Source organism: Impatiens glandulifera, chromosome 1, assembly GCF_907164915.1.
Source record: "Impatiens glandulifera chromosome 1, dImpGla2.1, whole genome shotgun sequence".
Lineage (NCBI taxonomy): Eukaryota > Viridiplantae > Streptophyta > Magnoliopsida > Ericales > Balsaminaceae > Impatiens > Impatiens glandulifera.
This window is the reverse complement of record NC_061862.1, coordinates 145,304,562-145,376,650: the sequence shown is the minus strand read 5'-3', so window position 1 is coordinate 145,376,650 and position 72,089 is coordinate 145,304,562. Positions and strand designations below refer to the sequence as shown.

Genomic DNA, 72,089 nt, shown 5'->3' with positions numbered 1-72,089 from the left:
ATATATATATATATATATATATTTTTTTTTTTTAAGTTATATATACCCACCTTTCCATATCGAGGACCAACTCTTCCATACCAAGATATTATCATGTTGCACCACAAAAAATATACTTTTAAGTATATTTGCATTAACATCAAAATATATATATATTTATTTATTTATTTTTATCGTAATTGTAATGTTTTTTTCTCGGTCTACACCTCAGTTGTTTTAAGGAAGAATTAGAAACTTACCTCAAAATTCAATTCTATTGTCTTTTTTCAGTTGATCGAGCATGAAACAAAAATGATATTTGTGTCCATGCCTGACTTCGTCTCGATCTTACCTATATTCTTCTAAAACACTAATAAGCATAATTAAATATATATCAATAATATATTTGTTTTTATAAGAGTTTTAAGTTAATTTCTTTATAATAATATAAATTTTCAATATATTATAATATTAAAAAAATTATTTATATAATTTTTTCAAATATTTTTTTTAGAGAATATGTATAACGGTGCCCCGCGAAAACTCTTCGGGACGAGAATAATTAAAAAAATTCTTGACTAAAATAAGACAGGAAATTTCCCGTCCCGATCTGCACAATTATCATCTCTAATCAAATGTAAGCATGATAAGTATGATCAGAATGGTTTAGTCAATTCACCAAAATGTCTAATTATTTAACGAGTTATAACATTTAAAAAAAAATTATTCTGTGTCGTAGAATTTTCGCGAGTAATTCAAATTCAATATAGGAGATAAATCTTCTATTAATTTTTTTGAACGATATTTGATGTAATATCAAAAGTTTGTCAAACTTAATATGTAATATATATATATATATATATATATATATATATATAAATATAAATATAAATATAAATATAAATATAAATGTGGCAATATTCTAATATTTTGATAATTGAATTAGATATAAAATTATTTGAAAAATATGTTTGGATATATTTATTTAATTTTGGTAGAAATGATATAATCCATTGGAGGGTCTTCACCAGCGCCACATCTAAGCTGTTATGGCCATAAGCATTCCAACAACGCCAAGAATATTTCTGGGGCGTCCAAAGAAAACTCAAATACAAGAAACACGCTAATGAGATTTTGGATTTCGACCCAAAATTTCAAACCAGGGGATTCAATTTCGAAAGAGGAAGAAAGAGAGAAAACTGCAGCTTCAATTTGGTTCGCCATCTTCAGATTCTTGATGATTCACTTCTTATGTTAACCTTGGCATTCAGCCAGTCTCATCGAGACATCGTCTCCATTTCCGCATCTCAACCTTTCTTTTCCCTCGATTCACGGTTCGTCTAATCTCATTATACAATGTTGTTGTAATTAGACCTAGAAGAAAGCTTTTCATGATTCCGAATCTAGACTTTGTTATTGAATTAAGCTGTTTGAGAAAATTGATTCAGGTATCCTAGCTTGCTAGGTATGGAGGATGTGAAGAATTCTCAATCATCTATTATAGACGATGATGACTCGTTTGCCTTGGCTATTGAACCTCCAAAAGATGAAAATGAGGTTTCATGTCAATTAGAAACAATAGAAGAAGAATCATCATCATCAATGCTGGATGCTTTTCCAAAGGATGAAATGCTGCAGTCACTCGATCTTCCTCTTTCGGTTTCTCATCTGCAAATTAATACCTCAAGATCTATTCAATCTCCGGATAAACAAGATGTTACCTCAGGTGTTCCAAAATTGGAAAGATGCAAATCCATTATTGATACAGGAACTCCCATTGAATCTGTTAAGGCGGCTGTTACTAAATTTGGAGGAATTGTTGATTGGAAGGCTCATAGAGCTCAAACTGTTGAGGTATATTTCATAATGTCTCATTTCTGTGTTGAAAATGATCTTAGATATGTATGTTCTTATGTGGGTCGTGTAGAGACAAAAGCTTATGGAACAAGAGCTTCTAAAGACACAGGAAGAAATCCCGATATATAAGCAGCAATCCAAGGATGCTGAAGAAGCTAAAATCAAAGTGGTGAAGGAACTAGAAACTACAAACAGATTAATCGAAGAGCTGAAACTGAATCTCGATACAGCTAAAAGAGAAGAGCATCAAGCTAAACAGGATTCAGAGCTTGCCAAGCTAAGAGTTGAAGAGATCCAAAAAGGGATAGCAGGTGATGTCAGCTTTGCAGCCAAGGCACAGCTCGAAGTTGCCCAAGCTCGACACCAAACTGCTGTTTCAGACCTGGCTGCCGTCAAATCTGAAATAGAAGTTCTCCTTAAAGATTACCAAGCTTTGGAAACCAATCGAGACTTAGCAGTCAAGAAAGCCGAGGAAGCTGTCTCCACATCGAAAGAGGTTGAGAGGACGATAGAAGAACTGACAATTGAGCTTATTTCCGCAAAGGAATCGTTGGAAACTGTTCAGGCAGCCCATTTGGAAGCCGAGGAGCAAAGAATCGCTACGGAAGTTGTCAGAGAGCAAGATAATCTCAACTGGGAGAAGGAGCTAAAGCAGGTGGAAGATGAACTAGAAACATTAAACAATCGGATTTCAAAATCCAAAGACCTGAAAGCAAAACTAAACTCTTCTACAGCTCAACTAGACAACTTAAAAGCCCAATTGGGATCTTATATGGAATCAAAACTGAAGCAGAACCATGAAGGAGGAAATAAAACACATGAAAACATGGACATGGGAGAGTTGAAGCTCAACACGCAGAGAGTAACTGCCGAAGTAAATTGCTTGAAGATGGCGGCAGCATCGTTAAATGTCGAGGTCGAGAGAGAAAAATCAGAACTCGTCTCCGTTAAGAAAAGAGAAGAGGAAGCATCTAAAGCAGTTGTTTCTCTGGAAGCCGAGCTGAGAAGAATGAATACACAAGTTGCTAATGCTAATTCCAAAGGGAAAGAAGGAAAAACAGAAATGGTGGAGCTTCCGAAGCTGTTACAGGAAGCAACTCAGGAAGCCGAACAAGCCAAATCGCTCGCGCAATCGGCTCGCGAGGAGTTCCACAGAGCGAAGGAAGAAGCAGAGGAAGCTAAGTTAGCTGCAAGTTCTATGGAGGCTAAACTTGTAGCAGTTCAGAAAGAGATAGAAGCTTCAAGGGTTTCTGAGAAGTTGGCTTTTGCAGCCATTAGAGCTTTAAAAGAGAGTGAATGGGCTGCTCAGGGTAAGGATTCATCAACTGCTGTGATGATTTCGTTAGAGGAGTATTATCAGCTCAGCAAACAAGCCTACGGTGCTGAGGAAGAAGCTAACATTAAGATAACCTCAGCCATTTCCGAGATTGAAACAGCCAAGCAATCCGAAGAGGAAGCTTTAAGGAAACTTGAAGATGTCAATCTTGAATTGTCTAAGCAAAAGGAGAATCTATATTTAACTTTGCACAAGGCCGACGAAGCTAAGGAGGGTAAGCTAGGGGTAGAACAAGAATTAAGAGAGTGGAGGAATGAGCAAACAAGATATAGAAAATGCGATAAAGAACCAGAAGGAAGCCCAATGAGGCTGATGACAACTACGAAACAGAATGCAGGTTTAGTCGGATCTGGAACTGGTACCGAAACTGATACTGATTCATCCATTGAAGTGAAATCCGCCAAGAAAAAGAAGAAATCTCTCATCCCACGGCTGTTCACGTTCTTGGCCAAGAAGAAATCCAGCAAGAAATGATGCAGATAAACCAGGTTCTTCTTACACTTTCTTAAAGTGAAATTTCATTTATTATTTACCCAAATACCTTATAAACGTATTACAGAGAGAATAATAAAACAGATTTGAGATTTTATTTGCTACATATTATTGCCTGATGCAGTTCTTTTATAGAATACACACATAGGATATGTTAAAGAACTCTTCTAAGAACTCCTTTCCCATACACAATAGTCGGTACCAGATATCGAAACATGATAATTTGGAGGAAGTAGATTCCCCAGATCAAGTTTAGATCCGATCTTCATGATGATCTTACCATCATCGATATTAGCCATATATAGATCTGATTCCGCAGCCAAAATGCGAACTTTGCTATTCGGGTTGATCCCATTCCTGTTCCTAATAGCAATCAGCTTTGTAATCGCCTCCTTCAGTCCCCAATCGAAGAAATGGTCGTAGAACTACAAATCAATTAGACTTATAAGATGAAGAAAATTAGACAGTATTCAAATTCGAATTGGTTGAAATTGGATGAAGAAAGTTTACCACAGATGGGATTCCAGGATGAGTTAGGATATAAACATATCCAATCATAACCTTATTAGATGGAAACGGCCATTGATTCTGTGTCCCACCCGTATCATGATTATCTACAAAACTCACAGCATTTCCAGGCGAAACCCCGATCAAACCAGGAGGATTACCATTCGAATCCTTCATCCTCCATAACTCTCCCAAAACCGCAGCCTGAAGAACACCTTTAGTGGTAAAATCAAAAGCATTAACAATCCCACCAGCAGATTTCACCCATTGATTCAACCTATTCCTATGATCATCCTGATTAAACTCCAACTTCCCATCCTTATACAAAAGCCCATCCCAATACTCCCCAACCGCGAAATCCGGCAAAGTATTCTTCATATAAACCCCCGTTATTTCAGCTGAATATCCCCTAACATAATCAAATCTCCATCCATCAAACCCAACATCAGTCTTGAGCCAATTCATCCAATCTGATAACTCTGTCTGAACTCTCAGATTTAAATGATCAATATCAGGTGCTGGCTCAAAGTCTCCACCAGTGTCAAGATTCCCAGTCCCGTCTGAGTACTTAGTATCGTCCCGACAGATGTAATGCGGTCCCCAGTCGAGACGGTTGTCGGGTGTTCCTCCTTCGAATATGCACCATATTCCACGGGAATCCTGTTTTTCAGCAGTTCTATGGTTGATAACTATGTCTGCAATTGACTTAATTCCTTTGTGATGGAGAGCTGCGATTAGAGATTTGAGTTGGGATTTGTTTCCATATTTGGAAACGTCTAAATCGTAGAGTCTTCCTGGCATATATCCTTGAGGTGCGACGGATTGAGAAGGAGGTGGGAGCCAAACGTGAGTGATGCCGGCGGTGGATAATTCCGGCACGGTATTGATTAGATAATTGTACCATCCTCCTTGTTTAGAGCTTGAATCCCAATTAAATCCCTGATTAATTATATAAGATGATTAGTTAGTTAGTAATTATTATGAATGAATGAATTAAAGTTATATTAATTTAAATAATACCTGCAATAAGATGGGAGATGGAGAAACTAAGACAAATAGGAAGAATAATAGACATAAAAACGTTAGTAATTTGTTTAAACCCATGTTTCTCTCTCTCTCTCTATATATGATCTTGTTCTTATGGTAATATGATCATATATATATATATATATATATAATTTGAGGTGGGAACTTTTGAAAGTCTATTATTTTTTTTAATTTTTTTTTCACACCGATTGCACGTTATGAGAAAGAATATGTCGTTTATTATTCCTTTATTATATTTAAAGCCAGATGTTATTTTTCATTAACTAATATAAAACTCAATTTTGCTTTCTTTTTCTTCTAATATAATCATGCTAATCAGATCTTTTATAACTCCCATTATATTTAATCTAACGATTCAAAATCTGATATATTTAATCCGATTCAAAATCTTGAATCTTACAATTTTATAACGGTATCATTTTAAGTAACTCTTACCATTTTAAATTTATGATATATCATTTTAAGTAACTCTTACCATTTTAAATTTATGATAATAAGATTCACAACCAACAAGAGGGCAAAAGTTTAAACTTCTACGGCCATACTACTAATTGTTAAAAAAAAAATCCATAAATTAAAAATAAAATATTATTTATTTAAATTAATAAATTAATATAATTAGTTTTGCAAATATATTTTTTTATAGTATTATTTAATTAATTTTATATTTAAATATAAAAATTTTAAAATTGACTAAGTATAAAATTCTTAATTATAAATAATAATAATAATAATATATAACTATTTTTTTTTTTAAATTAAAATCTTAAGATTTCACTAGATTTTACGAGTTTATAACGCCAATTATTTTGATAGTCTTAACTATATCAATCCAATTCAAACAAAAATATTTGGTTTTGATATATTAAAAATCGAAATATTATAGCTCAAAATATATTAACTAAAATGATAGAAACTTTTATAGATAGGTATTAATTTCATATTTTCAATTATTTTAATTATTTTTTTATAGTTAATTTTACTTGATTAATAATAAAATTGGTTTAAAAACATGATTATTGATAGTGTATGTTCATATATTTAAAAAAATATCAAAATTGATCAATTATTTGAAACATTTAATTAGATGTAGAGTTCTTAAGAAGGTAATGAATTAGAAAAAAGAAAGAAGGAATATCCAAATATAAAGGATTGAAAAAGAATTCCATTTTCATCATGTGCTTGCGTCTGAACACTTTCCTCCCACTTTTTATTTTTTAAAATTAAAACAAATTATTGACCAAATAAATAATTAAGAAAATGATAAGAAGAGAAAGAAGATAAAGCACAAATAGCCGACTCCTCATGTTCAGGAAATAAGCTGAAAACAAGGTCTATTAACATAACATTTTTTTTAATTAATTTATTTTATAATATAGAAAACTAGCATCAGAATGTTTGACTTTAAATACTATTCAAAGATATATAAAAGAATACAAAAATTATAGGGGTTTAAATTAAGAAAATCAACTATCAACCTCTTCAAATTGAAAAGTCATATATTCAGATGATTTTCTAGTTGTATCGGAAAATGCATCATTTTTATTTTTACAAACTAGATTAATTTGGACACAATTTTATAAGTATTCTCTTATGTTTTTTTTTTTAAATTTCTCGATGTAGATAATGTATTATTATTTGGTAATAATAATTTCGACGTTACTTACCAACCTTGAGACACCTTGAGACATTTCATTGTGACTTGTTCTCCTACATCACTCGTCGTTATGGAAATCAAATGAGCTCATTTTTTAAGTCACCGTAAAATTGCATAATTATTGAATATCTTGATTAAAATTTAATCTTTACAAATTTGTACTATTTAATATTTAAAATTTTAGTTAAATTTTTTGATTTTTTCAATATTATTTTGTATTAATTAAAATTGATATTTATATGGAACTTCTTACTCAAGACCTTGTTCGGATTAGAGTTTTTGAAAAAACGTAGAGAGAAAAAAAGTAATGATTGGTGATACTTTTGAGGAGGTGATGATTATTTTTGGTAAAAAGACTTAAAGGGTATTAATATATATATGAATAAAATAAAAAATAATAATTTAAAATATAAGGTATTTTAGTATTTTAATTAATGAAATGATTGATGTAATTGTTGAGAAATAATTGATTGGAAAATTGATTTTGGATGAGTTTTTTAAAAAATTCAAAGAAAACAAAGTCCAAATAAATTATACATGTAAGAAATTATTATGTAGGGAATTGTTACAAGGAATAATGTGTTTTATTTTATAAATGTATTGAAAATCTAATAAGAAACATAATTTTTAAATTTTTATTACACCCCATGAAATGTCACGTTATTCTCTACAAAAATTTCCAACATATCATCCGTCTTAATTAATTGAAGGAAGAAAGTTCGTCATCACTCTTGAGAATTAAAAAAAAATCATAAATTATATTTAGATTAATAAAATCTTTAAAATAATATATGTAATTTTTATTTAATGTCCCGTAAGACATAATATAAACTGCATTCAAACTCTAAATTATTTCTTATTCAATTCTCTTATCTTTAATTTATAATATAAAATGATTACCTCTTCAACAAATGTAAACGCCTCATATATATATATCCTTCATTATCCTTGTGCATTTCTTCTATTTTTATTTTACGAGAAATTCATTCAAAAATATCAATAAAAAGTCTTTAGGTCAAAAAGTCACAAGTCAAAAGAATAAATAGGCATGAACACAACAATATTAACAACCGAGATAATCATAGATTTATGCTTAAGACCGTACACACGAGACTCTCGAAAAAAACTTCTATTACTCTTGAGTGAGATAGCTAACCACAAAACGATCAAGATTGTTATCAATTTCTTGTTAATCTAAAATATCTTATAGAGTCATAATCATATTTCCAGATCACCTTGGATCGAATTAAAAAAAGACTAATTTTGAATTAGCGAGGTCCACAAGAGCCATCAAATCTTTAATACAAAGGACAATGTAGAAAAATGTGAGGAGTTGTCTCCAGCGTCCCAAAGCATGATATGCATTTACTAATAATGATGTCACTTTCATATATGCATCGGTAATAAAAATATCATCATAAACGACACTTCAATAATAAATAAAGCTAAGTCTTTTTTCCGTTAGTTAACCTAATACGAGAGCAACAACGGAGGAAAGCACGAAAAATTGTGCATTAACTTTCTCATTCTAATAACCACACGTTTAACCAATGGTTGGATAAATTTGAACAAGCATATATAAGTAGAAAAGTGATGTCAAAAAATTTTAACCTGCCGTCGTTAAAGATATACATAATATTCCAAATAGCTAGTTTATTCTTCGACTAAAATAAGATTCCCCAAGATCAAACTATTAGAAGTAAACCAAGAAAGAGTTTCAGATAATGTTAAATATTAAATTTTAAATTCAAATTTAAAAACAAAATAATTTCATATTGGAATTCAAACTTTACATTGGTTATGAGTCTATGTCCATCATTGACAAAATCAATGGAAGGGTGTGTAATAGTCAAGAGATAAAAAAAGAAACCTAGACTATATAAGTTTTATTATTAAATAATAAAGTTGAATGATTATATAATATTCTTTTAAATCCAATTATTTGTTTAAATATAATATATATATAAATTAAATATAAATATAATTGTGGAGAACTCATGGCCCTTGTTCGGTATAGGTTTTTAAAAAAATTCATACAAAATTAAATATCACTTCACCATTTTTTATCCATTACATCACTCAAATCATTAACCAAAATACTAAAATACTCTCTATTTTAAATTATTATTTTTTATTTTATTTATATATATTAATACCCTTTAAGTCTTTTTACCAAAAATAATCATCACCTCCTCAAAATTATCACCAATCATTATTTTTTTCTCTCTCTAGATTTTTAAAATAACCCCAAACCGAACAAGCTTAGTTTAGTAATAAATACAATCACAAATATCTTCTTGGTTATTAAATTGAGCTTTTTTGAAATTTCAAACACTAAGCAATGTATTCGTCTTGTTTCTCAATTTTTAGGTTTCAAATCTAATTATTTAGGTTTCAATTCTATTCTTAATTAAGTTTTTTTTCTTTTTTTTCAACTTAAGAATTTGTATTCCATTTTTTAATATTCTTATTTGCTTTAGAGATTTTGTCTCCAAAATTTGAGCTAGTTAGTCTCCTATTATAATAATCCGGATCTTCTGTTATCGATTCCCGTGTTCCCCTGTTGCGGACCAATCAAATTTCAGCATTATTATTATATTAATAAATTAATCTGGGTAGGAGAGGGGAGGGAGAATCCGGAATCCGGGTTTCATTTCGGGTTCATCCTAGACGCCGTTAACGGAATGGCCAGTTAACGTACGAAAATAATATAATATTCATATGCTCCAGCGAAGATCACTTCTCAGATTGATTATATTAATTCCGTACGTTAACTGGCCATTCCGTTAACGGCGTCTAGGGTGAACCCGGAATGAAACCCGAATTCCGGATTCTCCCTCCCCCTCTCCTACCCAGATTGATTTATTAATATAATAATAATGCTGCAATTTGATTGGTCCGCAACAGGGGAACACGAGAATCGATAGCAGAAGATTCGGATTGTAATTGTCATTTGATGGTTTCTCCCTCAACGTGTCTTATTTCTAGTTAAATTTTTGATCGGTGACAAAATAATTAATTGAATACTCGAAATATTTTTTCGATTTTAGCTATAATATCAAATAAATGATATGTAAACAATATGAAAACTAAAATAACGTCATCACTTTGTTGTATCTGTTGCCGATTGAGACTACGAAAACGTGGATAAGAAGATAAAATTTCAAGAAGAAAGTATTATCTAATGATTTAAACAAGACAACACTATTCTTATAAAATTTTCTAATTTTAAAAGCATTTCAATAAAATGATAAACAAAATGTTGAATCTGAATGCTAATGTTGTCATTTAGTTAATGTCATGTCATAGTCAACCATAGAAAATAGGCCACAAATTATTATTTGAGACATATAAATTAATAAGTTCAAAATGTCCAATTTCCTTGAGGGTCAGTCAACGGTCTTCCACAATCCAAGGCAAGGTGACCCATTGCTATGTTCATTTAACTAAATAAATTATTTTTCCTTTTTTCTTTTAGATAAGGACTAACCTTTTATTTATTAAACAAAAAAATGTTCCTACAAAAAAAATATAAATTATTACTCATTATTTCTCAAATAAAACAAAGTATCATTAAAAACTATTCTATTACCATTCTAACAACTTATGAGTTATGAATAGAGTTAACAATTTTGTTTCATATTTTGCACTTAGTAATTAAATTATATTTATAACCAGAGTCGGCCCCGAAGTTTGGGTTGCCCTAGCCTCGGTAGAAAAAGTTCGATATACTTTTTTGTTGCCTTAAGTCTAGTTTTTAAAAATTGATAAAAACAATTCATTTTTAGTGAGATTTGAACCCATAACCATATTGAAACTTTAAATGCATATCTTGAACTACCAAGGTATAACCATTTATATTTAAAACTACAATACATATAATTAAATATTTTGATATTTTTAACAAATGAGCTGCCCTAAAGAGTGGGCTGCCCTAGCCCGAGGGCTGGCCGAGCTTACCCTAGGGCCGACCCTGTTTATAACCATAATCTCTAAATTAAATATAAAATCGTTTTTATTTTTCATTGGACTTATTATAAGTTTGAGTTAAAATTTAATTGTACTTAGAATTTCTTAATATTGTTTTGAATTTATGATCCAATTTGTTTCTCATAATATATGAAGATCGAAATTATGTGATTATTACTATGTCAAATAAACCAAAGAAGATACTAAGTAAACTGGAATACTGTATTATGTTCTAAAAAAAAAGATATGTATTACTATTCAAAATACAATATTATACCAATAAAAAAACAGTTTTAAATATTATTTTGATTTTTGACGGGAATTGTAATTGTAATAAAATAATATGTTTGAAAAAAATAACATTTTATTTTACAGCCGATTTAAGGTCTCTTCTATTCATATCACCAAAATAAAAAAGGTTTGTTAATAATTTGCATCCAAAGTTTAAGAAATAAAACATATAATTTATATTATCTAGAACATAAAAATAATGTGATGTTAAAATTTCTAAAATCCAATAATGATTAAATTTAGAGATAACAAAATAGTTGGAATAAAACTATCAATATATTTATATATTCGCTATATTTTATGAGAGTTTTGTTTATTAATTTATAATAATATAAATTTTTAATATATATTATATTAAAAAATTCGTTTATATAATTTTATTTGTTTTTAGACAATATTGTATAAATGGTACCCCACGGAGATTTCTGGAAACTGAACGGGGTGGAGACGGTAGTAAAAGAAATTCCGGAAGTACAATGGAGCGGAAATGATAAATGCATTCCCCGCCCCGAACCGCCGCCCTATTACCATCCCTAAGTGACACCACTCCCAAATTTTGGGTATTAGATTTTTAGCAAAATAAATAAATAAATAAATAAATAAATAGAGATGGCAGTATATATTGGGTAAATAAGGGGTGGGATAAGGATGACAATTTGAAACCGTTCCGTGATAACCAAATCGAATTGTCCCGTTTGGGGCGGTTTTCCCCCAGTTTGACCGGTAGTTGACTGGGAATGAGGCAGGGATGATATTTGTGTCTCCCTCTCCGACCCGTCCCGATCTCACCATAATTATGCCCCGAACACTATAAACATAATTAAATATATTTATTTAATTATAAACATAAAAGTTTTAAATTTATTTTTTTATAAAATATATTTTATAAAAGTTTTAAGTTTATTTTTTTTATAATAATATAAATTTTCAATAATTATCATATATATATTATATTAAAAAAACCGTTTATATAATTTTATTATATAATTTTTTTAGAAAATATGATATAAACGGTGCCCGCCCTGAAACCAAACGGGACGATGATGATAGCAAAACAAATTCCAAAGTAAAATAGGAATGCGAAGGTAAATACATTCGCTCCAAATCACCCCATTGCCATCCCTAGTTGGGGTTGTAAATTGTAGGCCAACTCCAACAACAAAATTAGAAAATAAATGTAAATAGGTTGTATATTGGCCCTATACTATTTTTCAATTCTATATATTATGTTTATGTAAAATAAATAATTGTACTTAAAATTGGACCTCATCTTGCATATAGGTCCGTTTCTTATCTCTACCATTCAATTTCAAACATCATTGAATTGAGCCAGTGTCCAGGTGGAATCATCATTAATGGTCACAAATTTATCCCCATTTTCTTTTTAGCATGGGATAATAAGGCACATATCGTATTTAACATCATTTACATGGTTTCAATTATGGGCTTTTAAAATAAATTTCGGCCTACAAACATTCTAATAGACTGTGTTTGTTTTATTATTTAAGGGAAGTTGCCCCCTCACAAGTTACTCTCTCCTCTCCGTTAAAGAAGAATAATAAGGCATACTCTTCGAGTATCTAATTAAAGAAATAATAGAGAAAAACACAACCTCCACACGAATAGTATAAAGATTCGCATAGTGTAACTCCCGGAAAAATCCTTTTGTATAAAGGTTTTGCGAAAAAACTCGGGTTCGAGAATTTCAACATCGGTTTGCATGTCATTCACTAGTAAAAAAATGTTTATTAAAAAGGCAAAAACTTTCGAAGAAAGGCTATATGCCTTCGGTGAAAGAACTCACTGAGAGTGATAAACGCCCTCTCCGCGTCTCGGTGATAATGTTGTCGGTGAAAAAAAAACATTTTTGAGAGAATCTAAAATCCTCGGAGATAAATTATAACCTAGAGCAATTAAAGCTCTCGGAAATGACTATTTTCTATTTCCGAGAGCAGCGCTAACGCTCTCGGAAAATGCTTTTAATAATTAACGAAAACAATTACAATGCTCTCGGAGAATGCTTTTAATTATTAGAATAACGTCATACTTGTGGTTGTATCCTATACCGATTGAGACTACGAAAACGTGGATAAAAAGATAAAACTTCCAGAAGAGAGTATTATCTAATGATTTAAACAAGACAACATTATTCTTATAAGATTTTCTAATTTTAAAAGCATTTCAATAAAATGGGAAACAAAGAAAATGTTGAATCTGAATGCTAATGTTGTCATTTAGTTGATGTCATGTCATATTCAACCATAAAAAATAGGCCACAAATTATTATTTGAGACATATAAATTAATAAGTTCAAAATGTCCAATTTCCTTGAGGGTTAGTCTTCCACAATCCAAGGCAAGGTGACCCATTGCTATGTTCACTTAACTAAATAAATTAATTTTTCTTTTTCCTTTTAGATAAGGACTAACCTTTTTATTTATTAAAACAAAAATCAAAACAATTGTTCCAAAAAAATATATAAATATAAATTATTACTCATTATTTCTCAAATAAAACAAAGTATCATTAAAAACTATTCTATTACCATTCTATCAACTTATAAGTTATGAATAGATGAATATCGAAATTATGTGATTATTACTTTGTCAAGACCAAAGAAGATACTCGTAATCTGGATCATGTTCTAAAAAAAATATGTATTATTATTCAAAAAAACAATATTATACCAATAAAAAAACCATTTTAAAATTTATTTTGATTTTGACAGAAATTGTAATAAAATAATATGTTTGAAAAAAATTAACATTTTATTTTCCAACCAATATAAGGTCTCTTTTATTTATATCACCAAAAAGAAAAAAGATTTTTTTTTTAATAATCTGCAACCATAGTTTAAGAAATAAAACATGTAATTTATATTATTTAGAACATACAAATAATGCGCTGTTAAAATTTATAAAATCCAATAATTATTAAATTTTGAGATAACAAAAATTTTGGAATAAAACTAGCCGGTTAACTAATGATAATTTGAAACCGTCCCGCAATAACGGACCGAATTGTCTTTTTTGAGAAGGTTTTTTTCCGGTTTGACCGGTAATTGATCGGAGATAGTATTTGTATCCCCACCCCGTCCCAATTTCACCCAAATTATATTTCAAACAATATAAACACAATTAAATATATAATATCGCCAATACATTTTCTGTGTCAAACCGCATACCACTTCTAAATTCTGGGTGTTGGATTTTTAGCAAAATAAATAAATAAAAATAAATAAATAGAGATGGCAGTATATATTGGGTAAATAAGGGGTGGGGTTGTAAAGTGTTGGCCCACTTCAATAACAAAATTAAAAAATAAATGTAAATAGGTTGTATATTGGGCCCTATACTATTTTTCAATTCTATATATTATGTTTATGTAAAATAAATAATTGCACTTAAAATTGGACCTCATATTGCATATAGGTCCATTTCTTATCTCTACCATTCATTTTCAAACATCATTGAATTGAACCAGGGTCCAGGTGGAATCATCATTAATGGTCACAAATTTATCCCCATTTTCTTTTTAGCTTTTGTGTTAAAAGGTAAGAATAAGGCACATATCTTATTTTAAATAAAATTTTGCCTACAAACATTTTAATAAACAGTGTTTGTTTGTGTATTTAAGGGAGGTTGGTCCCCTCTCAAGATATTCTCTCCTCTCAGTTAAAGAATAATAATAAGGCATACTCCTTCGTATTATGTTTAAGGAAATAGTAGAGAAAAACACAACCTCCACACGAATAGTATAAAGATTCACCAAGCTATTATTCGAGGTATGTCATAGTGTTTAGATATTTTAACGAAAATACCATGTTTCTTGACCTAAAACGATTAGTAAATTTTGACTAGAAGCAATGTATATATGGGATTTCTTGCCATTGATGCAAATGCAATAAAATGTCTCTTTTTGATACATGACTTGGTTTTCAATTTGATTTATAGTTTTTGATTAATATGTTATAAATATTAATGAGTAAACTAATAAATTGCTAAAAAACTAATATTAATCTTTTAGCACAAATTAATTGATTTTAGAAAGTTGAATACTTTATTACAAATATAGTTATTTTAACTGAAAACGAGGTTTATCTCGACATTGAGCTAAACAATATAATTTTAAATAAAAACGAAAGTTCAAGGAGGATATTTTATATATGAGCGTGTTTTAATATTTTAATTTGAATTGATGTTGCAACTCAAATCAATCAATTTTTGAGAAGACGCTAGTATAGGATTTTAGAAAAACTTATATCTTCATTTAATTCGTTAATTCTATTTAAATGTCTTGATCATGATATTAGCCCTAAATTCAACTTAATAGATTATACATTTTGTTTTTATCCAAGGTTTCCTATCTCAAGAAATTAAAGTTTTTTTAAAGCTTTAAAAGTAATGTTTAGAAAACTAAAATATGAATTCTAAATTTTCTCTTGATTTGAAATTATTTGCATTTGATTGTTATTCTAAATTAGTTTGACAAGTCAAGAATTGATTTATGAAAATCATTTGTATCTTTTATTTTGTCCATTTATTATCATTATTGTATTATTTGTTGAGTTGTTAAAAATACACAATGGTTAGTATATGTAAAATGGTATTGTTAACTTTGAATGCAATTATATCACAAGTATTATCAAATAAAATAATGAGATTTTTCTTTGAATGTTAAAAAAAATATCATAAAACTTATTTTGATGTGCACACAAAAAGTAGGTTGATATATATATATATATATATATATATATATATATATATATATATATATATATATATATATATATATATATATATATATATATATATATATATATATATATATATATATATATATATATACTTATAATATTCATTCAAAAAAAATTAAGGCATTTTTAATTAATTGAATTTAAAGGAATTCGTTGTCTTATTTATTTTAAATTAATGTAAAGTATATATACAATATTATAACATTGAGATTCACTAATCTAACAACTAATTTAAAGATTTCTAATATAAAGATCTCTAATATATTAATTAGGCCAACCATATATAGAAAAACTCAAGTAAAATATTAACTCATTAAATTTATTACACTCCGCAATCGAAGCAGATGGCGATATATGCTGAGATTGGATTGAAATTCTTCAAAAAGAACTCTCAAAAGCCCTTCTTGAAGATATCAAAAAGTTGAAAGCGATATGGGACATGAAGAATTCAAATTTGACCGCGTGAGACCTTCTCACGAACAAAGTGAATGTCCATCTCAATGTGCTTGGTCCGTTGGTGCTGCACGAGTTTACTGGAGAGATAAATCGTACTCATATTATCACAGTAAACAAGAGTAGTGGTGGGAACCAAACAATGAAGTTCTAGGAGTTAATTCTATAGCCAACATGTTTCCGAAACCACATTCGTAATCCTCCGATACTCAGCATCGACACTAGAACAGGACAAAGTGGTTTGGCGCTTAGCCGACCAAGAGATTAGATTATCTCCCAAGAAGACACAGTAGCCAGACGTCAAACGACGTGTGTTTGGACACCAACCCCAATCAGCATCAGTGTAGCCAAGAGGGATCCAATAGAGGATGAAGACAAATGAAGGCCAAAATCAAGAGTTCCTTGAATATATCAGATAATTCTCTTAGAGCTGCCATGTGTACATCACGTGGATCATGCATGAAGAGAAAAACCTGTTGAACAACATACGTGATATTAGGACGAGAAAATGTCAAATGTAGAGCACCAGCCAAGCTGCGGTACAAAGAAGAATCTAACACATGAGAAGAGACTGAAGCCCCAAGTTTCGGTGTGATATCAACCGGCGTAGTCGATGGTTTACAAGATGACATACTCGCACGGTCTATAATCTCATACGCATACTTTCATTGAGAGAGGAACATACCATTTGCATGAGGCCTTATCGAAATATCCAAAAATAATGCAAGAGACCCAAATCCTTCCTAGCAAATTCTGTACTCAAGCTGGAGATGAAGAATAAGTGGAGATAGTTAGAGGATGTCGTCAATATTATATCATCAACATACAATAACAAGAATGTCATTTCTCACCCTGAAAAAATACAAACAATGAGTGATCTGAAATAGTTTATAAAAAACTAAGTGTGGACACAAAATCCGTAAAACGTTTGTTCCAAACTCGAGGAGCCTACTTCAAACCATACAATGATTTCTTCAAACGAAAGACATGATGAGGAAATGGGGAATCTCTAAACCCAAGGGGTTGATGCATGTATACAATATCATCAAAAGTGTTATGGAGAAAAGCATTTCTTAAATCAAGTTGGTGAATTGACATTTCTTCGATAGGGCAAGACGGAAGACCAACTAAATAGTGGCCAGTTTGACAACAGGACTGAAAGTCTCCCCACAATCAATGCCAACTTGTTGATTTTTTTCATCACCTATAAGACGGGCTTTATGCCTCTCAAAAGAACCATCAGCGCGGTCTTTATGGGTAAGGCCATAAAAAACGAATAATATTAACATCACTTGGACGGGGAACCAACTCCCACGTCTTATTAGCAATTAAAGCATTAAATTCTTCCTAAATGACGAACTTTCAATTTGGATCCTGTAGGTCAACTACAGGGTTACGAGGTAAATGAGATATAGACCTAGCAGAAAAAAGGTTAAAAATATGTTTGAGCCGAAATACCCCCACTGACTTCGAGTAACCGGTCGAAGAGAAGAGGGAGGATGGACGGGAGAAGGAGGTGGAGATGAAAGTGTAGACTGATGATGAATCACATGTGGTGATGAAGGATCATTGATTAAATAATACGAGAGTGGAGGGGACTGAATTTCAACAAAAGAAAAATGAGACTCATCAAAGATGACGTGACGACAAATAATGATTTTATCATTTGACATGTAAAAATACTTATAGCCCAATGATTCAGTGGGTATCTAAGAAAGACACATGTGGTAGAACGTGGAAGAAGTTTATGGATCGTCATAGATGGAAATAGAGGGTAACACAAACACCCAAACCAACGTAAATTGTCATATGTTGGATCTTCGCAGTACAAATGTTATAACGAAGTAACGTATGACATGTGTTTACGCGGAAAAATATTAAGGTGTTATGTGGCCATTTGGAGAGCATGATTCCAAAATGAGGTGGGTATCTTGGCACGAGTGCGTAATGTACGAATCATATTATTGATAGTACGAAATGTCTCTCGGCCTTGCCGTTTTGAGACGAAGTGTGAAGACATGAGAAGTGAAAGGTCATCCCATAAGTGGACACAAATTGCATAAAAGAATGATTATCGAATTCCCTCCCATTATCATATTGAAATTTTTTTATATCCCTCTCAAATTGGGTTTTTGACAAGTGTCCGAAATTGCAAGAAAGTACTAAACACTTGAGATTTATGAGATAAAAGAAATGTCCACAAAAAGACGAAAAGTCATCGAGAAACAAAACATAATATCTATGGCCCATAGAACTTAACACATGAGACGCCCATACATCACTATGAATAATGTCAAACGGTAACAAAGAAATCGAAGTAGAAGCCTTAAATGATAAACAAACATGTTTTCCAATGAACACGAAGGACAAATATGATAAATATGTTATTTATTATAGTGAATTTAATATATTTAATCTAAGAGATTCAAAATTAGAGTTGTCAGGATGACATAGGCGACTATGCCTTAAGGATGGAGGCAAAGCAACAAAAACATAATACGACACATAACTCCCAGTTTTGACCAGATATAAATCCCCCGACTGTCAAATCTCATTAGACGCGCCCCCGTTCGAAAATCCTTAACAGAAAATCCAAAAGGATCAAACTCAATAGACACAGAATTATCCGTAGTGAATTTATGAACATAAACTAGATTTTTAACAAGAGCATGGAGAACATTATTCAAGGTAAGTTTAAGATTCGAAGAAGAATAGTGGTATGCCCAATACCCGAAACTAGAATCGTATTACCATTACCTATAAAATATCATGTTTAAGGCTTGAATTGAAATCAGACGAGAGAGTACCTTATTAAAATGTCAGGTGGGACATCGCACTAGTGTCCATGTACCATGTCGAATTAGGAGACGTAATACCAAGGATATACATGACTACTTCAATGTCCGTCGGAGTTGGTGAAGACTTAGCCATGTATGCTTATAGACGCAAACCAAAGAGACCCAATTGTTTTTGTGGCGTCGATGAACGAGAGCTGGAGGAAGGTCTCTTCCAATGAGCCATTGGATATGGACATGGAGGAGAAGCCCATGGCCACTACCAAGACAGTGATGGTGGGCCTGAATGACTAGCCCATTGTTGCGGCCAGGGAGAAGGAGGTTGACTTTGGACTTAGTATTGGGACTGCCCCGATCGACCCCCATTACGAGAGCCCTTTTTCTTTGTCTTCTACTGAGATCCCCACGATGGCATATGTTGTGACCCATGCACCCCAAACGCTTTGGAGACAAGAGCTACACCCGACGTCGGTGCCAAACTAGAGGCCACCCGCTTCTCCAAGCTAGATTCCTCTAAAATCAACATGGATCATGCTTGGTAAAACTGAGGCAAATGATCACTCTACCGGAGTAACGTTGCCACCCCGTTGTACGCCTCCTCCAGGCCCACGACAAACTACAATACGAGGCGGTCGATCGAGACTGGGTTACCGACGCCCTAGGACTGATCGACCAGGACTTTGAGACGTTGACAATATGTTGCGACCCCGTGAAAATCCTCCATGATGGTGGTGGAAAATTCTTGCTCAAGGGAAACCGCACGAGAATGACGATTATCTTGATAAATCCCACGTAGTCGTGTCCATGCTTGCTCGGCTATAGAGTCCGATTGCAAGATCGTGTGAAGGAGATCCTATGAGATTGTGGCATAGATCCACTAAAGGACAATGACATTGAGAATTAGCCGCATATCTTTCTCTTCATCCGTCGATGACGGCGATAGAACATGGTCCGACGGGATGATGTGATGAAGGACCCGATGAGAACGGCATGGATCTTTGAACAAGTTCTCCCATGTCACGTATTTAACATTTTCCAACTCAATAACAATAGAAACGTGATTCTTGATGTTGAAAACGGCAAGGGCCGGGTGAAATCATTGTTTGTTACTCGTCATTAAAAAAAAGTGATTGAAGAGAAGATGAATTGTTGGGTACGACGTAAAAAAGTGATTGAAGAGAAGATAGTAAAAAATGGAACGTTAGGCTAGGGCGCGACGGAAGAGAGAGTAGAGAAAAAAACTCGGATATCATAAAGAAATACAATTTGTTGTCATATACAAGATTATAATATTAAGATTCACTAATCTAACCACTAATTTAGAGATCTCTAACATATTAATTATGCCAACTATATATAGAAAACCAAGATAATTATTAATTAATTACATTAGAATTAACTAAAACTTTATAACAATTATATTTTGTAAGTGAGTTATAAATTTGATATATATATATATATATATATATTTAACCCTTATCTTTGGATAAAATTAAAGGTTTATCAAAAGTACTAGCAAATATTGATCACGGTTCCAATTTCAATAATTTGCACTGTGAATAGTTTACATTTGAATTATTATAGTATTTATATTATAGTTATAAATAAAAATATTATTTATAAAATCTAGAATCTACTCAACATGCCTATACACGTCAACCTTTGATATATAAACTCAGAAAATTTGGACCATGAAAATTGTAATATGTTTTTATTAATATTGAGTCCATTTATAAATATTATTTTTGTCAATATTTTCACGTGAGTTTTAAATTTATTAATTAGTGTCACACGTATTTCAAAATTTATTAATAATTTTAAAATAATTTATTAGCTTCACACGTCATTGTTGCGTGAACATACTTTGCTTGTGTTAAATGTTCTTATCCTTATCTCTTATATTTGACTAGGAGCTTGTTTGACTAACTAGGGTTAAATTTATTTATCAATTCAAAATTTTAATTACTTTTAATTTTATCTGTTTATAATGTTCAAATATTAATTATATAATATATTTTTAATAATTTAATCATAATGTCAGTTTTTTATTAAATAGAATTTTATATAAAAATAATAAACACCATTATAAATAAGAATGAAGACATAAATATAAACATCAATTAGTCTTGTTTATGGTCAATTATTGGATTGAAATTGATTTAGACTTAGATTCATCAATGCTAATATTAATTAAGTGGTTTTGGTTGATGGTGGTTATTGTTAATACTTAATAGTCTTAGTAACAAATTTTTTATTAATTGAAGGTATAATACCGATAAACTTTTACCGTCGTTAATGCTTACAAACAGACAATAATATTGAAATATTGTAGTTAAGTTTTATTCTTTTGATAGACATGAGAAACCAATTTGCTGAAATAAAATTTGCAAGGTCTATTTAACTCGTAATTTTGTTTATCTGTTTTAGTTTGTTTTAGTTTAAACTTATAAATAAGTAATGGATATGCATTTTTTTATTCAAATAATATTTAAAATAAAATTGACAAATTCATTAAAAACTTGTTATTTTTTGTGTGAGAAAATTAATGTATTTATTCATTAAAATAAATAAAATGTCTACCTAACTTTAAGACAATGTTGTTCTATATGCATTATTTTAATTATTTGAATTTTATTGTTTTATTTTAAAATTTTAACTATGATAGTTTTTATTTTTTTATTAAAAATTGATATATGTTTTAACTTTTATTTTCTTATTACAATTGAGTTACGTGAATTTTTTAGAATTTTTATGTGTTATAAACTATTCTTTTGCATTTTTGTTAACCATTTAATTTTTTTTTTTACTTTTTTATACTTTTGAGTATGATATTGATTTTCTTAAAAAAAAATGTCTACTTTGAAAAAGACTAATGAACTAATTATTACACAAGTTTACTATATAAATGATATTTTCACAAAGGATAAAAGGTAAAATATCCTCCCTCCAACTTGTCCACAAATATCAAATGCACCTATTTAAAAAATCAAATAAATTCACAAATGTTAAAGAAAAGAAAATGTATCATTTTAACCTCTACACTAAATATTTGCATTCTCTCTAACTTAATTTTACTTTTTAATTATTTTTATTTTAATTTTGTTTAATTTGTGATCCATATCATTTTCAGATGTTACTAACATAATCTATTTTAAATCATTTTAAATGAATGTTCTTAGTGAATCAATTGTTTTTTGTTTATAGGCTGTTTACTATTTAATTTTTTTTCTATTTAAAAACGTGATATTATTTGATTGGAATTTCACTAGGATTTTCAAATGAAACCCTAATCAAAATTTATTTCTTTAGTTGTTTCCTTGGTTTAGGAGTAGTATGAAAGTAAGAATGGTCATGTTTTAAAGGGTAAGAATGGTCAAACATCTTGAACATAAGGATTATGAAATTGGGTCCCAATTTATACATATGGGATTTATGAATTTGACAACTTTTGTCATGCCTAAAGTCAATTCTAGATTGATTATTGATTGTTCATTTAGTGGATAACTATCAATATCCTTGTCCCATTGCTGGATATAATCAAAGTGTTTTTATCTTATCTACTTTAAAAATATATATATATAAAGACAATAGTTGTTAATTTAAGATGAACATTTTATTAATAAAAATAAATAACCTAACTAATTATATTTCTCAAACAAAACACAATCAAAGATGTTAGGATGTTTAAATTAAGGCAGCTAGAGATGCGAGATTATAAATGACTATTGTTATTTTCATGTTTTTTTAGCTCAATTGACTTTAACAGAATCTTCAAAACTTGTAACATTTATAGAAGACCTAGGTATTAGATTCACAAATAGCACAATTCTCGATAGTTTAACTCAATAAGTAACTTAATTGTTACAATGAAAAAACATTTTACTAAATTAATTTATATTCTCTTTTTTATTTTATTTCTATATAAATATTTTTATTTTCCTTACCTAATTTTGTAAAATTGTTTTAGTTGTTAAGCTGAAGTTTCTAATTTTTATTTTAAGAAAATCAAATTGATTTGTTCTCCTCTTTTAAGCATGACTTGCTAATTAGGCTTCTATCCTCTCAGACCAGGTTCAATTCATTTTCTTCATATAAATACAATTAAGAGAAATGAAATATGTTGATTAGAAAAGTATATGTAAGTTGAACATGCTTCTCAAGCAATAATAAAAAAATAAATAAAGATTTTCAGAATTTCCTAGACAAACTTTTATTGACATAAATCACCATAAAACATTTTTTTATTATTTTTTAGCCAGTGAAACATGATGAAGTAAGAATTATTAATTGTTTGACATAAATCATAGGTTCTTATGATCATTTTGTAAAAATAGGATGAAGTGGTCTCTTGAATTGGAGATGTAAGTGCGAGATAATAAGTTCTTCATATCATATATAATTCGAATATATAAGCTTGTATCTCCGACGATTATGGATCATTTGTGGCTGATGTCGACGTTGATTATTAGTTAAATTTATTTTCATATTTGAAAAATCTACTAATTTAAACATTTTTTTAGAATGAATTTTATAGTAGAATTATGTGAGAACTATAGAAGATAAGTGTTGATGTGATCTAAATATGTTCCACGCGAAGAAAAAAAAAATTAGTGATCTAAATAGGTTCCACGTGAAGCCCCCACATAAATAATTTAGAAAAGAAATTAAGGCAGACAAACTTAGATGACCTTGTACAGGATGATTGTGATAGGTTGATTAATTTTTCATATATATATATATATATATATATATATATATATATATATATTATAAACTAAACTAACTTAATTGAAAAAAAATGTTTTTAAGAGAGCAAAAATTCTAACATAAACATCTTAAATTGAAGTATGTATCATAGTGGTGATGTCTCAGGCTAGCATTCTACATTAAAATAATTTTTTTATGGTATAAATAATTTTATAAAATTTTATTAATAAAAAAAAGTAGCACTAGTTAGAGTTTGTTTCATAATTCTCTTTATAAAAAAAAAATTTACTTGTGTTTGATTTAATGCACTTTGGATTTAACAGAGCATTCACTTAATTTTGAAAACAAAATTAACAATACTTTTGTCACTTGAACACCCTAGGTGAATTTGTATTTTTTAAAATTGTAAAAATATAATATTTTGTTTATTTTAAAATTTTGGTTTATGTTCTAAATTAATATATTGTTAAAAGGATGTGTGTTTCCCTGTTAAAAAATCTATCACTTTCAAATATTAATTTAGTTGAGAAAGTTTTTAACTTCAAAGACATGAGTAGACTGATATGAGTTCACAATTGAAAGGTTAAGTGGAGAAACACCACAAATAATCCATCAAAAAAATATTGCCCATCAAAATTAATTGAAAAAAGGTACAAACTTCAATATATTAAAGTAATTAGTAGATTATTTTTCTTTATAATCATTATTTCCTCAAAGCAATGCCTACAAAAGACGCTTAACATTTTTTTAATGTATAAAATTGCAACTAAACAATCTCATAAACAATTTGAGATGAGCTTAAAAAAATAACGATTTTTTTTTAATAAAATTAGTAAATAAAGATAAGTTTTACCATTTTTTTTAATAATTAAATAAACAAACATCGAAGTATATTGAAATTTTTTAAGAAATTGGCGGGTATAGTCAAACTTGAACCGTAAAAAAAATCTTTTTTTTTTGGACGTAGACTTCAGCCATTCGAGCCCCTAATAGATCTGTCCATGTTCATTGTCTATATTTTTTTTATTGTAAATTATCATATATGACCTCATGTGTACTCATGACATAATAACTAAACTTTCTAAGTAAAAAAAACCGTGTTTATGAATTAGATCAAATATGTATGTTTTAACAAATCAAATAGGTCACGTTACAACATATCATACATGTTCTATTTGTAAGACTAAAAACAAAGATTAATAAATATAGAATACGAAATAAAGATTTTTATTAATGATAAAATATGAAAAACCAAAGGTACATACATAATGTCATTCATTTATTATTATATTTATAATTATTTCCTAAAAGCAATGCCTACCAAAGACACTTAACATTTTTTTTTTATAAATGAGATTGCACCAAGACAATTGGCCATCTTCATTAATGTCTACATTTTTTTTATTGTAAATTATCATATATGACCTCATTAGTACTCATGACCTAATAACTAAACTTTCTAAGTAAAAAAAAAGTGTTTATGAATTAGATCAAATATATATGTTTGATGTGGTTAAAGACAAAATCAAGAGTCTCAAATCTCAATTTTCGAATCCTAATTAAGTTTTCGTGAGAAGTCAAGTTTACTTAAATCTAAATCTTCTCTACAAGTGCAACACTTTTTTACTTCTCCTTCTCCATTAATCTAGAAAGAACCGAATCGTCATCTACTCATTTATGATTTTCTCCATACAAAAAAGTATGATATTTTATATATAATATATGACATGCAATCATTCAAATAAAATAACATAAAAGGCTAATGATTGAAGAAAGGAACATCCCATACTTCTTGATGGTAAGAACCCATACTTTGTTTTTATAGATTCTTTTATAATTGAGTTTGAGCAATTGGTAGTCCATACTATTGTTCATTTTAAATTTGATTTGACATAGAACTATCATCTATTTTAATAATAGCTTTATCCCGAAAAAAGTGTTATTCTTTTTAAATAGCTAGGTAACTATATTTTTAAAACTTAAATAAACATGTATATATCACATAGGGTTGATTCATCATTACAAATTTTGTTGTGTGTAAATACTATATGTATTATAAAAACTAGCATTTTTCCCGTGCATTTGCACGAGTATTAATATAAAAATCGTAAAAAAAAATTACGGATAACATTTTTTATTTTATTTTAAACCGTTTTAAGATTATGGGTGGGTCAACCCACAATCCGACCCAAGTATCCATTTACTCAACACCTATATAGATTAGTTAGTTAAAAAGTTGAACTTATATTAATATTAAAACGTCTCGCGTTTATCAAATTTGGTGTTGAATTTAAAATATAAAGTCTTTGTAGCTTAGTTGGTTAAAAAGTTGTATTAGTTTTGTTAGGTTGCAAATTTGAAACATACCTCTAGCATTTTTAATTTTATTTTTAACCGTTTTAAATTTAAAAACGGGTCAACCCACAATCCGACCCAAGTATCCAAATTAACCACAGCTCTCGACCCGCCAATCCGGACACTTTAAAAATTAAGCATCATTATATATATATAGATTAGTTAGTTAAAAAGTTGAACTTATATTAATATTAAAACGTCCCGCGTTTATCAAATTTGGTGTTGAATTTAAAATATAAAGTCTTTGTAGCCTAGTTGGTTAAAGAGTTGTACTTGTTTTGTTAGGTTGCAAGTTCGAAACATACCTCTAGCATTTTTAATTTTATTTTAAACCGTTTTAAATTTAAAAACGGGTCAACCCACAATCCGACCCAAGTATCCAAATTAACCACAGCTCTCGACCCGCCAATCCGGACACTTTAAAAATTAAGCATCATTATATATATATATATTAGTTAGTTAGTTAAAAGGTTGAACTTATATTAATATTAAAACGTCCCGCGTTTATCAAATTTGGTGTTGAATTTAAAATATAAAGTCTTTGTAGCCTAGTTGGTTAAAGAGTTGTACTTGTTTTGTTAGGTTGCAAGTTCGAAACATACCTCTAGCATTTTTAATTTTATTTTTAACCGTTTTAAATTTAAAAACGGGTCAACCCACAATCCGACCCAAGTATCCAAATTAACCACAGCTCTCGACCCGCCAATCCGGACACTTTAAAAATTAAGCATCATTATATATATATATAGATTAGTTAGTTAAAAAGTTGAACTTATATTAATATTAAAACGTCCCGCGTTTATCAAATTTGGTGTTGAATTTAAAATATAAAGTCTTTGTAGCTTAGTTGGTTAAAGAGTTTTACTTGTTTTGTTAGGTTGCAAATTCGAAACATACCTCTAGCATTTTTAATTTTATTTTTAACCGTTTTAAATTTAAAAACGGGTCAACCCACAATCCGACCCAAGTATTCAAATTAACCACAGCTCTCGACCCGCCAATCCGGACACTTTAAAAATTAAGCATCATTATATATATATAGATTAGTTAGTTAAAAAGTTGAACTTATATTAATATTAAAACGTCCCGCGTTTATCAAATTTGGTGTTGAATTTAAAATATAAAGTCTTTGTAGCCTAGTTGGTTAAAGAGTTGTACTTGTTTTGTTAAGTTGCAAATTCGAAACATACCTCTAGCATTTTTAATTTTATTTTTAACCGTTTTAAATTTAAAAACGGGTCAACCCACAATCCGACCCAAGTATCCAAATTAACCACAGCTCTCGACCCGCCAATCCGGACACTTTAAAAATTAAGCATCATTATATATATATAGATTAGTTAGTTAAAAAGTTGAACTTATATTAATATTAAAACGTCCCGCGTTTATCAAATTTGGTGTTGAATTTAAAATATAAAGTCTTTATAGCCTAGTTGGTTAAAGAGTTGTACTTGTTTTGTTAGGTTTCAAGTTCGAAACATACCTCTAGCATTTTTAATTTTATTTTTAACCGTTTTAAATTTAAAAACGGGTCAACCCACAATCCGACCCAAGTATCCAAATTAACCACAGCTCTCGACCCGCCAATCTGGACACTTTAAAAATTAAGCATCATTATATATATATAGATTAGTTAGTTTAAAAGTTGAACTTATATTATTATTAAAACGTCCTGCGTTTATCAAATTTGGTGTTGAATTTAAAATATAAAGTCTTTGTAGCCTAGTTGGTTAAAGAGTTGTACTTGTTTTGTTAGGTTGCAAATTCGAAACATACCTCTAGCATTTTTAATTTTATTTTTAACCGTTTTAAATTTAAAAACGGGTCAACCCACAATCCGACCCAAGTATCCAAATTAACCACAGCTCTCGACCCGCCAATCCGGACACTTTAAAAATTAAGCATCATTATATATATATAGATTAGTTAGTTAAAAAGTTGAACTTATATTAATATTAAAACGTCCCGCGTTTATCAAATTTGGTGTTGAATTTAAAATATATAGTCTTTGTTGCTTAGTTGGTTAAAGAGTTGTACTTGTTTTGTTAGATTGCAAGTTCGAAACATACCTCTAGCATTTTTAATTTTATTTTAAACCGTTTTAAATTTAAAAATGGGTCAACCCACAATCCGACCCAAGTATCCAAATTAACCACAGCTCTCGACCCGCCAATCCGGACACTTTAAAAATTAAGCATCATTATATATATATATATTAGTTAGTTAAAAAGTTGAACTTATATTAATATTAAAACGTCCCGCGTTTATCAAATTTGGTGTTGAATTTAAAATATAAAGTCTTTGTAGCCTAGTTGGTTAAAGAGTTGTACTTGTTTTGTTAGGTTGCAAGTTCGAAACATACCTCTAGCATTTTTAATTTTATTTTTAACCGTTTTAAATTTAAAAACGGGTCAACCCACAATCCGACCCAAGTATCCAAATTAACCACAGCTCTCGACCCGCCAATCCGGACACTTTAAAAATTAAGCATCATTATATATATATATAGATTAGTTAGTTAAAAAGTTGAACTTATATTAATATTAAAACGTCCCGCGTTTATCAAATTTGGTGTTGAATTTAAAATATAAAGTCTTTGTAACTTAGTTGGTTAAAGAGTTTTACTTGTTTTGTTAGGTTGCAAATTCGAAACATACCTCTAGCATTTTTAATTTTATTTTTGACCGTTTTAAATTTAAAAACGGGTCAACCCACAATCCGACCCAAGTATTCAAATTAACCACAGCTCTCGACCCGCCAATCCGGACACTTTAAAAATTAAGCATCATTATATATATATAGATTAGTTAGTTAAAAAGTTGAACTTATATTAATATTAAAACGTCCCGCGTTTATCAAATTTGGTGTTGAATTTAAAATATAAAGTCTTTGTAGCTTAGTTGGTTAAAGAGTTTTACTTGTTTTGTTAGGTTGCAAATTCGAAACATACCTCTAGCATTTTTAATTTTATTTTTAACCGTTTTAAATTTAAAAACGGGTCAACCCACAATCCGACCCAAGTATTCAAATTAACCACAGCTCTCGACCCGCCAATCCGGACACTTTAAAAATTAAGCATCATTATATATATATAGATTAGTTAGTTAAAAAGTTGAACTTATATTAATATTAAAACGTCCCGCGTTTATCAAATTTGGTGTTGAATTTAAAATATAAAGTCTTTGTAGCCTAGTTGGTTAAAGAGTTGTACTTGTTTTGTTAAGTTGCAAATTCGAAACATACCTCTAGCATTTTTAATTTTATTTTTAACCGTTTTAAATTTAAAAACGGGTCAACCCACAATCCGACCCAAGTATCCAAATTAACCACAGCTCTCGACCCGCCAATCCGGACACTTTAAAAATTAAGCATCATTATATATATAGATTAGTTAGTTAAAAAGTTGAACTTATATTAATATTAAAACGTCCCGCGTTTATCAAATTTGGTGTTGAATTTAAAATATAAAGTCTTTATAGCCTAGTTGGTTAAAGAGTTGTACTTGTTTTGTTAGGTTTCAAGTTCGAAACATACCTCTAGCATTTTTAATTTTATTTTTAACCGTTTTAAATTTAAAAACGGGTCAACCCACAATCCGACCCAAGTATCCAAATTAACCACAGCTCTCGACCCGCCAATCTGGACACTTTAAAAATTAAGCATCATTATATATATATAGATTAGTTAGTTAAAAAGTTGAACTTATATTATTATTAAAACGTCCTGCGTTTATCAAATTTGGTGTTGAATTTAAAATATAAAGTCTTTGTAGCCTAGTTGGTTAAAGAGTTGTACTTGTTTTGTTAGGTTGCAAATTCGAAACATACCTCTAGCATTTTTAATTTTATTTTTAACCGTTTTAAATTTAAAAACGGGTCAACCCACAATCCGACCCAAGTATCCAAATTAACCACAGCTCTCGACCCGCCAATCCGGACACTTTAAAAATTAAGCATCATTATATATATATAGATTAGTTAGTTAAAAAGTTGAACTTATATTAATATTAAAACGTCCCGCGTTTATCAAATTTGGTGTTGAATTTAAAATATAAAGTCTTTGTTGCTTAGTTGGTTAAAGAGTTGTACTTGTTTTGTTAGATTGCAAGTTCGAAACATACCTCTAGCATTTTTAATTTTATTTTAAACCGTTTTAAATTTAAAAATGGGTCAACCCACAATCCGACCCAAGTATCCAAATTAACCACAGCTCTCGACCCGCCAATCCGGACACTTTAAAAATTAAGCATCATTATATATATATATATATATATATATATATATATTAGTTAGTTAAAAAGTTGAACTTATATTAATATTAAAACGTCCCGCGTTTATCAAATTTGGTGTTGAATTTAAAATATAAAGTCTTTGTAGCCTAGTTGGTTAAAGAGTTGTACTTGTTTTGTTAGGTTGCAAGTTCGAAACATACCTCTAGCATTTTTAATTTTATTTTTAACCGTTTTAAATTTAAAAACGGGTCAACCCACAATCCGACCCAAGTATCCAAATTAACCACAGCTCTCGACCCGCCAATCCGGACACTTTAAAAATTAAGCATCATTATATATATATATATAGATTAGTTAGTTAAAAAGTTGAACTTATATTAATATTAAAACGTCCCGCGTTTATCAAATTTGGTGTTGAATTTAAAATATAAAGTCTTTGTAGCTTAGTTGGTTAAAGAGTTTTACTTGTTTTGTTAGGTTGCAAATTCGAAACATACCTCTAGCATTTTTAATTTTATTTTTGACCGTTTTAAATTTAAAAACGGGTCAACCCACAATCCGACCCAAGTATTCAAATTAACCACAGCTCTCGACCCGCCAATCCGGACACTTTAAAAATTAAGCATCATTATATATATATAGATTAGTTAGTTAAAAAGTTGAACTTATATTAATATTAAAACGTCCCGCGTTTATCAAATTTGGTGTTGAATTTAAAATATAAAGTCTTTGTAGCCTAGTTGGTTAAAGAGTTGTACTTGTTTTGTTAGGTTGCAAGTTCGAAACATACCTCTAGCATTTTTAATTTTATTTTTAACCGTTTTAAATTTAAAAACGGGTCAACCCACAATCCGACCCAAGTATCCAAATTAACCACAGCTCTCGACCCGCCAATCCGGACACTTTAAAAATTAAGCATCATTATATATATATAGATTAGTTAGTTAAAAAGTTGAACTTATATTAATATTAAAACGTCCCGCATTTATCAAATTTGGTGTTGAATTTAAAATATAAAGTCTTTGTAGCCTAGTTGGTTAAAGAGTTGTACTTGTTTTGTTAGGTTGCAAGTTCGAAACATACCTCTAGCATTTTTAATTTTATTTTTAACCGTTTTAAATTTTAAAACGGGTCAACCCACAATCCGACCCAAGTATCCAAATTAACCACAGCTATCGACCCGCCAATCCGGACACTTTAAAAATTAAGCATCATTATATATATATATAGATTAGAAATATTTAACCTAAAAAAAATTAAGCATGACATTATAAATTAAAAAATTAAAATTTATGACTTTTTTGAAAAAGGTATATGAATATTAAAAATGACTAGAATAGTTTAAACACAACAACAAATAATGACTTAAAAAAATGGTTACTCAATATATTATCAACTAATAAATTCTCGAGAAGAACTCTGATGAACGACTCTACCGACTTTCCGAAACGAATATTAGAAAGAATCGTAATAATAGAACTATGAATACATATCAGACGACTGCCATCATTGAAAGTTCGACGATTTCTCTCAAACCAGATAGTCCACCAAAAAAATAATTTGAATGGTAACCCAATTATGCATGCGTACGTATCATATTAGCCGCATCAATTCAAATATCTCAATAACTATCCAAAGACTCGAGCATGACCCAATGAATCATACTAATACTTCACAAAAGACTTCAGATAACTAGACATTCCCCTGCCATGCAAAAATGAGTGAATTTTCGATTAAATCTTCTCATGACACATATGACAACGATTAACCATAATATAACATTTTTTTCATGAACATATTATCAGTAAGAATTTCACTGAGATAACGCTGCATCCAAAGAACGAGATATTTGATGAAATTTTTTATTCTTAAAATTTCTTTCAAAACAAATTATAATAGAAAAAAATATCATTAAACACGTTGAGTTCTTAAAATGTTATTTCAACCCTCCTCAAAGGATGCATATTGTTTCTCTCATCCTACATAAATTTGGGTTCTTATTAAAATTTCCAAGATCAATATAAAAATTAAGTTTATTAAAAATGAAAATAAATTAACTAAGAAGCGATATTCAGCTGTCTTATATATATATATTAAAATTATCTGATTCTTATTAAACATTTGTTTAAGTATGTAAACTTTACTCAGACTATTAAATTAGTCCTTAGACTTTATAATATAATAAAAATATTTATTTACTTTGATATATGAAATCATTAATTATTTTTTAATTATAGACTCAATGACCCCCATGTAAAACATATATGAAACATAGATTATAAAAACATTATTTCACAGTTTCTAAGATGTTTTTGTTAAGTTAGACGCGTTGTTTAGTTGTATAGAATTTTGTCCCAGAGTTAGTGGGTGGTTTGTTTATAATTTTCTCTCTTATTATAATATATTAAGGATTTGTCCGAATCTATATATGTTTGTAAACTTTTTGTTCTTAAAAAATAAATGAGATTTAACAAATTCATTTAAATATATACATATTTCAATTCAATTCTTATATTTAAAAAAACTACATAATTTTAATTAAATTCCAATTTTATGTTTGAAAAAAAAAATACAATATAAACAAGCTGAATATATATTATCGATATTATTCTGTCAATAATACTTTTCCTAATTACCAAACACAAAAAAACTATTTGTCAATAGTGCCACGATCATTTATATATGAATATCGCCCTAAGTATTACCTATTGGTAATCTCCGTGGCAAGTTTATTAACTCCTATGAAAAACCTATTTGTTGATAGTGTGTTGACCATTTTTACATGATCTCTCTACATTTTACATGTTAATAACCTTTATGAGAAGGCTCATAAGCTTTTGCGTAAACCTAGTTGTTGATAGTCTCATGATCATGTACATATGATCGTTTCTAAAATGTTACTTGTTAGTAACCCACATGAGAAATTTATCAAAATTTCCATGTCCCCTTTATGCCTCATTAAGTGACATTGACCTTAGTCATTTGTAAATGACTATCTTAAACAACATTAATAAAATACTATTAGCCGATAATGAAAAAATGCAACAGACTTTACTTGAATAATATGTTGATATTCATGCTTGATAGGAGTTATTTTCAAATGCCTATGATTATTCTTGTACCGTTATCCTATAGATTTAACTAATACTTTGTTTAGATTTGTGAAATAGGATTCAAGAAACCATTCTTGTTAGGATAATTACCAATGAAAGATCCATGATCCTTACTCAATGCTTGGAAGATCTCGACAAATGCCATGCACATAACACACGAGGTCATGTCAACTCACTCCAGGTTATATCTTTCCATCACTCTCAATAATATAAATTGGATAAGAAAAACTTAGTGTTATATGTCATACTCAAATCCACGTTTTCAAAAACCAGTTTGGTTTAATCAAACTCGATTTGAGATGGGTACTTTGTAAGCACTAAAACTTTACACACCTAATTTTTAAATTAAGAATAATTATTTTGATGATTTTTTAATAAATAAAATCAAAATAATTAAAACCAATGTCAAACCTGATTAAATAAATTAATTAGATTAATTATTGTGATAATTAAATCCTAATTAATTAAGAATAATGACCAATAAAAATAAATAAAATAATTTAGAATAAATGTTGTACTCATTTTAACTCAAGTTAATTTTAAGAAAATCAAAGGGGATTAAAATTAATAATTTATGATAAATATTGTATTTATTTTATCTCAAATAAATTATTTATTAAACCCAAAATATATAATAAAATAAAATAAATTGGTAAAATATGTGTCATATTTATTAAAAATATTTTGTATATTTTTAAAATTAAAAACAAATCCAAAAGGGTAAAAGAAAAATTAATTTCAAACAAACAAACCTAAACTTTTAAATCGCATGTAATCATGTGTGGCCCAAATTCAGAAAGATCGTTGCAGCAAGAACCGCAACCTTAGGATATGCGCAATATTTTCATCCAATGCCCAAGAGCCGTTCGCATAGCCTACTTCAACAGAAAAAGAGCGCTTTCGCGCAGTAAGGGATCAACTAACGCGTGCCTCACCACCGTTAGCCGAAATTCCACGGAACGCCCAAACCCAATCGTAGACGAAAATTAGACGGAACGCCAACAGAGAATTCCGCGTTCGAGTTTACGCCCGAGACATCGTCATTTCACGCATGGTTTGTATTTTTTTTTCTCGGGACGATGAACATGAATAAGAATGGATCTCATCATTGATTTGTCAAAGATGGAACTCTGTGTCTATAGTCCACCAAAACGACTGATTCGAAAGCTAAAATGATCACCATACCACGGAGATCATGTTGCCTACAATCATAAGCTTCATCATGACCTGATCAGGCATGCTAGATCAAGAACAGGAAAAATGTCATTGATGACTTTTGACTAAATCCGATCCACTTGCTTCACAAACCGACTTCGGGAGGCTATAAACAACCCCTTTGAGCAAACCAAAGAAATCGATTCACTCTCAAGCCCTCAATCAAAGTGTTTTTTAGAAATTCGCCAATAAAGCTTCAAGCTTTCTAGATTTTTAAAAAATTCGTGTAAAGCTTGGATTCAAGCATCTCCAAAGCTTCCCTAAGAGCCAATAAGTATTCTCTAACTCTTAGTAAGCCTCCAATCAACCTCTATTTCAAATTACCAATTTAGATTGAAATTTTTATATTTCAGTTTTGACAGTTTTGTATATTATTTGGTTGTTCGATCTTTTGATTGGGAAACGATCTTAGGATCATTTGTGAGCTTTCTATTAATGTCAAACCCTATCAATCGATTTGAATCAGAAAACCCCAATTTGAATTTAAAAAATTCAAAATCGGGTTTCCTGTTAGAACAATAACCTAAAAATATTACCAACATATTTTTAATGATGTTGGTAACCTATTTGAACTAGCTCCAATTTATCCCGATCATGATTGATCAAAAACTAAAATTTATATAAAAATAAAAATTTCAATTCTTAAATTGGTCAAAACGAATAGCCAATGATCATGTTTTGGTTACATTCAATCATATGAAGCATAAAGAAGTTATTGATAAGCTCATTACGCTTAATCAAAGCCTAGAAACCAAAAATCCGTTTTTTTACCAAAATTGTTCAAGTTTAATGGAACTTATTCCCGATCAAATGATACATCAGGATGATATTCAAAATGATCTTGGGAGATTTGTGAAACTTTTCATGCCCTCGGATCAAAGGATCATAGCCTTAAACAAAACTGCAAAACCTATAGTTTTGATGTTCTTGAGGATCGGGAAACTTAGCTCGGGTCCAACCAGGACTGTGTGTTCTTCACGCCCAAGACTGAGAATTCTTAACGCCTAGGACCAAGAAAAGTTAGCACATGGATAACCTAGGACCGAATGTTCTTCACACTTAGAACTATAAAAACAAGCCAAAGGATAACATAGGACCGAACATTCTCGCACCCCGACCAAGAGACTTCAACACCCCGACCGAGTATTCTAGCACCTCGACCGAGAGGTATTAGCACCCCGACCAAGAATCTCGAACATCGATTGAGAGGATTCCGACCCAAGACCGAGGACTTTTAGCCTCGACCGATAAAATCATACCTAGGACCAAGGACACCGGTCCTAGGGTCTGTTTGGTTACAATTTTAATATCCCAAAATTATGTTTGTAACTAATATCCCTTTAAAACTAATGTTCTTCATGATAATTTCTCCATAGTCATCATCAGTTACATGTATCAACATTTAAATATTGTCGTTATAATTTTAAATACGTAAAAACATTTGTATGTCTAGGACCGAAAAAATAATTTATTAAAATAAAACGTTGTACAACTAATTTTTAAAAGCCAAAATTTTATAAAGTAAAACTATTTTTAAACGGGTATGGAGGACATAGCGCGAAAGCCATTTTCCGAGTATCACCAAACTATGAACCAAAACAAAACTTTGGTTAAAAATACGTTTGTACATGTATGTTTTTTTTATTAATTTTAAATTGAAAATTAATTGGCGACTTTTTATCAAATAATTAATTATTTTAATTAATTATTTTAAATTAATTTAAATATTTATTTCTGAAAATTGAATTTTAATTTTATTATTTAAATTTAAAAGATCATAAATTAATTATTTTCAATTAATTTTTAAAGGTTCATAATATTTTCAAAAAAGATTAAAAAATTATGTTTTGTTCTAAAAATTCTTTACATGTAAATCGATTTTGAAATTTTTCGAAAGTCAAACTTTTTCCTGTAAAAATGATTTTTTTGGGTTACAAGATTGTAATCACATTTGATTTTCAAAATATTCCTTTATCAGAACGTGAGTTAGAACAAGTCTATACAAGTTAATATACTCATCATTGTATTTAATTCTTGTTATTATGATTTAATATAATTTTTATATTTTGCTTCTCTTTTTTATGTTATTTTGATATGTTAGTAAATTACTTCACAAATGTATTACCTCTTTCTTTAGCTTCTATTTGTAATGAATATGAATAAAATTATTATTATTACATATGTATATAATTTATTGACCACATTTATCATGTGAAAAAATAGTTATATCATGGCCAGCTATATATATATATTAAAACTACTAATAATGTTTAGTTTGAATCACCATATTCATTATTCATGAATTTGGTAGAACTTATTAGATGTTTTTTTTTAAATGTATATGTATATTAAAAATAAAATAAAAAATCATTTCAACGTAACGACAAATCATTACATTAAAATAAAAAATAAAAAAATAAAAAATTGTAATTATTAAGTTATTGAGCTCATAAACCCTCGAAAAAAATAATTAATTTCCCGACAGATTCTGCTGACTTTTTGAACGAATCTCAGAAAACGTCATAATACTAGTATTTTGAATGATCGCATATGACGACTATGATCATTGAAAGTTCGACGATCTCTCTTTAACCAGATAATCAATAAAAATAATAATTTGAATTAATATCAGCTGCATCAATCCAAACTTTTTAGTAACTACTCTATCCAAAGTAAGTGAATTGTCGATAATGAAAAAGTAAGTGAGTTGTCGATTCAACATCTTGACATATACAACTAGCCATAATACATATTTTTTATGCAAATATCATCCGTTAGAATTTTATTATTAATAACGCTCTATCCAAAGTAAACTTATATTCAAAATAATATTAGAAATTCTTTAAACAAGTTAATTATTAGTATTCTCAACTTACTTGTAAGAAATAAGGTGAATAAAATCATCAATAAATTTAAAAATAATATAAAACAAAAATCTCATAAGAAAATCTTTTACCTAATAATTCTATTTTTTTTTTAAATTTTAATAAAAAGAAATGAATATATTCTAGTGGCTGACGTTAGTAGACAAGATTAAACAGCCAAAAAGAGTTATTGTGCAATAAAAACCATCTCTAACCATTGAATTATCAACAACGTGGACGGTTAAGATGATGCAAGATATCAAAATCTAATTGGCTAAGAAATCACAATCATGTGCGTCCACACTAATTTCCTATTGGTCCACGTTGCCGGCGCATAATTAAATAATTAATTTATTATTTAATTAAAAAAAACTCTTCCAATTGACATTTGTCATCTCCACCAAACAAACGCATCCGTAAGTAAGTTATAAACAGGTATTATAATAATTAATTAATAAATAAATATTATTATAATTATAATTAAAATTAATAAATCTGGATTTAAATTGTAATTTAAATTCTTACTATTACAGGCCAACGAGATTCTCTCTCTCTAATCCCATATGTTCTTCTCTCTCTCCTCCTTTTGTACTGATTCGAAAACCAGGTATAGTATATAAATCTTCACTCATTAAGCTTTATTTGATGAATTTGATCATCGTTTTCTTCAATATTGTATAATCTGTTCGGATCATGATTCAGATCTGAACTGGGTTTTGTGGGTTTGGTTTGGATTTGTATCGCATGCATAATTGAGCAATTTTCTAGCTTTCTTCAATGTCATCGATCTTAGAATCTTAATTTTGTGTTGTAATTTTGCACAAGACAGTCTTTTTACAATTGGATCTGAAGAATTTTGGTCATGAACTTCGGGAATGAGTCGGCGGAAGGAACTGGGGGTAGGAATGATGGAAGGCCGGCGGGGAATTTCCCACTGGCGAGACAGAATTCGGTGTATTCGTTGACATTTGATGAGTTTCAGAGTACGATGGGAGGAATTGGGAAGGATTTTGGATCTATGAATATGGATGAATTGTTGAAGAACATATGGAGTGCAGAGGAGATGCAGAGTATGGCGGGATCTAGTGGTGGTGTACAAGAAAGTAATGGAGTTTATGGTGGATCGTTGCAGAGGCAAGGGTCTTTAACACTACCGAGGACGTTGAGCTTGAGAACTGTTGATGAGGTTTGGAGAGATATGTCTAAGGAGTATGGTATGGGAAAGGATGGAGTAACAGTTGCTGCTGCTGATGGATCGAAGATGAATCAGAGACAGGTGACTTTAGGTGAGGTAACACTTGAGGAGTTTTTGGTTAGAGCTGGAGTTGTAAAAGAGGATAATCAATTAGTTGGAAACCCTAATAATAATGTTGGGTTTTATGGTGATTTTACACATCAAAACAATAACCCTTGTTCTACTCTTGGACTTGGACTTGGGTTTCAGCAATCTAGTAACAATGGTATTCATGATGGTGGTAACAACAATCAAACAGCTAATTTGCCACTGAATATAAACGGGGCTCGATTAACCCAACAACAGTTTCTATTACCAAAGCAACCCAACATGGTATTTGCAACTCCAATGTCAATGCCAATGACAAATGGGAATCATTTGGGTAGTCCATCGAGGATTAATGGTAATTTGATGGGAATGGTTGGTGTAGGAGCTAATTCTGTAACGGTTGCAAATGGGTCTCCAGCAGGTTTATCTTCTGATGGAATTGGAAAGAGTAATGGAGATTCATCTTCTGTTTCACCAGTTCCTTATGTTTTTAATGGAAGTTTGAGAGGAAGGAAATGCAGTAATGCTGTGGAGAAAGTTGTTGAAAGGAGACAAAGGAGAATGATAAAGAACAGAGAGTCGGCTGCTAGATCAAGGGCTAGAAAACAGGTGATTTGTTTGTTTGTTTGTTCATGTTTTTGTCAAATGATTTTGGGGATTTCTGATGCAAATTGTTGTAATTACATAGGCATATACAATGGAATTGGAAGCTGAAGTTGCTAAACTAAAAGAAGAAAATGAACAACTAAGGAAGAAGCAGGTACTATAGATTCTTTGAACAATTATACATTCATTTGATTGGATTTTTGGATTTTGGATATTGAATTTTGTTCCAATTTGGAATTGATGATGCAGGCTGAAATACTGGAGATGCAGAAAAACCAGGTATGGGGTTTATCTGAAATTTTATGTCAATGAATATTTGTGTTCATTATTATTGTTATTTACAAATGTTGTTAAAACAAAAAACAGGCCAAGGAAATGATGAACATGCAGCAAGGAAAGAGACGGTGTCTGAGAAGAACCCAGACCGGACCATGGTGAAAAAGTAAAAGTAGTGAGTGGGTTATGGTTCAAGAGGAGAGAATTAGATGTAAATATGTCATGGTAAAAACCTCATAGTAGATTAATTGTAACTTTTTTTACTTCTTAATTAGGTGCATACATTGCTTCAATTTGCTTAAATTACTATATCTATGAGGAAATATTAGTAAACAAAGTCAATCTATCTTCATGATAAGCAAGAATGGGTGGTAATCTTGGAAAATACAAATCAAAATGTTTTTAATTTATTTATGAGAAATAGGTTTTGTTTTATATATATAATAAAGTTTGATTTATCATAGTATTATATAAGGTCTATTCATATATCAAATAAATTTTGAATTTGTTAAGGTTAAAATTTATATTTTTTTTTCTTTGGTAACTACTGTTATTAATATTTTCATTATTGCTCCCACTGTGTTTGATGAGAAATCCATAAATCAGAATTGGGGTGAGTTTGAAACTTTTTTAGGATGAACTTAAAATGTTAAAAAAAAAAAATTATATATAAAAAAATGTATGAAGACAAGTTTAGACATTTTTTTGAAATTAAAGAACCAAATAATAAATTAAATTTGTGAAAAAAATAGGAAATTATAGTTTAATGTCAAATTTCAACAATAAAAAACACATTAGTCATAGATCCGAACATCGACATGAAAATTTTGTCTATTGAACTCTTATAATTTTTATCATATTATTGATATTTGAAATAAATAAAAAAGTAATTAAATAAATTTAATTTATTTTTGTTCTTAGAAATATATTAATATTGTCATAAAATAAATTTTAAGAAATAATAAATTATTATTTAAATAACTTGTTAAAATATTAATTTATTATTATATATTTTTATTGTAAATTAGAGATGTTTGTATATTTTTTATTGTTTTTAGTGGAGAAAGTTAATAATAAACGTTAATTTTAATTTAAAATGTTTTAAGTTAAAATTATATTAAAATTTTTAGGCATCAAATTTTATTACTTGATATATCCTAATGAATTTTAATTGTTATTAATAATTATATTTGTAAATATTAAAAAAAATATGTAATAGGATAAAATTTAAAATAAATTCAACTTAACAAAAACTTTTTCTTTATAAAAACGAGTTATTCAAATTAACATAAAGGAGACTCAAACAAAATAAAGATATTGAGAAAACAAAAAAAAAAAGGATGTTCATCAGCAAACAAAATTAAAATGATCTTTATATTTGGTAAGAAATTCATTTATTTTTTATTTGATTCAAATACTTAATTTTTCAATAGTTATTGTTTATCTATTAACATATTTATTTACTTATAATTTTATTTTAAATATATATATAATAATGTTTAAAGTCAACCAGCATCACATTATTCCACGTCATCATCAGGTAAAGCGGTCAGAACCCATCGTTTGACGGGTCGACGGTGGGCCGGTCCACCATTCCGGCGGGCTGAAAATCTCCAACTCAATCTAATCCAAGGCGGGTTGCGAGTTAAGGACAGCCCGCAAAAACAGGAACCAAGTTTGAATCCACGAACTCTTGAAGATGAGAAAAAAAGACAGAACTAATAAATAGTCGGCGATCAATGGGCAAAGTAGTGAATATGGACTGTTGCAGTTTGGACAAAGTATGTATCCACGAACCTTGAAGGCGAAACGAAGAGAAGAAAAACGGAACAAATAAGTAGTCGGCGGCCGATGGGCGAAGTATTGAATATTGACTGCGGTCTGAGAGAGAAAAAAACTAGAACTATACGGCAATAAGGCTATAAATAAGAATAGATTTTTTTTGCCAACCCGCGGGCAAAGCCCGACCCGCCTAGGCCCGCGACCCAGGCGGGCTAGCTTGTGTAGGCCCACTTCTAAATGGGTTATTAATATTTAAACCAAACCGTCTAAATTGTTCGACGGGACGAGCCAACCCAACGGACCTAACCCAAATTGACGATTCTATCGTCCTGTATAATTCACGTCATCAAGTATTTTCTCTCTCCTACTCTCTTTTTAAATAATAAGGGTGCATTTGAATTAGCTTAAAAGATGTGATTATTTAGGTAATAATGTTATATAATTGTTTATTTTAGATAAGAAGAACAAGTATGTCATTCACACATATATGACCCTTTATAGTCGTTTAAGTCTACTGTTTTCATCCGATCAATGTTAACATAATTTTAACTAATAAGATAATGCAAAAATTATACTTAAATAAATTTTTGTATTTAAACACAATTTTTTCTTTATTTAATATTTAAACTTATAATTTTATTATTTAAACTTATCATTTTAAAGTTTTTTTGTATGCCCCTTTTCATTCTTTATAATATTTCCTTTATAATTTATTTTCTATTTATTTTCTATTATTTAATTATTAAACTAATTATATATATTTAAATTAATTATTTATATAAAATTATTATAATAAAAACATAAATTTATATATATATATATATACCTCTTTTTCTTCCTTTCTTACACACGACAGAAAATGAGGGTCGCATAATAAATTTAAATTTATATATTTTACCTTATTTTTATTTATGATTTAAAATAATATAATATTATTTTTAAAAATAATTAATTATATTTCTCACAATAACATATAAACAAAATATTAAAAAAACAAAAAAACTGAAAATATATTTATGTTATTACCTAAAATAAGAAGATTAACAATATCATATATTAATAAACTAAATGCAGCCATTATACAAGATTTGTGGCGTCCAACTGGTCAGATAAATTTATTTTAATTTTGTGTTTAATGTGTAATTTAAAAAATTATTATTATTATTTTTTTTTATAAATTTAAACTTATAACCAAATAAAAATTATATACTACAATATTTTATATTTCAAAAATAATAAATTTTAATTAAATATCTCATTATTTTAATAAATTGGTTGTTTTAAATAGTGGACTGCCTAATCATAGAGTTTGTTAGATTTAGCCCAGAATGCTGGGCAGGGCAAGACAGGACAGGCGGGCCGACCTTCCATCCAAATAAAACTAATTTATAAAGACTTTATGTTTTTTATTATTGTATTTGTCCTTTTTACTTTATCATTTTTAACTTTATTTTTTCTATCATTGGGTTGTGATTGGTTAATAATATAACCATCTATTTTAAAAATATATATATTATATCTAATTAAGAATGCATTAAAAATTTATCCAATGTCTATATTGAAACAATCTAGAGTTTAATTTGTCCATTGAGAATTGTGAAAAGGAATTTGAGAGGGAAACGATGTTACACAAACAAATTGATTCGCTAAAAAAATAAAAAATTTCTTTTTCTTTTCTCTCCCCACCCTTTATCATTTTTATAGCCATTGATATGGGGACACGTCATTCTCTCTTCATCCTCTCTCCCAAATTCCCTCCTCTATCACTCCTCTTGTCGATTTTATAGGTAAACATTCATTTTTTACGCTCAATTTTATAACTTAAAAAAAATGTAGGTAAACAAAAATATTTTTAAAAATTGATATAAAGGCTCATTGCACCTGATTTAAATCAAATTGGTTCCAAAAATAATTTTATATTAATTAAATACAAGAAAATTTAAATATATATAATAAATAAGTCAAACATTTATTAGATATTGATATTGTGTTTTTAGTAATTGAAGGAAAATATTTGATCGGAAAAGTCATCGGGAGCCTATATTAGCGAAGGCAGACGATAGAATGCAAACGAAACAGATTGAGGTTCGGCATAAGACCAAACCTAGGTGCATGGGCTCGACCAAACATGCTAAGACACATGGGTGCGAAAGGGTTAAGGCCCGAACGGTATTACTAATGCCTAGAGCAACGGAGACTAAAGATCTCCAATAGTAGACAGAACATCCAAAAGTCTGATGGAATGCATGTTTGCGTCCCTCTCGCATCCAAAGCGACCAACGATCGTATTCAAGGACAGAGCTAGGATTTCAATCAATTTAAAATAAAGATTTCTCTTAATCAAATTACGATGATTATTTAAATTTGATCACAAAATTAATTTTGAAATATCAAAATATATTGTATAAATCTTTTAAAAGATTTTCAACACACAAATTTGAGACAAAACATAACTTTCTTCCGTGAGGAGGAATTTTCGGTGTTATTCATACTAATTTAATAGAATTGTAATAGGTTTTACCTGATAGACGGGTCGGGGTTAGCGCAAAACCATTCTAAATGCTTCTAAGAAGATATCATTTTCTTGGATTTTAAAATAAAGCTGTGTAGAAGAATTATACTCTTTGTCTGATTTTTGTTTGTTGATGAATAGAGAGGAGAAGATACCCTACATTTGATTTTGCGACCGAGCTTTGGTGCTAAAACCTCCTATCTCTCTCAAGCCTATGCCCAAACCAAATTTAGGTTTATTTGTTTAGGTACTTAAAAATAGTTTTCTAAAATTCTAGAAAAAATATAAAATAGTTTAAAGTATTTTTTTTTTAATATTTGGAAATTATTTCAATTTTAGGACTTATTTGAGACATTTTCTACTTTGTCAAACTTATTGAACATATTTGAATTTTATAATTTCAAAAAAATATGAGAAAAATTCATTTATGATTCTTATATTAAATCAGATTTGTGTATACATTGACATTAATTTTTTGAATAATTTTAAGCTTTGGATCAAATTTTTTCCTCTCATAAATAGGTATGACTTTAACATTATTTTCTAACATTTTCTTGTCATTTTTTATGTAGAACATAAGAAGTATGATTATGAACAAACTGTGCATTGATTGTTAGAAATATGCTAGAAATATGTTTTTTCTTTAGAAACATTATTAGAATGAAGTAATAATTTTAGCGTGTGGGTTACAACCAGGGCCGGCCCATTGGCTGTGGTGCAAAATGTTGTCAAAAAATGTAGGGCGACCAAAAGTTTTATATACATATATATAAAAAAGTAACAAGTCGTTGTAGTATATTGGTAAGTATTCCCGCCTGTCACGCGGGTGACCTGGGTTTGATCCCCGGATATTTATTTTTTCTTTCATCATTTTTAATCATTTTATTTTTATATTGTCAGTAAACAATTGCAGTCTGAAAATATGCGGATTGATGTAGCAATGGGTAGTGTGAAGACACTTATTGCATTCTTTAGAGAGTACAAAGAAGTAGAGTTTGAGAATGCGTTGAATTGTGCCAAAGAAATTGTTGCTGAATTATATATTGATCTAGTCTTTTCAGAGAAGAAAAAAAAAAGTTCTTAAGAAAAAACATTTTGATGAGATTGACTCTGAAAATTAGCCATCTGAACCACCTATTGAAGAATCAAGTCAATAATCCTTTAGAATTCATTACTTTTTATACATAATTGATGAAGCAATCGGTTCATTGGAGAAAAGGTTTGAGCAATATGAGGAGACATTTTGGTTCTTATTTACGACAAAGAAGTTAAAGTCCTTGGATTCTGTTAACCTAAAAAGAAGCTGCAACAACCTTGAGAAGAAGCTGGAGAATGGCCACACTTCTGACATTAACGCTGAGGATTTATGAAATGAATTGGGACTATTACAAAAATATTTACCAAATGAGCTTGATTCAACTAGTGCAATCCTAAATTTCTTTAAAAAAGCTAATTGTTATCCTACTAGTTGTCTTGCATATAGAATTATGTTAACAGTTTCAGTGATAGTAGCATCAGCTGAAAGAAGCTTTTCAAAGCTAAAAATATTGAAATCTTACTTGTGTTCGACCATGTTACAAGAAAGACTAAATGCTTTGGCTTTGATTTCTATTGAACATGAGTTCTTGAAAAAGCTTGACTATGATAGGTTAATTGATGATTTCGCATCTAAGAGTGCAAGAAAATTAATTTTCAGAAAATAGTATTGTATTGGCTGATTCAAATTGGTAAAATTCTAGTAGAATTGTATTGCATGTCGTGTCTTTGTATAGATTTCAGACTTTTGGTCATTCCTTTTGAAGACAATGTAACAAGAGCATTTGTTATTGAAGTAAATTCAATAAGCTTTACCATAAAATTTGCCTTGATTTTTGTATCTTTTTGTTGCTGTGATCTTAATTGTTGGTATACGTAGATATTTATTTATAATATTATGTTTATAATTTTGGTGTTTTTTTTTGGAGTACTTAGGGTCGTATTTAATATCTCGCACAAAGCCTCCAAACATATTGGGTCGGCACTGGCTACAACGTCGATATCATTTCTCACATGTAACTAAGTACCGAAACCAATAGAATCTCTAAAACAACGAAATTTAAAAATCAATTTATTTCGTAATTCTCACTGAACAAATTAGGTTGGGGCTCATAAAAGAATCAAATAAAAATAATGTACGAACTGATTTTCGGGTGTAAAAGTAGTGATCGTCAAAATGATAGATCGATTATAATTGAATTTTTTTTAACTATAATTCAGTTTATTTTACTAATAAAAAGAAAATATATTTAAGCAAAATCAATTTATATAAAGTTAATTTTATACCTTATTGGAGGTAAGAATGTATTATTTTTACTAATAAACAAAAAATTTCTAATTCAACAAATTCATTTTACCATACTTTGTCCAAATTAATTTTGAATTTGATTGCATATAGTTTGGTTAATTCAAAATTTACTTTTCAAATATTCCTCAAATTTCGAACATAATTTTGTATAAATTTAATTTAACTTTATTAACAATAAACATTTTTTTCTATAATTAATTTTTTATTTATTATTATAATTACAATATACTATTCAAAATGAAGTATATCTTTTTATCTATCCAACAACAGTTCTAAAATTATTTTATTTTATTTATTCTTGTTATAAGAACAGCTCCAATTTGCTAATGTAATTAATGTTATTTTTTTAAATTTAAAATAAGATTATAGTTTGAAACTTTAAATATATATTACATATGATAAAAAAATAGCATATATATAATTTCATTGGTTTAGTGTTATATTACAAATAACAAAGAAAAAATGAGAAAAAGAAGTTTCTTACTGATTTGGTTTCTTCTCTTACCTGTATTTAATCAAACATGCAGAGCTAAATAGATTTGATATTTATAATGTAATAGGTTGGTTGTATCTTTCAAGAATATAAATGTTTGCTCTAAGGATCTTATAGTCCATAGTAAAGGATTAACACATTTTTTTTAACTTCTTGAAAAGAAAAAAGTTCAGGCGGCCTCGGAATTTCAGTGAAGATAATCAACCATGAAATGAATACAAAATGTTAAAATTAATCATGTCCTCCCCGGATCGAAAAGAAAAACAGAAAAATGATATTTTTTTTTGTGAGTGGTATGAAAAAGGAATTGAAGAATATATTTTGTTTTAAGTAATTTAAATATCCTTAATTCAATCCGAATTTAATTTAATCCAAACTCAACTCAAATCAAAATTTTCTTACTTAAATTAATTATTAAAAGATTTTAGACGCTCATTAAATGCTCAATTGGCTATATAACTTTCTAGAGAAGTTTATACAAAAATAACATAATTTTTCTTTCATTTGATATAACAACATTTAAATTAAACTATTCAAAATTCTAATTAACTTGATATGTTTATTCTAAAAATCTTATGTGTTTCTCTTTATAAACAATTCATCAAAATGATGATCTAGATAGTATACTAGGTCATGTTAATATAATAAAAAACTTTTTGAACTCAATATTCAAACACACTCAATAGTAAACTCAATAGTAAGTGCATCAATTCTAAATATAAAAATTCATTTATTTCAATATGCACTGTCTCCATTCTAGATGTGCAGTGAAGACAAACGGAGCAATGATGCGTCAGTACCGAGGCAAGGGTTTCACCTACTAACAATAATAATTCATTTATTTCTTCGCAAGTCATGAATAAGGATACAACTATAATGGCTCCAATAGTAAAATTTTCTTTTAAATCTTTAAAAAAATTTATAATAGTTTAATTTTTGTCTCAAATAAACGAAAATGACATATCACTGCATTAAGAGTATCAAACAATAAAGACTCATTAAGCGAATCAAAAATAATATTACAGCTCAATCAATATTCAACATTGTTTTTGACCGGATACTCTTTATTGAAGAAGGTTGTTGCCTTATAAAAAAGATACTTTTTTGTTTATATAGTTTAACATATTTCAAATTATTAGTTTTTTTTAGATAGTTTTGATTGGTTATATATATATATATTAAAAAACAACAATGTGTCTTTTGTCGCATCGTCTTCCGGTATTGTGTGGGATGATAATTTTAATCTGTATTGCGGCTTTTGACCTAAATTCTTCCGATATGTACATTATTTTCCTGGTTTGACTGATAGTTGAAGAGGAATGTGGGCGGGATGTTGGAATTTTTAGGGTCACTTGTATAATAAATAATTGTGCATGTGTCATATTTAATATAAGCCAAAATAATGTGATCTAATGTGAAATTAAGTTTATGGCTTATGAGTGTATTTGTCATGAATATAAAGTGAGGATACTTGAGTGACATTTCTAATTTTATGAAGGGGCTAAATTAGAAATTGTCAAACCATAATAACTAACTTATTGTTGGTTATATGTAACGGTAATGGTCCCCATTTGATGTAACGTCAATTCTCCTTTGCGTCCCCATCAACAGAGAGAGAAATCTATTGACTTACTCATCAAATGGAAGAACCATTCCATATAAGGAAAGTTTAAGGAAAGAATCATTCAATCCATGCAAAGTTTAAGGAAAGAGAAGATTCATTATTCATGCGATTAATTAAGGTACGCTTCCGCCGCATTCAGATTTTAATTTCTCACATATTAAATTAGGATCTAATTAGGATAATTCTAACAATTGGTATCAGAGCCATCCTAATTTAATTATGTGAAAAAATTATATCGGTGTAGATATATATGCATGAAATTTATAGGCATGCAATTCATAATAAAAATAAAAGCATGTTATTAGGAATATATATATATATATATATATATATATATATATATATATATATTAATTTGGTATAAAGATATAAAGATTGATCGATTTATAAATATTTAGATTCTCTGGTTTTGTTAAGTTCCTAGATCTTTAAGTTTCTGTAAAGAGGAACGGTTATATATTAATTAATATCGTATGATGTTATCATGAAGATTGATGGGAAGAGATATTTGAATTATCTCATAATTAAGATTCCTCCTCGGTTTAGGGATATTTAGATTCTCATTAATCATAAATATATATATATATATGCATGAATTTATAGATAATTTTATGTTTTCGGATTATATATATTGGTTTTGAGAATTTCAAACATAATATTAGGAATATATATTGATTTTGATAATTTCAATAAATTATGATGAGAATATATATATATATATATATATATATATATATATATTTATATTTGAAAATTTTAATCGAATATATATATATATAGATTAATAGATTAAGGGATATTTGAATTTTACGATAATTAAGATGATAAAATCCCTAAAAAAAAAGAATTTTCTCTATTTCGGAATATATGGATATATTGATTTTTGATAATATCAAATAATTGAGTATATACATATATATATATATAAAGATTTATAATATTATTTAATAATGTTTATTAAATTTATTGATAGTTAGATTACGGTTTAGATTTTCTCGTTAAAGGAGTGAGAAATTCTCTGTTTTAAATTGACCGTGTTTAGATTTTCTTGTTAAACGGTTTAGATTTTCTCGTTAAAGGGGTTAAAGGGAGAAATTCTTTGTTTTAAATTGACCGTGTTTTAAATTGACGGTTGATATTTGTTGTTAAGGGATTAAATAATATATAATATATATTATAAATCAAGAGATAATTAAGGAATAATGTTTAAGATTATATATATATAAATCAATATATAATAAAATTTTAATTATATCCTTTATTTTAGGATTAAAAGATTAATGTTAATAATTATTAATAAATTAATTTATAATTGGATTTAGGCAAATATTTGAATTTGGTCAAATAAATCTTGAAGATTTATTATTTAATTTAATTAATATAAGATATTACAAATTTCAAAATCAGGTAAGATTTGACTTATGTATAAATTTATTTTTTATAATAAAATAAATTACATGTTTCTTGGAAGATTATATATTATTGATTTGGGTTATATACAATAATATAATAATATGACATTTAAATTTAAAATAATGATATTATTGTTCATTATTTGGATTGTATTAATTGATACAAATAATCACCAAAGTGACAATGTTTGTTGAAATTAATTCAAGACAATTTTGAATGGTAGTATTGTGTAATTCATGTGATTATATTATTTGGCCCAAAGGCTGATAATTAATTGACAGAATTGCATTAATACTTGTGATGATAAATATGTAATAATTATAAAGTCTTATTTATGTGAATAATTAATCCATCCAAAGATAGATTGATTATTTGACATGTCTTATTATTAATGTTTGATCATTACACCAAAATACTATTAGCAATTAATATTACTGTCCAAAGACTTGATATTAATGTTGCATTAAGTATTTTGAGATGGGATAAATCATTATTTGAATTTAATTGTTACTTAAGTTTATAAATGTGAGCAACTATTTTATTAAATATTCTAAGTGATTAAGGGCTATAATTTTTTATTATGTCAAGATAAAAATAGTTATTTTTAAATGAGACTGCAATATTTTTTTTTGAGGATATTGAGTTTGAGGGGAGAAATGATTGTGTCTTTAAAAATGATTTAGATCAATAATTCCTATTTTGGAAAATTTGATTTATATCTCAAGTGTTTTTGACATTGATAAGGATTTTATTGATATTGATGATAATGTTCAAAAAATCAAGAGTAACAAGACAATATTGATCAAATTCATTAAGTACAAACTCAACAACCTCAAAATTAAGTGTCTTTATGACAATCCAGTTTAATTGAATTACTCTTTAAGAACAATTTATGGTACCCGTTACATATTTTGATATGGAGCTTCACCATAGTAGATGTTAAGGGGTTTTTTCAATAGAGACATTGAAAAACAATTTGGTGCAATGAGAATACTTTGTGTCGAGATACCAAATTAATATGGTTTGCAAATTAAAGAAATTCATCTATAGACTTAAAGAAGCGTCTCGTTAGTGATACCACAAATTTTACAAAATAACAATTCTCTCTTTTGGTTTTAAGGTGAATTTAATTGATTATTTGTGTATCACATGTTCAGTGGGAGTAAACGTCTATTTATGGTTTTATATATGGGTGACATTTTGTTTGTCACAAACTTTGCTTGACATTAAGTAGCCCAATTGTTATGAAATATTTGAAAAGAATTAAGAATTAAATGCTCACATATAGAAAGTCGGAAAGTCTTGAGATCATTGAGTATTCTGACTCCGATATTACGGGATGCCAAAATAGTATGAAATCTACTTTGGGTAATATTCTTCGCTAGATGGTTTTATCGTTTCTTGAAAAAGTGTCAAACAAACACTTATGGCGTCATCCACTATTGCAGCGAAATTTATGACATGTTACTGGGCATCAAATTAAGTAATTTTGACATCAAGTTTATTTAATGAAAGAAATGATACAAAGTGAATGGATTTCTATAAAATATTTATGTACAAACTCTATGGTTATGAACCTCTTGGCAATAGGTTTATCACCTAATGTCTTTCATGAGAATATGGCTCGTATGAGTGTCGAAGAGATCGATAATCTCTAACTTCAGTGGGAGTTTGTAGTTTGGTTGTCTTTCAATTTAGTTATTTTATAGATATTTATGAGGTTTTTTATTCTGATCAGAAATTAAGTATTATTCAGTTCATTACACTTTGTATAATTATGTTTAAAGTATGATCTCACTAAAGTCAAGTAGGACCAGTTGAAAATTGACATGAAAAGATCACCTTGCATGGAATTTTCATTCCTCACATTCATGATATGATTTGTCAATTAATTGTATTGATTTATGTGATCATTGTTGGGTCTAGTTGTGCTTAAATACAACGACGAGCTCTTTGGTCCTATATTGATATGTTTAATTTATAAAATTGTTTATACAACATATGATTGAGATGACATAAAACTTCAGGCGCATTATGGTTGATACATTTATTTTTTGTACATACGTGACCCAGTGGGAGATTGTTGGAATTTTTAGGGTCACTTGTATAATAAATAATTGTGCATGTGTCATATTTAATATAAGCCAAAATAATGTGATCTAATGTGAAATTAAGTTTATGGCTTATGAGTGTATTTGTCATGAATATAAAGTGAGGATACTTGAGTGACATTTCTAATTTTATGAAGGGGCTAAATTAGAAATTGTCAAACCATAATAACTAACTTATTGTTGGTTATATGTAACGGTAATGGTCCCCATTTGATGTAACGTCAATTCTCCTTTGCGTCCCCATCAACAGAGAGAGAAATCTATTGACTTACTCATCAAATGGAAGAACCATTCCATATAAGGAAAGTTTAAGGAAAGAATCATTCAATCCATGCAAAGTTTAAGGAAAGAGAAGATTCATTATTCATGCGACTAATTAAGGTACGCTTCCGCCGCATTCAGATTTTAATTTCTCACATATTAAATTAGGATCTAATTAGGATAATTCTAACACGGGAATGATATTTGTGTCTCTACCCCGATCTAACCCCGTTTTTTTATCGCGAATACCCATAAACACAATAATATAAAATTTCAATATATTACTATATATAATATTAAAAAATTCGTTTATATAATTTTATCAATTTTTATTTTATTTTTATAAAATATGGTATAATAGTTCCCGACAAATTTTTTTCAAACCGAACGGGGTGTAGATGGTAATAACAGAGCGTAGATGATAATTAAAAACAATTACCGAAGTAAAATGAGACGGGAAGATAAATACATTCTCTATTTCTATTCACCACATTATTATTCCTAGTTGTCGTGTCTAGATATCAAGAAATATCACAGTTTGTTGTCTCATGTCGTGCCTTGTATCGACATGCGAGGCACTAACACAAGTGCCTTATGAACATTTTAAAAGAAAAAATGCCAATTACTTCGATTTTTTGATAGCCGGTGAAAATCATATATGTCAATCTCAAAGTAAAATGATACTGAGATAGTAAATCCATTCTCCATTTTGATATTTTGATATGCCCGACTATTATCATCTCTAGTTGTCGTGCCAAGGTCGAATTCAGGATTTTTTTCTCTGGGCTGAACAAATTATATGTATTACACTAATACGAGTAATACGTGAACATATTAATCCGTTTTAAAAATACCTTTACTAAAATAAAATAAATATACGAAACCTAATAAAATATAAGAATACTCGATTTAAACAAAAATACGTTAAGAAAACGTGAAAAGTTAAATTATTTAGGCTTTAAATAATAAAAAATTAATTATATAAATAAAAATAAAATATGAAAATCTAATTTTTTGAATTTTAGTCTAATTTTGTAAGAGTATAGGAAAAAGAAAAAAAAAATGTAAATAGGAACAAAAATACAAAATTATAATAAACACAAATTATCGAGTGAATATACACTCAAAATTATGATTATAGAATATTAATACATATATTATTTATTAAAATACCGAACCAAATATGAAAAACTTACATAAATATTATGCCAGGGGTTGAACTCCTGACCTCATTTATAACTTATACATAGAAAGCCAACTCGACCAGACCCTATTTTATTAAACATTTATATTTATATAATCTTTTAAAACTTTTACACTGGGCTACAGCCCAACCAAACCCGCACCATAGCTCCGCCCTTGGTCGTGCCTAGATATCAAGAAATATCACGGTATGTTGTCTCATGTTGTGCCTTGTGTCGACATGCTAGTCACGACCTAAGTGTCTTATGAACATTTTAAAAGGAAATGTGAATTACTTTGATCCAATAGTATGAATCATATATGTCAATCTTGAAACTTATATATTTGAAATATTAGTATTAGAAACGTTTGAAGAACTGATTATCAAACACACCAACAAAAAAACAGACCGTGAACATTTCAAATGAGCTGTAAAAAAAGACAGTAATTTTCAAATTGAGTAAGACAGTAGATATTGACAGTTATAAACAGCTTAAAAAAGTTTAGAATTTTTAAAATCAAAAACATAAAGTTTAGAATTTTTAAAATCAAAAACATAAAGTTTAGAATTTTTAAAATCAAAAACATAAAGTTCACGGGCCTATTTTGCATGTAATGTTTTTGACAAATGTTGATAGGGCCAGTGTCTTATTAACGTTAGCTTAAAAGTCAAGACATCCACCGTTTCTTCACCCAATCGAGCCTTCTGAGTTCTGATCACTGAAGGGACCCGGTTTTTTAAAAAGCTTATTTAATCTCTGAAAGAGATTGTTCAAATAAAGAAAACTTACCATGACTAGATTGATTAAGTTACCACTGTAAATAAAATTTGAATTCTTAGCAAATAATTAGTCAAATGAAACTAATTTCTAGAGTTTTACTTTATGTGGGTTTATTTGACTTATTTATTCTAATAAGAAAACTAGTTATGGATAAGTTATTTGAATAAAGAATATGAATATGAATAGAATAATAGTAAGAAAAGTAATTAAAAAATGATAATAATAAGAAATGTAAATAAATCATATCAAACGAGGCCAACGGAATCTCTCATTAAATTCAAAATTCTCTCTCAAATAATTTATTTAACCTAACTGACTACTCAATTTGACGTTGAAAAGCCCCAAAAAAATTTGCTGTCATGTCTCAGTTTCACACGTTCTAGGTTCACAGAAAAGCTGATTTAAATAATTTAAATTTAAAGGTAAAACATTTAATTATTTAAATTTAATCATCTTCATATTTGTAATTTCTATAAGGGCTGGTATGAAATGGGTTTTTGTAAATTTTATCTAAAACCTAATCATCATTTTTTTTTTTTATCTTTTCATCCAGATAAAACGAGTTCTTACTCTTTTTTCCCTTTAAATTAAGGAGAACTAGTATAACACCTTATAATTATGATACCCGTTTTAATTTAAAACGTTTTCAGATAAAACTGAACTCGTAACATTTTGATTATTATCACTGAAATATACCTTGGTGGGTTAAACGAGCTCTTAGCTATTAAAAATGAGTTGAACTAATAGACCAAAAATATCAAACGTTCGATTCTGTTCGATTCTGACTAATAATACTTTGAATGTAAGCGTGTTTGAAGTATTTGATGAATTGGTTATTGAGTTTTTTTTCTAACCCGATAACCATATACATCAAACTAGAAAAAAAAACCAATAACCATATAGATCAAACTAGTCCTTAGCTATTATATTTAAATTGATATTAAATAAGAGTAAATATGTAAAAGAAGATAATTAAGGAATAATAAAAATAATTAATATACAGTCTAGAAAGAGAGAAAAAAAGTTAATATATATGAATACCCGCCACCTCAACGGATCTCACTTCACAAGCTGTGCGTGTGAGAGAAGAAATTGATTCAACCACTTTCTCTCTCTTTACGTCGGAAAACTATGCCGGAGATAGGGTTTGATTGCCGGAGGTCTAACTATGGCGCCGGAGATACAAGTCCCGATTCTGTTTTCTTCACTCTCGGTTCCAATTTCAGCAGCCTCTTTTCCTCCACTTCCGGCAGCGGCGAACGATGTTCTTTTGCCTCCAATGCGGAAGCCTCGCAGGTAATTTATCTAATCTAATCAGTCATTACTTGTTTGAAGATCGGTCAAGAGTAGATTACAGATTATAGATAATAGATTCGAAGTAATGATGATTTCTTATTCGTATGTTGAAATGTTGAAATGGAGAATGTATATGATTCCAGGAGTCCACATCGACATTTAGTATTGAATAGTGATGATTGTTTCCATGATTTCTCTGTTAAACTTTTGTGCATGTTGAATCTACTCATTTGACTTTTGAAATTATGATTTGAATCAGCATTTGGCAGGACATGATTTAAGGCATGCTTCTAGTGGTCCAGATTCAGATCTACGCATGCTTAATGTTGATAAGAACAGTCGTCAATGGAGAAAAGTTGGAAAAGCAGATGGTACTGTGCGTTTTGGTATTCCATTTCAAATTTTTACTTCTCTCATTATCTTCTTAATCTGTTTTGCAGTTCAAAAGGATGACAGCGGGACTGAAACTGATGATAGCAATCTAATCTTGAATTCTGGAAGAAACTCATTCTCTCAAGCTATGAGAGGTGATTTGATATGATATACTAATGTATAAATGATTGGATCTTTTCTTTCTCTCTAATCAGCCGATTTCATTTGATTTCAGAATGTCAAGACCACAGAGTAAGATCTGATGGTCTTAAGTTGAAGGAAGATCGAAACTTACAAATGACCCGTGTGAGTTATTCGCCTCGTTTAGGAACCAATAAGAGGGAGTTAATTACTATGTCTGGCCAGACTAGTAATTTACTTAGTCCTAGGATGACGATAAACCATCGGCATAGTAGTGTGGACACTCTAAAGGGATGGAGCTCAGAGCGTATTCCACTGCATGGAAACATTAACAGGAGGAATGGTGTTAATGGGAGAGCATTGCCATCCAAATGGGAAGATGCTGAGAGGTGGATTTTCAGTCCTGCTTCGAGTGATGGTTCTAATAGGACCTCATCTCATCAGCAGCAGCCAAGGAAGCCCAAATCCAAGAGTGGGCCACTTGGTCCTCCCGGGACTTCATGTTATTCACTATTTTCACCTGCAATTCCCATGTTAGACGGAGGAAAAGTTAGAAATCTTGTGGGAGGATCTCCATTTTCAACTGGAATTCCTAGCACTGGTGGTTTTCCGACTCGCTCCAACAGAGATGTATCTGGAAATTTTCCTGCACGCATGGAACCTTTCATGGCAAGGTCAATTAGCATACATGGTTGCTCGGACGCGCCCGGTGGTCAATTCCTATTACCTGGAATCCAAGGTATTTTCAATCTATATTTATGTTTACAAGAAAAAACATCACATACTAATTAAATTCAAGTATGACTGGTTTTAGCTACATTTGATATGTACAACAAAAAAATATTTCTTATTAATGTTTTTGTGTCTTCTTTTGTGATGAAGATGATGATTTCAAATACATATATTTGAAATTTTAATAGTTTTGGAAAACACTACTTACAAGAATAAGATGACTTAACTTTCAAATGTTGAAATGATTCATTTTATCTTTCTATTTTATAGATAAGAACCTTGCTAAAGATAATAAGCAAGAAGGAATTGATGTTTATCATGCTGGTCTAAGAAAGGATGTATCAACTCAGATGAGTCCTGAACGAAATGATCACACGTCTTCTAATTGGGAGTTGATCTTACCACCAGTTCAACCTGCAGTTTCCATCCATGAAGTTAATGATCCTCCTTTAACTAGAGCCAGAGTCAGAGATGTGCGGGTTGACAATAATGTGACCAAGTCAATAAGATCTTTCAAACTAAGAGAACCTTTTCCTGAGAAAAGATCAGCTAATCTGGACAATTGGAATGGGAAAAATGGGGAGGATCCATCTTACTCTTGGAATGGATCAAAAACAGCAAAAGACATTTCCATGTATGAAACATCTAATTACATTCATTATGATTTTTCAACATAAAAGACTCTGTCATGAGAAAAAAACTAATTTATTATTGTTGTTTCTCCAGAATGAAGAGACAGGAAGCAAAGATTACTGCATGGGAGAACCTACAGAAGGCAAAAGCAGAGGCTGAAATTCGTCAACTAGAGGTTAGTTTCTGATCATGGACCTCTTTTTGTACAATTTGGATCTTGGGTTTTTTTGCAAAATTAATATTGTTTAATGTTAAATGACAAAATATCCTAATAGTTTTAAATTTATAAAATTTAAAAGTATGTTTTGGTATTTTAGTTGTTGATTTGATGATGAAAGAAATGATATTGGTTTATAATCCACATGAAACCATTTTTGGTTTACAATACAAATTTGTACATACATGATACATCTAAGAGTTTCCTTAAATACATAATGTTGATGTCAATTAATGTGCTTTAATGATAGATACTTGATCTAATAAATTAGGAAACAATGAATTATATGCTATAATGATTTTAGTTTGTTTGGTAATTAGAATGAACTTTTTGTATTTTCAGATGAAAATTGAAAAGAAGAGGTCATCATCTATGGACAAAATTTTAAGCAAACTGAAATCAGCTCAAAAGAAGGCCCAATCAATGAGGAGTAATGTGTCAACAAAACATGTTCATCGTCAAGTTACCGATACATCTGATAAGAACATTTCTTTCCGGAAGGCGCGGAAGATTAGTTTTTTCAGTGGTTGCTTCACCTGCAATGCAGCTGATTAGTATCAAGTTCATCCTTATGTCACTTTAATGTTCATCAATCATCTTGAGCACAAGGTAATTCATTTATCTTTTGGCATCAATTTCAGTCATTTTGAAGTACTATTCATGTCATGGTCCAATTAATTTTAAAAGAATATTGCATAAGACAGTCATATTTTATCCATTATTTATTATTTTTTTTAAAGAATTCCGAGTCAACAAATTATTTTGTTAGTATTTCTATATAGATTCATTGCACCGAGATTTAAATTAATAACTAATTCGGTATTCGATTAATACCGCGTCTTTTTACTTGAATAATATACCTTCGTCATTCACCTAACTCTCAAATTTATTATACCTTTATTAAACATGGTCAACTTGGTCGAGATAACTCACTAGGGTAGTTTAAGTGACAAGAGTTTACCTAAAAAGATTAAAATCACGAGTTCGATTCCTATTAAGAACGCTTTAAATTGAAGTAGAGTCGTGCTAACCTTTTAAATTAAAAAAATTGTTTTGTTTGATTTAGGTTATTTAGGATTAATCTCAAATAACACATCATCCAATAAAACATATGACCCTCATCAATCAAAATACCATTTATTTATTTACAGAAACTTTTTTTTTTTATTTCTTAAAGGCAAAATGAAAAACAAAATCATTATATATTTATGATTTTACTTAAATAGCACAAATTTTAATAACTTGTATCGATTTGAAAACAACCTATTGGTTATCCAAATAACTCAAAACCAAAAAAAACCCTATTTTTTTCAGATTATTTGAAAATAATCACATAGTTATTAAGTGAAAACTCATAGCTAACGATGTCCTCATACCATTTTAAAAAGTACAATAAAAAAAATTCACATAGTTATTCAATTAGCTTCATATTAAAGCCTTAAACTTTATCGGTATCTTTATTGTTTCTTTATTATTTCAAAATTTGGTACTTCTAATGGATCTTGCACATTTAGTAGAACATTGTTGAGCACATAACTATTGATTTCCAAATAACAATCCAGATGCATCCTTTGATATGTTTAATCATACCTTTTTTTTGCTCTATGAATAATCAATTGATAGGCCAATTTTGATTTGTCTGCTAATTTCAATAATTCACATCTACTTGGAATCTGTAACAGGCCTATGTTATAACATGTTCTATTTTGATACTGAGTTGGAATCAATCAGCCTCAACCATCACCATGGCTCAATGATAATGAACAACTGAGTATGATAGACTAGTTTCAATTGCACCCTACATCGACTAGCAAATGGCTTTGTTCAATGTAGTTACGCGGCTGAAAACAATATATTAGGCGTTGTTTGCTTGGGTTTAGTTTGAGAATATTATTCGAGACTTTAGGTTATTCAATGTTTTTTTTGGTTATTTTGTTTTGTATGGTTTTAAGGATTATATCTTGGAGTGGTGACCTAGGGAGGTCTTTGGGTTTTGGAACATTGGATGGATTAATTTATTTAATGCTTTGGAGTTTTGAATTTAATATTATTTGATGAATCCTAGATTACCCAAAACAAGATTCCCAAAATGATGAGATCAAACTAATTAAGTTGTTGATTGTCCATGAAAGTCTTAGCTCACAATTCTTCTTAATAAAGTGATATATTTATTTTAAAAATGTTGGTAGTGGAATAAAATAGGTTAAGTTGGTGACATTTATATGCATTAAGCTATTTTTTTTATTATGATGGAATTGTGGTAGTATTTTATATATAATAATATTTAATTGTTAAAGTTCGAATGCAATGCATCAAGAATGTCAATTCATTCATCTCTTCTACTTTTAGAATGCTTTGAGACCAAGTCTCGAATTCAATTTTCACTTAAAACGCTTTCGATTCTTACTTAAAATGTCTTAAGTTAAAGTGAATGTCATGACAAACGGGATCATTTAACATCTTTATTAAAAAAAAATAGTTAATCATCTTTGAATAATCTTTAAAACCCTTTAATCTTTTGTGAAACTTCATTATTTTTTTGTAAAAAATATTTTTAACCCATAAACTTTAAATCATTTTAATATACTTTTAAATGGTTGAACCATTAGGCAATTAAGAATTTTTATTTATATTTATATTTATAATTGTGTATTGATAAAAAATATTGACCTAACTTGTAGTTAAATATTTTATATTAACATAGGAGTTATATACTTATGTATTGTACTTCTCATGCAATATATTCTAAATGGGTTAAAACTATCTATAGATAAGATTTACTAATAAGAATTTAACTTTAAAGAAAAAAAATCCAAATCATTTTCATGATGTTTCCATGGCCCATTTGAATCAGAAAAGATGAATATATATGATGCTAGCTGTATCGGATTTATTTCCCTCTTTTCTCTCTGACATAAATAGTCTAACTAAGTCCTGTATTTCTAAAAGCTAAAAAAGTAATTATTACAAAAAAAAATATTCTCATGTAAAATTTACTTTTGTACAATAAAAAGATTTAAATCTTAATACTTTCTAAATAAATAAATTCTATTGTGAGTAGAATAAAAATTAACTTAATACCATTAGAAACACTAAAATGTACATATGGAGTCCAACTACAATAAACTACAAAACAAAAGGAAATGATCAAAACTATATAGTTCAAGATTCATAATAATTATTATGTAATGATCAATTAAAGATTTAGCAATAAATCATCATCTTTATCCATAATTAAACGAGCCTTCTTCGATTTCGATTGTAATGGGACCCCAAATAGCTTAGTTAATTCACACCCTTTGCCTTCGGAATCTTCCACCGGTCTAACGTTTCCACGACGGTTATGTATCATCGACGTCGTGGTACTAGGTTTGGCAAGAGGCTTTACATGGTTCTGAACGAAGTAAATGATGTCATTGTAAAGACTTTTCATGCGGGCAAGTTCTGTCGTCAACATGGTGTTGCTACGACGGAGCCTCTCGTTGTCCTCCGACAACATAGCTGCCTGCTGCATGGATCCAACTCCGATCTTCATGCTTGGATTTAGAAAGAAATTAGTAGGAAAGTGATATTGGGTCGTGGATTTAGCAACATGAGGTTGAGATTGAGATGAAATTTTACGACGGTGAATGTTGCAAAGGAGATGTTTTTCACCTTTCTTGAAGAAGTCATTCGCGAACTCCCATCTTTCCGGCACGATCTTTTTAAAACCCTAGTTGTTGTCATGCACGAAAAAGTATTAGTCTTTGTTAACAAACTTGTTAATGAAATGGTGAAGGTATTTACTTACGTAGGTGTTGAGTTGACGAATGAAGCTTGAGAAATTGCTGTGTTTGAAAAACCTTGGAAGGAGATCTCGAGCGAATTCGGGTGGGCGCCAAACAACGAAAGTTGAGTGTTGATGTTCGGACGACCATGAGACGATATGGTCGGTGGTTGCATCATCTACGAGTTGATAGGTTTTGCTTAAGAATGGAGTAGGAACTGATTTTTGAGAAAACATTAGTATGTTTTCAAAGCTATCCATACTAGTAGTTAAAGCCATAATTTGATTAACAAATTACTACAAATTGTTCTTCTTCTTCTTCTAACTTTCGATCTGTTTATAGAGAGAGGGGAAATGATTCTTGATTTTGTGGACATCTTCGGACATGTAGGAGCAGTGAGTGAGATTGTGGTGAGGGAATGTGTCTCTTTTGTCTTTTTCTTGTCATTTACTTAATTTTTTTGAAAAAGTAATCAATAGAGCAAGGGGAAGTTTGGAGATTTGAAATTTAGACAGTTAAATATTTTTTTACAAAATCTAACCTAGGTAGCCCATAAGATAAATTCGGGTTTGATTATTACCTTCTTTGATTAGGCATGAATAGAGTATTGAATAAATTGAATCAAATTAAGAAACTTTAGCTTAACAACTAAAAGTACAAAAATCAATTAAACTTATAAGAGCATATCTATGTTTAAAAAAAATGTAATAATTTAATTTTACAATAAAAATATGATTTTAGTCTTTAAACTTTTAATTTTCGTTTAAATTTAATTCACTATGTTCTTATCTAGTTATAAAAAATAGGGATTATCCACTCTATTTATCAATATTTTTCATGTTATTTTATTAAGTCGCGTTTCAATTTTTTATAAAGTCTACTCAACTCAAAAATTATGATAAGTTATTTGAGTTTTAAGTTTTTATTTTTTGAAAATTTTATTTGATAAAAATGTTATTTTAAATTTTAAATACTAAATTATTAAAATATTTTAAAATTTAAATTTAATAAATATAAAATAAAAGTATTTTAATATTTAATTTGATGAATCCAATACTTTTATGATTAGAAGGATAGAAATGTAATATAGTTTTTTTTTTTAAAAAAAACGATATTTTGTTTAGGTTTTGACATATTTATATGTATATACATATAAATAAATAATTTTTTTTATTACATTTTTAACATTATAAGAACATTAAAAAAAGAAGTGTTGAGTGTTGATCAATGAGAAAAGTTACTCTCCACTATATAAGTAACTTTAACCAAAGAACATTATATTTATATGATATTTTTTTCAATTTTTTTAATGATTTTTCTGATAAAGTAAAATATTAAGATTAAAAATAGTCTTAATATATATATATACTTGAGCTAGTTTGATGTTGATTATTTAGAAATTTTAATGAATTTAAAATAAAATAATATTTGATAAAAAAATATCTTAATGTATGTTGGTTGATGAATTAAATAAATGAATGGTTTAAAAAAAAGATAAAAATGCCATGGCAGTTTAGTTGCCTTTTGAAGTCACTTATTAACTTATTTAAATTTAATCAAATTATCATTTTCATTATCAATTAATCCATATACTAAATTATCTCTACTTATTTTAAAATTAAATATAAAATAATTTGAAATAACCCACTTTTGATAAAAATAAAATAAAAAATCAATCTATAACTCCATTTTTTTTCTTTTCAAATAACCATATATCAAAATAATAAACTCTACCCTCTTTATTTTAATAGTGTTGTAATATTGGGTTATTTTCAGTTTTTGATTTTTGAGCAAATAAATTTAATAAAAAATATTGAAAGAATAAAACTTTTATTATTCCATGATATAAAAGAATGCGAGTACGTGAGTGAGTGAGTGAGTGGACTTAAAGCCTGTGAATACTCATCACATCTTCTTCTTCCTTCCTTACACGGACTCTTCTAGGTTCTTTAAATTGTACCATATTCGATTATGAATTATTAAAATATTGCTAGATTAAAAACTGCTTTATTTTGAAATTATTATTATTTTTATTTAAATTTTATAGTTTATAAAAAAAAACTTTAATATTTTAATAAATAAATTGAATTTCAAAATAGTTTATAAAATATAATAATAAAATAAATCATAAACTCAAAAAAATTGGTAGGTATTGAGTTATTTAAAAAATCAATATAGAGAAAAAAAAATTAATAGTGGGTGATAATTTGAGGAGGCGATTTTTTTTATAAAAGATTTAAAAAGTATATATATAAATAAAATAAAATAAAGAATATTTTAGTATTTTACTTAATGAATTGAGTTATGTAATTAGTGAGGAGACTAAAATAATGTTTGATTTGTTTAAGATTATTTTAATAACCCAAATTAAACTAAACAAGGTCAGACTAGGACGGTTAATGTGTTAAGCTGCTAGCGCAAATTCAATATTCATCTAATTCCCTTTGCAATCGCTTTATTTAAAAATTGATTTTGGCTTGAGTTCGAGCTTTTGAACTCAAGCCAAAATTTAGTTCGAGTTCAAAAGCTCGAACTTTAGTTTAAAAAAAACAATTTAAAATTTTCAAATCGAGCTCAACAAATTTGTAGTTAAATAGTCGAGTAGAGTTTGAGTTCAAATTTACAAACTCATTCTAGTAAGCCAAAGTAATAAAAGTTATGAGCTAGAGTTTAAGTAGATTGAACTCGAGTTTGACTAATTTACTACCTTAACTTAAACTATTAAAACCTTTTAAGTCACTGTTGGATTTGAAGTCCAAACATTTTTATCAACTTTGGAAATTTAATAATTGTTTCTTAAATACATAAAATGTAATTAATAATTATAATAAAATAAAATATTGTGATGAATTTTGTTTTAACAATGAATAAATAATGAATATTAGATTTTTTGAGTTTTTTTTCTTCCTAATTGCAGCGTGTTGCTAATTTTGATGATTTTTTTTTTCACTCATAGTAGTGGCAAGATAATAATTTTTTATTTTTACTTTTAAAATGACTATTTTATCCCTCTATCGGAGAAGAACACGAAACCATCGGAGAGGATCTGTCCCTCCCAATTGATATCTTCTGGAACATGAGATCAAACTCTTCTGATCTGATCTGATTCGATCAGATCCTATTATGGGTCAGGCACATTGATGTAATGCTATGTGGGGAGGAATAAAAGAAATACATGATCATTTAAGTGAGGAAAACTTGGAGATGGAGCAATAGAATTGGAAACAATGATGAATAAATCATCATTTCTTTGGGGTAGTAGGTACATGTACAAATAAATCACCTATCTCTTTCAACTATTTTTCTTTTAGACTTTATCAACTTCTATAAAATTTCATTGGAGGTTCATCAAATGGTGCTCCAATATATTAAATGATATCCTCCTCTACTACATTTTACTTTTTTTAAACTAGTACTCTTTAGCCAACCTAACATGGATTTTTGTCTCCTTCTTAATTAAGGATTCATAATAAGATTAAATTTATGAATGAATGATATTCACTTTTGGTAGGAATGTAAATTGTAAAGATTATCCATTTTCTAGCCTAGCGACAAAAGGAGATGGATACTCTAGGTCTCTAGTCACTCTGAGGTCTTAGGTTCAAGCCCGTGTCAGACGGTAAGTTCTATTCTGATTAAATTGGTTGAGTATATTTTGTGAGTTATATGCTTAACCCGCATGAGGAATTAGTCTAAAAAAATTAATTTTTTTTTTTGTAAAGGACTCCAATCAAGGATGAGAGATTCATTCCTCCATGATTAAGGTGAGATGAGTAAATTAGAGATATGGCCCAAAGTCATGCCTTTTTACCATAAGCATAGGAGGCAAATGATGGCTAATTATTTCAACAAGATATACACCACCACTCATTGTTTTGATCATGCATATATATAAATATGATCATTCATTATTTTGTATATCCCAAGTTAAAACTGTTCCACTACCCCTAATATACTTTTCCCCTCAATTAAAGGAAATTAAACTCCTATTAAAGACACAAAAATTACTTACAAACAAAGAAACCAAATTTCAAAATTAATGCAACCCAAAAATGAGTGATACCCCAGATCTGAATGTATTAAAACATTTTCCAATAATAAATATATATATAAACATCATGAAAATTATAAATATAAAATACCTTTTAGATTGAGATCATGAACAAAATTGCGAAAAAGTTAAGAATTGTGGTTGAAAGGAAGTTGGAAGGAAGTTGGAAGGCCTCAAATTCTTTAGCTAGGTCACACCAACTTATATGGGTATTAATTAGGATCTATGTCATCCTTAATCTTTTTTCGTAGTAGATTAATTAATTGTGTTTATAGTTTTGATTTATTGTTTTTAATGATGAATTAATTTTTATTTTATTTAAATTAAAATTTTGGTGAAAACAACCCAATAAAAACAATCTGAACAATGTGACAAGTCTCATCATATGTTACAATTAATTCAACAAATAACTCAAAAAAATATATCCTAATGAATATAATCAAATTGTGATATCATTTTGGATGCAAATTCTTGACATAGATTGTATGGAGTATGTGAAGACTTATAACTTAGTGATAAATGAAGTTATGTATTTAAAATAATGAGTTTAGGTCTTCACATTATTACCATTTACAAAAATAAATAAAACCTAGCCAGACAAAGAGGTGGTTCTCAGAACTTAACACAAAAGGAAACACCCAATGAAATATATGTTAGTTGAAATTTGTAATTTGTGTTAAAAATTGTATTTTTTTTATGTCGTTTTATTGTAAGATTCGCCTAAAGTAAATGAGCAATCAAATGTTGAAGACATGCATAACCATGTAATATTTGTTAAATAGATTATAAGATATCAAACTGATTTTTAAAGAGAAAATAGTTTTGAAATAGTTTACAAAATAAAACAACTATATATCTTCATATCGATATTGAATTAAAGTACTCATAATATCAAAAATATGTAAAGAAAAAAAAAAAGTCTTAAGCCCGTAGTCTAAGGTCTTAAATAATTAATAAAAACAATAATAAAAGAAAAAAGTTTTAGCTAGTGTTTGAAACACCAATCAAAATGGCTTATATGTTTTGTTAGGTTAAGTGGAAGATGGACCCCACAAACATTAAACCCCGTGGTCGGTGCTAAGGCAAAAATCACCTGTTAGATAGTCATATATGTATTTTTTTTAAATAAGTAAACCAATTATTTCAAATCCATTAAATTGAAAACGTTATTATTTAAAATCCAACTTTCAACCTTTAATTATTATATGTTTATATATATATATTCTTAATAGTCTATAAGTCAACTATTCATTCTCACTTAAAACGTTTTAAGTTAAAGTGAGTGTCATATCGGGTAAGTTAAAGTGAATGTCATGTCGGGTAGAGTCTTGCTAGCACCCTATATTCAAACAAAAAACATTTAATTATATATACTCTTAACAATTATATATTTTCATTCTATTTAGTGTCATTTTTATAATTACAAGCACTAGAATTTTAGTTACTCAATTTTAAATAATTATTTTGAATAAATAAATTTAGAATAATTAAAATTAAGGTCAAATTATGATTAATTAATTAATTGAAATAATTATAATATTAATTAACTCCCAATTAAATAGAATAAAGGCTAAAATAATTTGAGATAAATTTTATATTCATTTTATCTCAAATTAATTTTAAAAGCTAATAAATTAAAATAAATAATTTAAGACAAATGTTATATCCATATTTATTCCAAATTAATTATTTATATATCCCAAAAATATGACAAATGTATGTATATAGAAGATAAATGTTATGTTTATTAAAAATATTTTATGTATTTTGTAGGTTGAAAATAAAGACAAAAGGAGTTGAAAAAATCAATTTCAAACAATCTTCAATGCTAAAAATGGGCCACGATCCTATCCAGTCGAATGCAAGAGAAACACATGCATCAGACCACACAACCATCGAATGAGCGTTGTAATCTCATTCAATACACAATAGCGCGACTCAACTAACGCATATCACGCGGAATGCCCAACGCCAACGGAACGCCCATACGTCCACGTTTTGGCCAAAAATAATGTCTTTCAAGAATCCTGTAGTGTTCAACTGCAGAAGAAGCAAACGACACCATTTTCGACCCTAATTATCTTCTTTCTCGCGACGAACTAGATTAACATCAGCCGAAATTTTTAATTTTCAAAGATGGAACTCAGTTGATACTCCACAAAATGTCTTGATTCAAAAGCTGAAATGATCACCCTAACTTGGTGATCATTTCACCTACGATCATAGGCTCAATTATGACCTGAACGATCAAGTTAGATGAAGAACAAACAAAAGTCATTAATGGTCTTTTGTCTGAAATTCGATCCACTTAGTCGTTTAATCGACTTAGAGAGGCTATAAATATCCCTTCTTAGCCAAGACGAAACTATGGATCAGAATCATAAGACCTCAATCCACTTCAAACAAAATCTGCCATTAAATTTTCAATTTTGTCTTGAAAATTTTGAAATATTGTGTAAGGCCTTAAGGCTTTGTTTTGGGTAATCACAAAGCTCCTAAAATAGTTCATGAATGTTCTCCAACTCAATGTAAACTTCAATTCATGTTGTAATTTAACTTATGAATTCAAATTGAAATTTTTACATTTCAGTTTGATCAATTTTAAATATTACTTGATTGTGCAACAGTCACTCAACCTCATCATGGAGGATGTTAAGTCCACGAATTCAACCTTCTAGTACACCACGTTCTACCGAATATTTTGCAGTATAATCCGGTACACCACGATCCAACGAATATATTCTTATGTACGTTCTCGTACATCTGGCGTAAATCCAACGGATAACTAATACGTATCCAAGAGAAAGATTCGACCGTTGCTACGACTTCACTATAAAATGCGATCAGAGTACAATGGTGAATCCCTCTAGTTGTCCCGATTCTTTGCACGAATTCACGAATTGCTAAGCTGTGTGTGTTTACTTTCTCCGTGATCATTTTGTAATTCACTAAGTTAAGTGAAGCTATTGTTTACTGTTCTACATGAGAGTATTATCAGTATTGTAAGTTGAACAGATGTTATTTGTTCAACAGAGTGTTAGTTAGGAGATTAAAAACAAGCAGTTGTTAAGTCTTGTGTCTTTGACTGAGTTTGTGTAGTTGCTATACGAATCAAATCCTTTTAATGAAAAACCTTCTAGAAACAGAAGAAGGGGTGACGTATGAGTTTTATCTCCGAATATTTATAAAACTCTTTGTGTTATTTCTTTTCTGCATCTTTCGTCTTGTATTTGCCGCTTCAAATCGTGCAAGCATTTCCGCACTTGAATTCATTCAAGAGTTTGCGAAGATTTGTGAAGAATAGAAATAGATTTTCATCTTTATCAATATTAAAATCGAATTAAAAGTGTATTATTGGGTTCCACGATATTTAACCTCCTAACTATTGTTATACCTGATCCTAACCCACCTATTAAAAAAATTATAATATTATAATTAGTAATACACAATATCTTTAATTCTTACAAAAGAAATTCAATTGTTCTAAGAATTACTTTCATTTCTAAAAATATTTTTTAATTCATTTTTAAGAATGAAAAAAAAGTCTATTAATATCCAAATAAAGGAAGGAAAAAAAGTTTAAAAAATCTGCTGCTGACATGGAGGTATTAGAATTTTAGTTTTTATGTGTTTTTTTATTATAAAAATATATCTTATTATTATTGTTAGTTAAAATACTTAATTAATCAAATAAATTATTAAAATATATTTGCTTTATTTTTGTTAAATTTTAATTTTAAATATAAACAAATATTTTCAGTACACATTCTATCAAACAGACGCGTTTTAATAAAACATCAAATTTAAAAAACAGTGTTCTGTTTCCAATAATAATAATAATAACTTATTTTATTTTATTTTCTATATATTAATTATGTCATATGTTAAATCCTGGACAGAATAAAGTTCTCATAGTCATGCTCACGTGACCATTGCATGTGTACAATTTTAAATATTTTTATTGGCGGATCGAATTATTTAAATAATTAAAATAAATTATTATTAATTATATTAAAACTTAATTTATTAATTAAAATATTGAAATTTATTTTATTTTAAATTATCAAATTTTATTTATCATTATATATTAATATAATTTAAATTTTTCATAAAAATAAAATTTCATCTAATCAAAATAATTATCAATCATTATTTTTTAAATTAATTAATTTCTTAATAATGTAAACGCCCCTTAGTTTTACAGATTTTGAACTTCCAAATGAGAATAAGAGACTGCTTTATTTTTTTTTTATTATTATTAACTTGAGTTACCTAATTTTTTTTTTATTAATTCATAGTTAAAGCAAACTTATATTTATAAGTCATGACATATATAAAGTTATTAGATTTTTAATTTTTATTTGATTAATTAATTTTAATAAAATTGTAATTTCATGTGGACTCATAGTTTAATATTAGAGCGGAAAATCGTGTATATTTAAGGACATGAATTTAAATGGCAACTTCTGAGTGAACAAAGTCAAAAAAAAAGTTGGTTTCATGTTGGTATCTATATATAATGATACTTAATTTTTAAAGTGTTCGAATTGTTGGGTCAGAGCTGTTATAAGTATGTTTTGAACTTGTAACCTAACAATACAAGCACAATCTCTTAACCAACTAAGCTAATAAAATTTTATATTTTAAATTCAACACCAAATTTGATAAACGCGAAACGTTTTAACATTATAAGTTCAACATTTTAACTAACTAATCTATATATATAATGATGCTTAATTTCCTAAGTGTATGGATTATCGGGTCGAAAGTTTTGGTAAATTTGAATATATATGTGAGAGTAATAAATATTTGGGTCAGATTTTAGGTTGACCCGCCCATAAACTTAAAACGGTTAAAATAAGATCATAAAAGCTATATATATGTTTCGAACTCGTAACCTAACAAAACAAGTACAACTCTTTAACCAACTAAGCTATTAAGACTTTATATTTTAAATTCAACACCAAATTTGATGAATGCGGAACGTTTTAACAATATAAGTTCAACTTTTTAACTAACTAATTTATATATATTTAATGATGCTTAATTAAAATGGTTAATGATGGATATATATGTTAGAGTAAATGAATACTTTGGTCGAATTGTGGATTGACCCGCCCATAAATTTAAAATGGTTAAAAATAAAATTAAAAATGCTATATGTATGTTTCAAACACGCAACCTAATAAAATAAGTACAATCTTTTAACCAACTAGGATAATAAGACTTTATATTTTAAATTTAACACTAAATTTGATGAACGCGGAACGTTTTAACTAATTTCGACACCGAGAATTGGACTGCCCCATCCCATACAGAAAAACATGAAAAAAAAATAAAATTTGATGCCTTAATTTTAGTTAAAACAAATTGTTAAAAAAGTATTTTTTTTTTGGTGAGATTTGAGCCAATTAAAATTAACGTTTTTTACAATTTCTATTATTAAAATCACTTAATAATTTATTTCTTTAATTTTTTATTATTATAAATATATATTTTTTAAATTATTGTACCTACCATTATAAATACATTTTAATTATTTTCTCTAAATAATTTATTCTATTTTATTGGTTAAAAAAAATTATTGTAAATATTATGTTGGGGACAAAAGAAGAACTTAAAAAAAAGTTTATTTTATATATATATATATATTCTTTATCTTCATACGTGAAATTCTCTCTAACTAGAGCATATTCTCATTTCGTATTTTTTTGATCTTATTGTAAACTTTATTTAAAAAATAAATACTTGATAAAAAGAAAATTATGTAAGTTTCTAATTTTTTTAATTATTAAAATATATTTTTATTTAAAATTTAAATTTAATAAAATTAAATATTTTTTACTTGAATAAATGAGTTATTAAATATTAAAATAATAATACTGTGATAAAATGTTTATAATTAATTTTATAAAAATCCAAAAAAAATCTTAGAAAAAATATCAACTGAGCTCAAGATTAACCCTCAATTAATTTATTATTTAGTCAATTGAGACGGTGTCTTAACAATTTTTAAAGTTGTTAATTTATTATTTACTTATATTATATATTTATAAAATTAATAATATTCTATAATATATATATATATATATATATATATATATATATATATATATATATATATAATAATAACTCTTAATTTAAAATCTCTATAATTATTCATATTATTAGGTAATTTATTTTTTTTTAATTTATTCATTTTAATTATTTTCTCTCTTTTAATATATATATATATATATATATATATATTTTATCTCTTACTACTTTTTTTTAATTAATTTTTATTTTTTCACACTAAAAAGGTAAGAACTAATAAAGTGGTATAAACATACAAGATAAAGAATAAGAGAAATAATAACGAGAGAATGTATTATTGTTTATCAAAAGGATATCTTTACAATATTCCTATATGTCATATTTATAGGACTAGATACATAGAAACCAAAGGTCTTCATAATGGTGTAATATGAAAACTAAGAATCTTACACAATGACATTCATTAAATATATGTCATTTATAATACTCCCCCTTGGATGTCATTAGTATACTGCCTCATTAAAAACATTATCAGGAAAACACATTGGGATA

At 28.7% G+C, this 72,089-nt stretch overlaps 5 protein-coding genes across 6 annotated transcripts; 3 read left to right on the top strand and 2 right to left on the bottom strand.

The window, feature by feature from the left end:
• Window positions 1-1,013: 1,013 nt before the first annotated feature.
• Window positions 1,014-3,770, top strand: LOC124920024 (protein WEAK CHLOROPLAST MOVEMENT UNDER BLUE LIGHT 1-like). Its single transcript, XM_047460411.1, has 3 exons — window positions 1,014-1,313; window positions 1,428-1,833; window positions 1,907-3,770. The coding sequence occupies exons 1-3, from the start codon at window positions 1,231-1,233 to the stop codon at window positions 3,644-3,646; spliced, it is 2,229 nt and encodes a 742-aa protein (XP_047316367.1). The 5' UTR covers window positions 1,014-1,230; the 3' UTR covers window positions 3,647-3,770.
• On the bottom strand, window positions 3,728-5,281 carry LOC124920025 (alpha-amylase). The gene is made up of 3 exons (XM_047460413.1): window positions 5,192-5,281; window positions 4,175-5,110; window positions 3,728-4,089 (listed from the first exon to the last, which is right to left on the bottom strand). The coding sequence occupies exons 1-3, from the start codon at window positions 5,273-5,275 to the stop codon at window positions 3,832-3,834; spliced, it is 1,278 nt and encodes a 425-aa protein (XP_047316369.1). The 5' UTR covers window positions 5,276-5,281; the 3' UTR covers window positions 3,728-3,831.
• Window positions 5,282-38,177: 32,896 nt separating this feature from the next.
• On the top strand, window positions 38,178-40,081 carry LOC124920023 (bZIP transcription factor 23). Its single transcript, XM_047460410.1, has 5 exons — window positions 38,178-38,231; window positions 38,454-39,515; window positions 39,595-39,666; window positions 39,762-39,791; window positions 39,879-40,081. Exons 2-5 carry the CDS (start codon window positions 38,487-38,489, stop codon window positions 39,948-39,950), a joined length of 1,203 nt encoding a protein of 400 aa, XP_047316366.1. The 5' UTR covers window positions 38,178-38,231; window positions 38,454-38,486; the 3' UTR covers window positions 39,951-40,081.
• Window positions 40,082-55,377: 15,296 nt separating this feature from the next.
• LOC124910274 lies at window positions 55,378-59,746 on the top strand. 2 transcript variants are annotated; one of them, XR_007096409.1, is made up of 8 exons: window positions 55,378-55,588; window positions 55,845-55,959; window positions 56,029-56,115; window positions 56,196-56,840; window positions 57,104-57,467; window positions 57,560-57,641; window positions 58,026-58,292; window positions 59,366-59,746. XR_007096409.1 is itself a non-coding variant. In XM_047450908.1 (7 exons), exons 1-7 carry the CDS (start codon window positions 55,424-55,426, stop codon window positions 58,236-58,238), a joined length of 1,671 nt encoding a protein of 556 aa, XP_047306864.1. In that variant the 5' UTR covers window positions 55,378-55,423; the 3' UTR covers window positions 58,239-58,370. The 2 variants fall into 2 exon arrangements, 1 of the variants encoding a protein (XP_047306864.1); XM_047450908.1 differs by lacking the exon at window positions 59,366-59,746 and having other exon boundaries at window positions 58,026-58,370.
• A 1,133-nt stretch (window positions 59,747-60,879) lies between these two features.
• LOC124909567 (heat stress transcription factor B-4-like) lies at window positions 60,880-61,728 on the bottom strand. The gene is made up of 2 exons (XM_047450238.1): window positions 61,474-61,728; window positions 60,880-61,395 (listed from the first exon to the last, which is right to left on the bottom strand). Exons 1-2 carry the CDS (start codon window positions 61,726-61,728, stop codon window positions 60,880-60,882), a joined length of 771 nt encoding a protein of 256 aa, XP_047306194.1.
• Window positions 61,729-72,089: the final 10,361 nt, after the last annotated feature.

What these genes read in the sequence shown, in the direction of transcription:
- LOC124920024 (XM_047460411.1), top strand. Translation starts at nt 1,231, where the DNA reads ATGTTAACCTTGGCATTCAGCCAGTCTCATCGAGACATCGTCTCCATT. An exon ending in TTCTTTTCCCTCGATTCACG is followed by an intron (nt 1,314 to 1,427) that starts GTTCGTCTAATC and finishes AAATTGATTCAG; the next exon opens with GTATCCTAGCTTGCTAGGTA. An exon ending in ATAGAGCTCAAACTGTTGAG is followed by an intron (nt 1,834 to 1,906) that starts GTATATTTCATA and finishes TGGGTCGTGTAG; the next exon opens with AGACAAAAGCTTATGGAACA.
- LOC124920025 (XM_047460413.1), bottom strand. Translation starts at nt 5,275, where the DNA reads ATGGGTTTAAACAAATTACTAACGTTTTTATGTCTATTATTCTTCCTA. An exon ending in CATCTCCCATCTTATTGCAG is followed by an intron (nt 5,111 to 5,191) that starts GTATTATTTAAA and finishes ATAATTAATCAG; the next exon opens with GGATTTAATTGGGATTCAAG. An exon ending in ATCCTGGAATCCCATCTGTG is followed by an intron (nt 4,090 to 4,174) that starts GTAAACTTTCTT and finishes ATTGATTTGTAG; the next exon opens with TTCTACGACCATTTCTTCGA.
- LOC124909567 (XM_047450238.1), bottom strand. Translation starts at nt 61,728, where the DNA reads ATGGCTTTAACTACTAGTATGGATAGCTTTGAAAACATACTAATGTTT. An exon ending in TTCGTCAACTCAACACCTAC is followed by an intron (nt 61,396 to 61,473) that starts GTAAGTAAATAC and finishes GACAACAACTAG; the next exon opens with GGTTTTAAAAAGATCGTGCC.
- LOC124910274 (XM_047450908.1), top strand. Translation starts at nt 55,424, where the DNA reads ATGCCGGAGATAGGGTTTGATTGCCGGAGGTCTAACTATGGCGCCGGA. An exon ending in CCAATGCGGAAGCCTCGCAG is followed by an intron (nt 55,589 to 55,844) that starts GTAATTTATCTA and finishes TATGATTTGAAT; the next exon opens with CAGCATTTGGCAGGACATGA. An exon ending in ATTCTCTCAAGCTATGAGAG is followed by an intron (nt 56,116 to 56,195) that starts GTGATTTGATAT and finishes ATTTGATTTCAG; the next exon opens with AATGTCAAGACCACAGAGTA.
- LOC124920023 (XM_047460410.1), top strand. Translation starts at nt 38,487, where the DNA reads ATGAACTTCGGGAATGAGTCGGCGGAAGGAACTGGGGGTAGGAATGAT. An exon ending in GATCAAGGGCTAGAAAACAG is followed by an intron (nt 39,516 to 39,594) that starts GTGATTTGTTTG and finishes GTAATTACATAG; the next exon opens with GCATATACAATGGAATTGGA. An exon ending in AACAACTAAGGAAGAAGCAG is followed by an intron (nt 39,667 to 39,761) that starts GTACTATAGATT and finishes TTGATGATGCAG; the next exon opens with GCTGAAATACTGGAGATGCA.